This window comes from Lolium perenne, chromosome 6 (genome assembly GCF_019359855.2).
Source record: "Lolium perenne isolate Kyuss_39 chromosome 6, Kyuss_2.0, whole genome shotgun sequence".
Lineage (NCBI taxonomy): Eukaryota > Viridiplantae > Streptophyta > Magnoliopsida > Poales > Poaceae > Lolium > Lolium perenne.
Window position 1 is genome coordinate 140,862,766 of NC_067249.2, and position 72,089 is coordinate 140,934,854.

General features: G+C 43.1%; 2 protein-coding genes and 1 pseudogene across 3 annotated transcripts; 2 read left to right on the forward strand and 1 right to left on the reverse strand.

The window, feature by feature from the left end:
* Window positions 1-8,792: 8,792 nt before the first annotated feature.
* LOC127326534 (uncharacterized) lies at window positions 8,793-31,466 on the reverse strand (annotated as a pseudogene).
* A 2,377-nt stretch (window positions 31,467-33,843) lies between these two features.
* Window positions 33,844-46,621, forward strand: LOC127326504 (uncharacterized). Of its 2 annotated transcripts, XM_051353352.1 has the most exons (19): window positions 33,844-34,143; window positions 34,266-34,457; window positions 34,878-35,033; window positions 36,125-36,418; window positions 36,794-37,011; window positions 37,094-37,168; window positions 37,282-37,348; window positions 37,633-37,955; window positions 38,339-38,572; window positions 38,654-38,841; window positions 39,071-39,206; window positions 39,299-39,407; window positions 41,628-41,730; window positions 41,833-42,019; window positions 43,166-43,264; window positions 43,346-43,404; window positions 44,114-44,219; window positions 44,849-45,011; window positions 46,409-46,621. In XM_051353352.1, coding segments are annotated over exons 1-19 (2,922 nt in total). In that variant the 5' UTR covers window positions 33,844-33,932; the 3' UTR covers window positions 46,411-46,621. The 2 variants fall into 2 exon arrangements, with proteins under 2 accessions (XP_051209312.1, XP_071678817.1); XM_071822716.1 differs by having other exon boundaries at window positions 44,849-46,511.
* A 3,502-nt stretch (window positions 46,622-50,123) lies between these two features.
* LOC127326564 (photosystem II 5 kDa protein, chloroplastic) lies at window positions 50,124-50,763 on the forward strand. The gene has a single exon (XM_051353412.2). It carries the CDS (start codon window positions 50,212-50,214, stop codon window positions 50,542-50,544), a length of 333 nt encoding a protein of 110 aa, XP_051209372.1. The 5' UTR covers window positions 50,124-50,211; the 3' UTR covers window positions 50,545-50,763.
* Window positions 50,764-72,089: the final 21,326 nt, after the last annotated feature.

The following is a 72,089-nucleotide window of genomic DNA, read 5'->3' on the forward strand; positions in this document are numbered from 1 at the left end:
GGATGTATTCATTGTCAAAGAAGGAATCCGTCATATACTCCTAGCCATATTCTTACCCCAACTTCATGGGGTTGCCGGAAGTGAGAGACAAACCTTAGTTGAAGACACTCAAACATGATGATGGAGTATGAGTCTATTGTGTGGTTGTGGTATTGTGTGATGAGACTCTTTTGATGAAGATGATAGTTCTTTGGAGGGGGCGAAGTGCTTCTTGTGAGAAATGAGATGCAATTCCCCCGGTTACCATATGAAGGATGGGTGTTGGCACTCGCCGACCTCAAAAGCTACCTTCTACGAGTGCCGGGGAAGGACGAAGTTCCACCTATGTGGAGCCATCTAAACCACAAGGCCAAGCTTCTTCCGTTGAACAACCAAGTGAAAGATCACCTCTTCCACAACCTCAAGTTCGGCATCAACAACAATGGGTGTCATGGCGAGGACCTAAACCTTATTGAAGATCAAAGGACCTCTCAAGAATCTATTCCTATGGTCTATTCTCGCCGGTGTGCAAAAGTTCAAGACTCTTTTATATCTCAAGCAAAGTACATCAAGACATACTCAAGGGCAAGATATGTGAGGGGTCAACGGTATGGAAACCCCAAAGTACCTCAAGTGTCAACACCTTTTTGTTGAAACCGACAAGGAAATGATCTCATGCTCTACCGGTCAACAATAAGGTTTGCTTCTCTCCCTTTGTGCGTTTCATTCGGACATTGCATCGAGAGTGGACATTCATACCACTTTCGTGCTACATGTCTAGATGGAAAGCACGCATGAACATAGGGGGAGTGCGGTTTAAACTTATTGAGCTATCCCTCCCCCCATAATGCATAAATAAACCCAAACCATTCTCTATTTGTCATCTAAGTGACTTATGAGCTTCATGTTGAGTTGTGGCCGTGAGTTCTAGATATATCTACGCAACCTCACATCACTTTACTCTAACAAGGTGGCTTTGGCCATTGATACGTCTCCAACGTATCGATAATTTCTTATGTTCCATGCTTGTTTTATGACAATACCTACATGTTTTATACACACTTTATGTCATATTTATGCATTTTCTGGAACTAACCTACTGACGAGATGCCGAAGTGCCAGTTCCTGTTTTCTGTTGTTTTTGGTTTCAGAAATCCTAGTAAGGAAATATTCTCGGAATTGGACGAAATCAACGCCCAGTATCTTATAATTCCACGAAGCTTCCAGAACACCGGAGAGGGGCCAGAGGAGAGGCCCATGGCCACCACACATGGTGGCGGCGCGGCCCAAGGGGGGGCGCCCCCTATTGTCTGGCTGCCCCAGACCCCCTCCGACTCCGACTCTCCGCCTATAAAAACCTTCCTGACCTAAAAACTTCGGAAGAATAAGACATGGTACGAGAAACCTTCCAGAGCCGCCGCCATCGCGAAGCCAAGATCTGGGGGACAGAAGTCTCTGTTCCGGCACGCCGCCAGGACGGGGAATTGCCCCCGGAAGGCATCTCCATCGACACCACCGCCATCTTCATCGCCGCTGCTGTCTCCTATGATGAGGAGGGAGTAGTTCTCCCCCGGGGCTGAGGGCTCTACCGGTAGCTATGTGGTTCATCTCTCTCTCCCATGTGATCTCTATGTGATCATGAGCTTTGTATCACTATTAATCTATGTGCTACTCTAGTGATGTTATTAAAGTAGTCTATTCCTCCTTCATGATGTAATGTGGACAGTGTGTGCATCATGTAGTACTTGGCATAGGTTATGATTGTGATCTCTTGTAGATTGTGAAGTTAACTATTACTATGCACTCTAGAGTTACTTTATATGAACTCCGGAATTACTCTCTATGGTGTGACAGTGACAGTGTTTGCATCTTGTGTGATTCCTTTATGACGTTGTGGAGCTTGTTTACTCCGGCTTGAGGGTGCTCTCGTAGCCCTACACAATGAATGGTGTTTGTTATCCAACAATAGAGTCTTTGAAAGTAGCATAAGAGAAGAGAACTTATTTATTTATGTGATCGTTGTTGAGAGTGTCCACTAGTGAAAGTATGATCCCTAGGCCTAGTTTCTAAGCATTGAAACACCGTTTCCAACAAGTTCTGTTACATGTTTGCTTGCTGCTATCTTTATTTCAGATTGCTATTACCACTCATATTCATCCATATTACTTGTATTTCACTATCTCTTCGCCGAACTAGTGCACCTATACATCTGACAAGTGTATTAGGTGTGTTGGGGACACAAGAGACTTCTTGTATCGTAATTGCAGGGTTGCTTGAGAGGGATATCTCTGACCTCTACCTCCCTGAGTTCGATAAACCTTGGGTGATTCACTTAAGGGAAACTTGCTGCTGTTCTACAAACCTCTGCTCTTGGAGGCCCAACAGTGTCTACAGGAATAGAAGCGTGCGTAGACATCAAGCTATTTTCTGGCGCCGTTGCCAGGGAGGTAAGGTAAAAGGTATTCGCATTCTCCAACTACTAAGCTATTTCCTAGCACTGTTGCCGGTGTGTGAGTGCTCGAAGCTATCTCCTTTAGATCCTACAATTATTTGTTTCTTGTTTTTATTTTCACTAGTTAGGCTTAATGGAAAACAACAACAAAAATTAGAGATCTTTATGAACTTTATCTTGAATTAGGGCATGATGTATTTGAAGAGAGAATTAAAAAACCCATGGAACTTTGTTTGCAAAATAGTTGTAGCAATGTTATTAGCATGAACTCTTTGGAGACTGATACGTCTCAAACGTATCTATAATTTCTTATGTTCCATGCTACTTTTATGATGATACTCACATGTTTTATATACATTATATGTCGTTATTATGCATTTTCCGGCACTAACCTATTGACGAGATGCCGAAGAGCCAGTTGTTGTTTTCTGCTGTTTTTGGTTTCAGAAATCCTAGTAAGGAAATATTCTCGGAATTGGACGAAATCAACGCCCAGGGGCCTATTTTTCCGCGAAGCTTCCAGAAGTCCGAAGAGGAAACGAAGTGGGGCCACGAGGCGACGCCACACTAGGGCAGCGCGGCCCAGCCCCTGGCCGCGCGGCCCTGTTGTGTGGGCTCCTCGTGACGCCCCCTGACCTACCCTTCCGCCTACATATAGTCTTCGTCGCGAAACCCCCAGTACCGAGAGCCACGATACGGAAAACCTTCCAGAGACGCAGCCGCCGCCAATCCCATCTCGGGGGATTCAGGAGATCGCCTCCGGCACCCTGCCGGAGAGGGGAATCATCTCCCGGAGGTCTCTTCATCGCCATGATCGCCTCCGGATCGATGTGTGAGTAGTTCACCCCTGGACCATGGGTCCATAGCAGTAGCTAGATGGTCGTCTTCTCCTAATTGTGCTATCATGTTCGATCTTGTGAGCTGCCTATCATGATCAAGATCGTTTATTTGTAATCCTACATGTTGTGTTTGTTGGGATCCGATGGATATTGAATACTATGTCAAGTTGATTATCAATCTATCATATATGAGTTGTTTATGTTCTTGCATGCTCTCCGTTGCTAGTAGAGGCTCTGGCCAAGTTGATACTTGTGACTCCAAGAGGGAGTATTTATGCTCGATAGTGGGTTCATGCCTCCATTAAATCTGGGACAGTGACAGAAAGTTCTAAGATTGTGGATGTGTTGTTGCCACTAGGGATAAAACATTGATGCTATGTCTAAGGATATTTGTGTTGATTACATTACACACCATACTTAATGCAATTGTATGTTGCTTGCAACTTAATACCGGAAGGGGTTCGGATGATAACCTGAAAGTGGACTTTTTAGGCATAGATGCATGCTGGATAGCGGTCTATGTACTTTGTCGTAATGCCCTGATTAAATCTCATAGTACTCATCATGATATATGTATGTGCATTGTTATGCCTTCTTTATTTGTCAATTGCCCAACTGTAATTCGTTCACCCAACAAGCTATTTATCTTATGGGAGAGACACCACTAGTGAACTATGGACCCCGGTCCTTTCTTTACATCTGAAATACAATCTACTGCAATACTTGTTCTTTACTGTTCTTTGCAAACAATCATCTTCCACACAATACGGTTAATCCTTTGTTCACAGCAAGCCGGTGAGATTGACAACCTCACTGTTACGTTGGGGCAAAGTACTTTGGTTGTGTTGTGCAGGTTCCACGTTGGCGCCGGAATCCCTGGTGTTGCGCCGCACTACACTCCGCCACCAACAACCTTCAACGTGCTTCTTGGCTCCTCCTGGTTCGATAAACCTTGGTTTCTTTCTGAGGGAAAACTTACTGCTGTGCACATCACACCTTCCTCTTGGGGTTCCCAACGGACGTGTGTCTCACGCGCATCAAGACTGTTTTCTGGCGCCGTTGCCGGGGAGATCAAGACACGCTGCAAGGGGAGTCTCCACTTCCAATCTCTTTACTTTGTTTTTGTCTTGCTTTACTTTACCCTGTTTACTACTTTGTTTGCTGCAGTTAAACAAAACACAAAAAAATTAGTTGCTAGCTTTACTTTATTTACTGTCTTGTTCTCCATATTAAAACACACAAAAAATTAGATACTTGCATTTACTTTGTTTAGTTTGCTTTATTTACTATTGCTAAAATGAATACCCCTGAAAATACTAAGTTGTGTGACTTCACAAACACTAATAATAATGATTTCCTATGCACACCTATTGCTCCACCTGCTACTACAGCAGAATTCTTTGAAATTAAACACCTTTCTTGAATCTTGTTATGAGAGAGCAATTTTCTGGTATTAGTTCTGATGATGCTGCTGCCCATCTTAATAATTTTGTTGAACTATGTGAAAAGCAAAAGTATAAGGATGTAGATGGTGATATTATAAAATTGAAATTGTTTCCTTTCTCATTAAGAGGAAGAGCTAAAGATTGGTTGCTATCTTTGCCTAAGAATAGTATTGATTCATGGACTAAATGTAAGGATGCTTTTATTGGTAGATATTATCCTCCCACTAAAATTATATCTTTGAGAAGTAGCATAATGAATTTTAAGCAATTAGATAATGAACATGTTGCTCAAGCATGGGAGAGAATGAAATCTTTGGTAAATAATTGCCCAACCCATGGACTGACTACTTGGATGATCATCCAAACCTTCTATGCAGGATTGAATTTTTCTTCGCGGAACCTATTGGATTCAGCTGCTGGAGGTACCTTTATGTCCATCACTTTGGGGGCGGCAACAAAGCTTCTTGATGATATGATGATAAATTACTCTGAATGGCACACGGAAAGAGCTCCACAAGGTAAGAAGGTAAATTCTGTTGAAGAAACCTCCTCCTTGAGTGATAAGATTGATGTGATTATGTCTATGCTTGTGAATGGTAGATCTAATGTTGATCCTAATAATGTTCCTTTAGCTTCATTGGTTGCTCAAGAAGAAAATGTTGATGTGAACTTCATTAAAAATAATAATTTCAACAACAATTCTTATAGGAATAATTTGGGTAACAACTATAGGCCATATCCTTCTGCTAATGGTAATGGTTATGGTAATTCTTATGGTAATTCTTACAACAATAATAGGAGTGTACCCTCTGGTCTTGAAGCCATGCTTAAAGAATTTATTAGTACACAAACTGCTTTTAACAAATCTGTTGAGGAAAAGCTTGATAAAATTGATATTCTTGCTTCTAAGGTTGATAGACTTGCCTCTGATGTTGATCTTTTAAAATTGAAAGTTATGCCTAATAAGGATAATTAAAATAAGATTTTTACTACAGCAAATGCCATCCAAGTTAGAATTAATGAGAATATAAGATTAATGGCTGAATTGCGTGCTAGGTGGGATAGAGAAGAAAATGAAAAACTAGCTAAAGAGAATAATGTAGCTGAAGTTTGGACTATTACCACCACTAGTAATGATAATGATTCACATGTTGCTACACCTCCTATTATCAATGGTAAAATAATTGGTGTTGGCAATGTTTCTACTCCTAGTGCAAAGCGTGCAAAATTACCTGAAATTGCTAAAACTGCTGAAACTGCTTGTGATAAAACTGCTGAAATTTTTTCCAACATTGGGGACAATGATCCCATTGCTGTAGCTCATAATGGTTTAGATTTTGATGATTGTAACATCTCTGAAGTTATAAAGTTCTTACAAAAACTTGCTAGAAGTCCCAATGCTAGTGCTATAAATTTGGCCTTTACAAAACATATTACAAATGCTCTCATAAAAGCTAGAGAAGAGAAGCTAAAACTTGAAACTTCTATTCCTAGGAAGTTAGAAGATGGTTGGGAGCCCATCATTAAGATGAGGGTCAATGATTTTGATTGTAATGCTTTATGTGATCTTGGTGCAAGTATTTCTGTTATGCCTAAGAAAATCTATGATATGCTTGACTTGCCACCATTGAAAAATTGTTATTTGGATGTTAATCTTGCTGATAATGCTAAAAAGAAACCTTTGGGGAGGATTGATAATGTTCGTATTATGGTTAAAAAATAACCTTGTCCCCGTTGATTTTGTTGTGTTGGATATTGAATGCAATGCATCTTGTCCCATTATATTGGGAAGACCTTTTCTTCGAACTGTTGGTGCTACTATTGATATGAAGGAAGGTAATATTAAATATCAATTTCCTCTCAAGAAAGGTATGGAACACTTCCCTAGAAAGAGAATGAAGTTACCTTATGATTCTATTATTAGAACAAATTATGATATCGATGCTTCATCTCTTGATAATACTTGATTCACACTTTCTGCGCCTAGCTGAAAGGCGTTAAAGAAAAACGCTTATGGGAGACAACCCATGATTTTACTACAGTATTTTGTTTTATATTTGAGTCTTGGAAGTTGTTACTACTGTAGCAACCTCTCCTTATCTTTATTTTATTGCATTGTTGTGCCAAGTAAAGTCTTTGATAGTAAAGTCAATACTAGATTTGGATTACTGCGCAGAGACAGATTTCTTGCTGTCACGAATCTGGACAGAATTATCTGTAGGTAACTCAGAAAAATCTGCAAATTTACGTGCGTGATCCTCAGATATGTACGCAACTTTCATTCAATTTGAGCATTTTCATCTGAGCAAGTTAAGTGCCCCTGTAAAATTTGTCTTTACAGACTGTTCTGTTTTGACAGATTCTGCATTTTTATTTCGCATTGCCTGTTTTGCTGTGTTTGATGGATTTCTTTGTTCCATTAACTTTCAGTAGCTTTGTGCAATGTCCAGAAGTGTTAAGAATGATTATGTCACCTCTGAATATGTGAATTTTCAAATATGCACTAACCCTCTAATGAGTTTGTTTTGAGTTTGGTGTGGAGGAAGTTTTCAAGGATCAAGAGAGGAGGATGATACAATGTGATCAAGAAGAGTGAAAAGTCTAAGCTTGGGGATGCCCCCGTGGTTCATCCCTGCATATTTCAAGAAGACTCAAGCACCTAAGCTTGGGGATGCCCAAGGCATCCCCTTCTTCATCGACAACATTATCAGGTTCTGATACGTCTCAAACGTATCTATAATTTCTTATGTTCCATGCTAGTTTTATGACAATACCTACATGTTTTGTTCACACTTTATATCGTTTTGATGCATTTTCCGGAACTAACCTATTGACGAGATGCCGAAGTGCCAGTTCCTATTTTCTGCTGTTTTAGGTTTCAGAAATCCTAGTAAGGAAATATTCTCGGAATTGGACGAAATCAACGCCCAGCATCTTAGAATTCCACGAAGCTTTCAGAACACCCGAGAGCCACCAGAGGAGAGCCACAGGGGGGCCACACGCCAGGGTGGCACGGCCTGGACCCTGGGCGCGCCGCCCTATTGTGTGGTGGCCCCATCAGCCTTCTGACTCCGCCTCTTCGCCTATTTAAAGCCCCCTGACCTAAATCTTCGATACGGAAAAGCCACGGTACGAGAAACCTTCCAGAGCCGCCGCCATCGCGAAGCCAAGATCTGGGGGACAGGAGTCTCTGTTCCGGCACGCCGTCGGGACGGGGAAGTGCCCCCGGAAGGCTCCTCCATCGACACCACCGCCATCTTCATCGCCGCTGCTGTCTCCTATGATGAGGAGGGAGTAGTTCTCCACCGAGGCTGAGGGCTCTACCGGTAGCTATGTGGTTAATCTCTCTCTCTGTACCCCAATACAATGATCTCATGAATTGCTTTGCATGATTGAGATCCATATGATGAGCTTTGTATCACTATTAGTCTAGAGAGTGGATTCTGTGACCGGGTGTATACGTGAGCACGCGTTCGTTACCGTTGGATTTGCTTTAAGATGCTGGTCTCACAAAACGGAACCAAACGGCGTCAGGTCTATTTTATCTGGCTGCAGACGACCGCATCCGTGCTTGTCCGCGGCGCACACAGTGTGTCACAGTAACCCGAGTTGGTCTCCCAACAATTAAGTGCTAAAACATGGGAATAAAAATCGCTCCCCCAATGCCGGCCTGGAGCCCCATCACCGCCGACGCCGAGCCCTGTTCAACACCGCCTACTCCCCCGCCGGACAAGCATCAGAGCGCCATCAAAGCGCCGCCGACCTGGCCCGTAGGCTGAAATCGTTCGAAACAGAGTGGGTTCATCACTGATTCTCCTCCCTTCTCTTTGCATTCCATTCGATTTAGAAAGGAACAATCTCGTCTGCTCTCGTCTAGATACACCATTATTCAAATTGAAACGCACCTTATTCGTATCATTCTGTGCAAAAACAAGAAAAAAATGCTCCAATTCACATCGATTTCAACCTCTTTTTCCTCACTCTTGATCAAAATGAATTTTCGCAGCAACACTGAACTACTGCAAATGCATCAGCTGCTGAAGCAAATCACTCTCTCCCTGTTTCAGCGCCGCAGCCTCAGCCCGACGAGCGATGATGCCCATACCTGTCGTCGTCGTCGGCGGCCTGCCTGGCCCTCCACGTCTCGTACTCGGCGTCGTCGGTGGGCAGCTCGTGCGGCAGAGCGGGCACGTGTTGCGGATGGCGAGCCAGGGCAGGATTCAGGCGCTGTGGTAGAGGTGCGCGCACGGCAGCCTCCTGGCCGCCTCCCCGGCCTCGATGCCGTCCTTGCACACCGCGCACTGCGCCGCGCCGCCGGACTCGGCGACCGCCACCGTCGGGAGGCCCTCCACGGCGGCCCTCGCCGCCGCCCGCCCGCCCTTGGCCGGGGGATCGTGCTCCGCCTCCGCGGCAAGCTGCCCGAACAGCGCGTCCTCGTCGTCATCGAGGAAGTACGTGTCGACGCCGGCGCCGTCGTCGTCGTCGAGCAGGAGGCTGCCGAGGCTATTGGCGGCGAGGAGCACCTCCCACTCGAGGCTGCGCACCGCGGCGGCCTCGAACTCGCCGTCCCCCCTGCCGGCGGCGACCTTCTCCAACTCCTCGGCGTCGTTGAGCCCGAGGCCGTCCCACCGCTGGGGGTGCGCCTCCTCGTGCTCCTCCAGCTGCAGGCAGTCCCAGCAGAGCGGCAGGTCCGCCTCGTCCGGCGCCACCCACACGACGGCCCCGTCCTCGTCGTCGTCGTGGAAATCGAGGCCGAGGAACGCGGCGGCGGGTTCTTGCTGCGCGACGGTACCTCACCTCGACCAGCGCCAGCACCTTTTGACCCCAGAGGCTCGATTTTCGCCGCTGCCCCTCGAGCTACCGTCGACGGAGCACGCCAAAGAGCAGCTGCAGAGGAGATTGAGGTTTTTTTGGGCGCCACGGCGAGGGGAAGTAGGGAAGGTGGAGCAGCTGAGAGGATAAGGTTGTGCTTCAACCTTTTTTAAGGAGATCAGCTGCTGCGTTATCAGTTAACGGACGAGCCACACCGTCAGACACGTGTTGATCATTGGATGCGTGCTCACGTATACACCCGGTTACCAGGCTTCTTTCGATTAGTCTATGTGCTACTCTTGTGATGTTATTAAAGTAGTCTATTCCTCCTTCACGGTGTAATGGTGACAGTGTGTGCATCGTGTAGTTCTTGGCGTAGGTTATGATCATAATCTCTTGTAGGTTATGGAGTTAATTATTACTATGATAGTATTGATGTGATTTATTCCCCCTTCATAGTGTAAAGGTGACAGTGTGTATGCTATGTTAGTACTCGGTTTAAGTTGCAAAGATCTATTATGCTCTAAAGGTTACTTAAACATGAATATCGAATGTTGTGGAGCTTGTTAACTCCGGCATTGAGGTGCTCTAGTAGCCCTACGCAACGAATGGTGTTCATTATCAAACAAGAGTATATGTAGCACAAAGAAAGAGAACTTACTTATTATGTGATCAATGTTGAGAGTGTCCACTAGTGAAAGTATGATCCCTAGGCCTTGTTTCCAATACTGCAAACACCACTTGTTTACTGTTCTACTGCATGTTTACTTCCTGCAATATTACTACCATCAACTGCACGCCAGCAAGCACTTTTCTGGCGCCGTTACTACTGCTCATATTCATTCATACCACTTGTATTTCACTATCTCTTCGCCGAACTAGTGCACCTATACATCTGACAAGTGTATTAGGTGTGTTGGGGACACAAGAGACTTCTTGTATCGTGATTGCAGGGTTGCTTGAGAGGGATATCTTTGACCTCTTCCTCCCTGAGTTCGATAAACCCTGGGTGATCCACTTAAGGGAAACTTGCTGCTGTTCTACAAACCTCTGCTCTTGGAGGCCCAACACTGTCTACAAGAATAGAAGCACCCGTAGACATCAGGTTCCTCTAGTGAAACTATATTTTTATTCAGTCACATCTTATGTGCTTTGCCTGGAGCGTCTGTTTGCTTTAGTTTTTGTTTTCGTTTGAATAAAATCGGATCCTAGCATTCTTTATATTGGAGATATTACGCTCCGCTGTTTCGTATGAACACATGTGTTCTTAGCTTTATTTTTAATGTTCATTGCGAAGGTTGAACTACCTCGTTCATTGATATATGGTTGGAAACAGAAAATTCCGCATGTGGTAAATGGTATAATGTCTTGAATAATATGATACTTGGCAATTGTTGTGCTCATATAGATCATGTTTAAGCTCTTGCATCATGTACCTTGCACCTATTAATGAATGACTACATAGAGCTTGTTAAAATTTGGTTTGCATGATTGGTCTCTCTAAGTCTAGATATTTTCTGGTTGAGGTGTTTGAACAACAAGGAGACGATGTAAAGTCTTATAATGCTTACAATATGTTTATATGTGAGTCTTGCTGCACCATTTCATACTTGAGTTTGCTTCAAACAACCTTGCTAGCCTAGCCTTGTATTGAGAGGGATTCTTCTCGTGCATCCAAATCCTTGAGCCAAAATCCATGCCATTTGTGTCCACCATACCTACCTACCACATGGTATTTATCCGCCATTCAAAAGTACATTACTTGAGTGCTACCTTTAAAATTCCATTATTTGCCTTTACAATATATAGCTCATGGGACAAATAGCCTTAAAAACTATTGTGGTGAAGAATATGTACTTATGTGTCTTATTTCTTAATAAGTTGCTTGTTGTGCGGTAACCATGTTTCTGGGGACGCCATCAACTTTTACCTTTGTTGAATATCATGTGAGTTGCTATGCATGTTCGTCTTGTCTGAAGTAAGGGAGATTTTCATGATCAAATGGTTTGAGTATGCATATTGTTAGAGAAGAACATTGGGCCGCTAACTAAAGCCATGAATCATGGTGGAAGTTTCAGTTTGGACATAAAACCTCAACTCTTATGAGAAATATTAACTGTTGTTGAATGCTTAAGCATTAAAAGAGGAGTCCATTATCTGTTGTCTATGTTGTCCCGGTATGGGTGTCTAAGTTGAGAATGATCAAAAGCGAGAAATCCAATGCGAACCTTCTCCTTAGACTCTTGTACAGGCGGCATAGAGGTACCCCTTTGTGACACTTGGTTGAAACATATGTTATGCAATGATAATCCGTGTTAATCCAAGCTAATTAGGACAAGGTGCGGACACTATTGGTATACTATGCATGAGGCTTGCAACTTATAAGATGTCTTATACATAACACATATGCTTTATTACTACCGTTGACAAAATTATTTCTATATTTTCAAAATGAAAAGCTCTAGCACAAAAATAGTAATCCATGCTTCCCTCTGCGAAGGGTCATTCTTCTACTTTATTGTTGAGTCAGTTTACCTACTTCTTTCTACCTTAGAAGCAAACACTTGTGTAAACTGTGTGCATTGATTCTTACATGTTTACCTATTGCACTTGTTATATTACTTTGTGTTGACAATTATCCATGAGATATACATGTTGAAGTTGAAAGCAACCGCTGAAACTTATATCTTCCTTTGTGTTGTTTCAAAGCTTTCTACTAAGAATTTATTGCTTATGAGTTAACTCTTATGCAAGTCTTATTGATGCTTGTCTTGAAAGTACTATTCATAAAAAGTATTTGCTATATGATTCAGTTGTTTACTCATTATCTTCATCATTGCTTCGAATCGCTGCATTCATCTCATGTGCTTTACAATAGTATTGATCAAGATTATGATAGCATGTCACTTCAGAAATTATCTTTGTTATCGTTTACCTACTCGATGGCGAGTAGGAACTAAGCTTGGGGATGCTTGATACGTCTCAAACGTATCTATAATTTCTTATGTTCCATGCTACTTTTATGATGATACTCACATGTTTTATATGCATTATATGTCGTTATTATGCATTTTCCGGCACTAACCTATTGACGAGATGCCGAAGAGCTAGTTGTTGTTTTCTGCTGTTTTTGGTTTCAGAAATCCTAGTAAGGAAATATTCTCGGAATTGGACGAAATCAACGCCCAGGGGCCTATTTTTCCACGAAGCTTCCAGAAGTCCGAAGAGGAAACGAAGTGGGGCCACGAGGCGACGCCACACTAGGGCAGCGCGGCCTAGCCCCTGGCCGCGCGGCCCTGTTGTGTGGGCCCCCCGTGACGCCCCCTGACCTACCCTTCCGCCTACATATAGTCTTCGTCGCAAAACCCCCAGTACCGAGAGCCACGATACGGAAAACCTTCCAGAGACGCAGCCGCCGCCAATCCCATCTCGGGGGATTCAGGAGATCGCCTCCGGCACCCTGCCGGAGAGGGGAATCATTTCCCGGAGGTCTCTTCATCGCCATGATCGCCTCCGGATCGATGTGTGAGTAGTTCACCCCTGGACCATGGGTCCATAGCAGTAGCTAGATGGTCGTCTTCTCCTAATTGTGCTATCATGTTCGATCTTGTGAGCTCCTATCATGATCAAGATCGTTTATTTGTAATCCTACATGTTGTGTTTGTTGGGATCCGATGGATATTGAATACTATGTCAAGTTGATTATCAATCTATCATATATGAGTTGTTTATGTTCTTGCATGCTCTCCATTGCTAGTAGAGGCTCTGGCCAAGTTGATACTTGTGACTCCAAGAGGGAGTATTTATGCTTGATAGTGGGTTCATGCCTCCACTAAATCTGGGATAGTGACATAAAGTTCTAAGGTTGTGGATGTGATGTTGCCACTAGGGATAAAACATTGATGCTATGTCTAAGGATATTTGTGTTGATTACATTACGCACCATACTTAATGCAATTGTCTGTTGCTTGCAACTTAATACCGGAAGGGGTTCGGATGATAACCTGAAAGTGGACTTTTTAGGCATAGATGCATGCTGGATAGCGGTCTATGTACTTTGTCGTAATGCCCTGATTAAATCTCATAGTACTCATCATGATATATGTATGTGCATTGTTATGCCTTCTTTATTTGTCAATTTCCCAACTATAATTCGTTCACCCAACATGCTATTTATCTTATGGGAGAGACACCACTAGTGAACTGTGGACCCCGGTCCCATTCTTTACATCTGAAATACAATCTACTGTAATACTTGTTCTTTACTGTTCTTTGCAAACAATCATCTTCCACACAATACGGTTAATCCTTTGTTCACAGCAAGCCGGTGAGATTGACAACCTCACTGTTACGTTGGGGCAAAGTACTTTGGTTGTGTTGTGCAGGTTCCACGTTGGCGCCGGAATCCCTGGTGTTGCGCCGCACTATACTCCGCCACCAACAATCTTCAACGTGCTTCTTGGCTCCTCCTGGTTCGATAAACCTTGGTTTCTTTCTGAGAGAAAACTTACTGCTGTGCACATCACACCTTCCTCTTGGGGTTCCCAACGGACGTGTGTCTCACGCGCATCAGACACTATTATTGCTAATGCTATGGAAGAATTTAAGCTTGGGGAAGCTGGTTTTGAGGAGCATGATATTTTTAGTCCCCCAAGTTTTGAGGAGAAAAATTACTTTGATGATACTTTACCTCCTATTTATGATGATTACAATGATGAATATGATATTTTCAGTCCACCTACTATTGAGGAGAAAATTAATTATGATTACAATATGCCTCCTATATATGATGATTATGGTGATGAGAATAATAATGATAGCTATTTTATTGAATTTGCTCCCACTACAATTAATAATAATGACTATGCCTATGTGGAGAGTAATAATTTTATGCATGTGGCTCATGATAAGAATGTTTCATGTGATAGTTATATTGTTGAGTTTGTTCATGATGCTACTGAAAGTTATTATGAGAGAGGGAAACATGGTTATATGCATCTTAATAATATTAAGTTTCCCCTCTTTATGTTGAGAATATTGAAGTTGCGCTTGTGTTGTCTTTCTATGCTTGTTGCATTATGCTTACATGACTTGTTTATTTACAAGATTCTTTTTCATAGGAAGTGGGTTAGACTTAAATGTGTTTTCAATTTGCTTCTTGATGCTCTCTTTTGCTTCAACTCTTATTTCTTGCGAGAGCATCATTAAAATTACTGAGCCCATCTTAATGGCTATAAAGAAAGCACTTCTTGGGAGATAACCCATATTTTTATTTTGCTACTGTTTTGTTGTGTCTTGGAATTTGTTACTACTGTAGCAACCTCTCCTTATCTTTATTTTATTGCATTGTTGTGCCAAGTAAAGTCTCTAATAGAAAGTTGATGCTAGATTTGGATTTCTGCGCAGAAACTGATTTGCTGTCTGTCACGAATTCACATTTTTCTCTCTGTAGAAGAATCAAAAAAATCAGCAAAAAATCATGCATGATCCTCAGATATGTACGCAACTTTCATTAGTTGTGAGTTTTTTCATCTGAGCAAGTTAAGTGCCTCAGAAAAATTCGTCTTTACGCACTGTTCTGTTTTGACAGATTCTGCCTTTTATTTCGCATTGCCTCTTTTACTGTGTTTGATTGGATTTCTTTGCTCCATTAAATTTCAGTAGCATTGAGTAATGTCCAGAAGTGTTGGGAATGATCGTGTCTTTGCTGAACATGTGAATTTTTGATTATGCACTAACCCTCTAATGAGATTGCTTTGAGTTTGGTGTGGAGGAAGTTTTCAAGGATCAAGAGAGAAGGTGATATAATGTGATCAAGAAGAGTGAAGAGCCTAAGCTTGGGGATGCCCCCGTGGTTCATCCCTGCATATTTCAAGAAGACTCAAGCATCTAAGCTTGGGAATGCCCAAGGCATCCCCTTCTTCATCAACAACTTATCAGGTCACCTCTAGTGAAACTATATTTTTATTCCGTCACATCTTATGTACTTTACTTGTAGCGTCTGTGTGCTTTTATTTTCGTTTTGTTATCTTAGTTCTCTGAATAAATTGGAGCATACCTTGTGTGGGAGAGAGATGATACGTCTCCGACGTATCGATAATTTCTTATGTTCCATGCCACATTATTGATGTTATCTACATGTTTTATGCACACTTTATGTCATATTCGTGCATTTTCTGGAACTAACCTATTAACAAGATGCCGAAGTGCCAGTTGCTGTTTTCTGCTGTTTTTGGTTTCAGAAATCCTAGTAAGGAAATATTCTCGGAATTGGACGAAATCAATGCCCAGGGGCCTATTTTCTCACGAAGCTTCCAGAAGTCCGAAGGAGAGACGAAGAGGGGCCACGGAGGGGCCACACCCTAGGGCGGCGCGGCCCCCCCCTTGGCCGCGCGGCCCTGTGGTGTGGGGCCCCCGTGCCGCCTCTTGACCTGCCCTTTCGCCTATAAAAAGTCTCCGTGACGAAAACCCCAGTACCGAGAACCACGATACGGAAAACCTTCCAGAGACGCCGCCAACGCCGATCCCATCTCGGGGGATCCAGGAGATCGCCTCCGGCACCCTGCCGGAGAGGGGAATCATCTCCCGGAGGACTCTACGCCGCCATGGTCGCCTCCGGTGTGATGTGTGAGTAGTCTACCCCTGGACTATGGGTCCATAGCAGTAGCTAGATGGTTGTCTTCTCCCCATTGTGCTATCATTGTCGGATCTTGTGAGCTGCCTAACATGATCAAGATCATCTATCTGTAATTCTATATGTTGCGTTTGTTGGGATCCGATGAATAGAGAATACTTGTTATGTTGATTATCAAAGCTATGCTTATGTGTTGTTTATGATCTTGCATGCTCTCCGTTATTAGTAGATGCTCTGGCCAAGTTGATGCTAGTAACTCCAAGAGGGAGTATTTATGCTCGATAGTGGGTTCATGCCTCTGTGAATCTGGAGGAGTGACAAGAACCACTAAGGTTATGGATGTGCTGTTGCCACTAGGGATAAAACATTAGTGCTATGTTCAAGGATGTAGTCACTAGTTACATTACGCGCAATACTTAATGCAATTGTCTGTTGTTAGCAACTTAATACTGGAGGGGGTACGGATGATAACCTGAAGGTGGACTTTTTAGGCATAGATGCAGTTGGATGACGGTCTATGTACTTTGTCGTAATGCCCAATTAAATCTCACTATACTCATCATGATATGTATGTGCATGGTCATGCTCTCTTTATTTGTCAATTGCCCAACTGTAATTTGTTCACCCAACATGCTGTTCGTCTTATGGGAGAGACACCTTTAGTGAACTGTGGACCCCGATCCAATTCTCTTTACTGAAATACAATCTACTGCAATACTGTTCTACTGTTTTCTGCAAACAATCATCTTCCACACAATACGGTTAATCCTTTGTTACAGCAAGCCGGTGAGATTGACAACCTCACTGTTTCGTTGGGGCAAAGTACTTTGGTTGTGTTGTGCAGGTTCCACGTTGGCGCCGGAATCACTGGTGTTGCGCCGCACTACATCCCGCCGCCATCAACCTTCAACGTGCTTCTTGGCTCCTCCTGGTTCGATAAACCTTGGTTTCTTTCTGAGGGAAAACTTGCTGCTGTGCGCATCATACCTTCCTCTTGGGGTTGCCCAACGAACGTGTGAAATACACGCCATCAAGCATATTTTCTGGCGCCGTTGCCGGGGAGATCAAGACACGCTGCGAGGGGAGTCTCCACTTCTCAATCTCTTTACTTTGTTTTTGTCTTGCTTAGTTTTATTTACTACTTTGTTTGCTGCACTAAATCAAAATAGAAAAAAAATTAGTTGCTAGTTTTATTTTATTTGCTATCTTGTTTGCTATATCGAAAACACAAAAAAAATTAGTTTACTTGCATTTACTTTATCTAGTTTGCTTTATTTACTGTTGCTAAAATGGCCAACGCTGAAAACACTAAGTTGTGTGACTTCACAACCACAAATAATAATGATTTCTTATGCACACCTATTGCTCCACCTGCTACTACGCAGAATTCTTTGAAATTAAACCTGCTTTCTTGAATCTTGTTATGCGAGAGCAATTTTCTGTGTTAGTTCTGATGATGCTGCTGCCCATCTTAATAATTTTGTTGAACTATGTGAAATGCAAAAATATAAAGATGTAGATGGTGATATTATTAAACTAAAATTGTTCCCTTTCTCATTAAGAGGAAGAGCTAAAGATTGGTTGATATCTCTGCCTAAGAATAGTATCGATTCATGGACTAAATGCAAGGATGCTTTTATTGGTAGATATTATCCCCCTGCTAAAATTATATCTTTGAGGAGTAGCATAATGAATTTTAAACAATTAGATACTGAACATGTTGCTCAAGCTTGGGAAAGAATGAAATCTCTGGTTAAAAATTGCCCAACCCATGGACTGACTACTTGGATGATCATCCAAACCTTCTATGCAGGACTAAATTTTTCTTCACGGAATTTATTGGATTCAGCTGCTGGAGGTACCTTTATGTCCATCACTCTTGGTGAAGCAACAAAGCTTCTTGATAATATGATGATCAACTACTCTGAATGACACACGGAAAGAGCTCCACAAGGTAAGAAGGTAAATTCTGTCGAAGAAACCTCTTCCTTGAGTGATAAGATCGATGCTATTATGTCTATGCTTGTGAATGATAGGACTAATATTGATCCTAATAATGTTCCATTAGCTTCATTGGTCGCACAAGAAGAACATGTTGATGTAAACTTCATTAAAAATAATAATTTCAACAACAATGCTTACCGGAACAATTCTAGTAACAACTATAGGCCATATCCTTATAATAATGGCAACGGCTATGGTAATTCTTATGGGAATTCTTACAACAATAATAGGAGTTCACCCCCTGGACTTGAAGCCATGCTTAAGGAATTTATTAGTACACAAACTGCTTTTAACAAATCTGTTGAAGAAAAGCTTGGGAAAATTGATATACTTGCTTCTAAAGTTGATAGTCTTGCTGCTGATGTTGATCTTTTGAAATCGAAAGTTATGACTAATGAGAATCATCATAATAAAATTACTACTACAGCAAATGCCATTCAAGTTAGAATTAATGAGAATATAAGATTAATGGTTGAACTGCGTGCTAGGTGGGATAGAGAAGAAAATGAAAAACTAGCTAAAGAGAAGAATATAGCTGAAGTTTGGACTATTACCACCACTAGTAATGCTAATGCTACACATGTTGCTGCACCTCCTACTCATACTAATAAAAGAATTGGTGTTAGCAATGTTTCCACTTCGAATGCAAAGCGCGAAAAACTGCCTGAAATCTAAAATCATTAAACTGCCTGTGATAAAGTCGCTGAAATTTTTTCCAACATTGGGGATGATGATCCCATTGCTTTAGATTATAATGGTTTGAATTTTGATGATTGCCACATCTCTGAAGTTATAAAGTTCTTGCAAAAACTTGCTAAAAGTCCTAATGCTAGTGCTATAAATTTGGCTTTCACGCATCATATTACAAATGCTCTCATAAAAGCTAGAGAAGAGAAACTAGAGCGTGAAGCCTCTATTCCTAAAAAGTTAGAGGATGGTTGGGAGCCCATCATTAAGATGAAGATTAAAGATTTTGATTGTAATGCTTTATGTGATCTTGGTGCAAGTATCTCTGTTATGCCTAAGAAAATTTATAATATGCTTGACTTGCCACCGCTGAAAAATTATTATTTGGATGTTAATCTTGCTGATCATTCTACAAAGAAACCTTTGGGTAAAGTTGATAATGTTCGCATTACCATTAACAATAACCTGGTTCCCGTTGATTTTGTTGTCTTGGATATTGAATACAATGCATCTTGCCCCATTATATTGGGAAGACCTTTTCTTGAATCTGTTGGTGCTATCATTGATATGAAGGAAGGTAATATAAAATATCAATTTCCTCTCAAGAAAGGTATGGAACACTTCCCTAGAAAGAGAATGAAGGTACCTTTTGATTCTATTATGAGAACAAATTATGATGTTGACACTTCATCTCTTGATAGTACTTGATACACATTTTCTGCGCCTAGGCGAAGGCGTTAAAGAAAAGCGCTTATGGGAGACAACCCATGTTTTTACCTACAGTACTTTGTTTTTATTTTGTGTCTTGGAAGTTGTTTACTACTGTAGCAACCTCTCCTTATCTTAGTTTTGTGTTTTGTTGTGCCAAGTTAAGCCGTTGATAGAAAAGTAAGTACTAGATTTGGATTACTGCACAGTTCCAGATTTCTTTGCTGTCACGAATCTGGGTCCACCTCCCTGTAGGTAACTCAGAAAATTAAGCCAATTTACGTGCATGATCCACAGATATGTACGCAACTTTCATTCAATTTGAGCATTTTCATTTGAGCAAGTCTGGTGCCATTTTAAAATTCGTCAATACGAACTGTTCTGTTTTGACAGATTCTGCCTTTTATTTCGCATTGCCTCTTTCGCTATGTTGGATGAATTTCTTTGATCCATTAATGTCCAGTAGCATTATGCAATGTCCAGAAGTGTTAAGAATGATTGTGTCACCTCTGAATATGTCAATTTATAATGTGCACTAACCCTCTAATGAGTTGTTTCGAGTTTGGTGTGGAGGAAGTTTTCAAGGATCAAGAGAGGAGTATGATGCAACATGATCAAGGAGAGTGAAAGCTCTAAGCTTGGGGATGCACCCGGTGGTTCACCCCTGCATATATCAAGAAGACTCAAGCGTCTAAGCTTGGGGATGCCCAAGGCATCCCCTTCTTCATCGACAACATTATCGTGTTCCTCCCCGAAACTATATTTTTATTCCATCACATCTTATGTGCTTTTTCTTGGAGCGTCGGTTTGTTTTTTGTTTTGTTTGAATAAAATGGATCCTAGCATTCACTTTATGGGAGAGATACACGCTCCGCTGTAGCATATGGACAAGTATGTCCTTGGTTTCTACTCATAGTATTCATGGCGAAGTTTCTCCTTCGTTAAATTGTTATATGGTTGGAATTGGAAAATGATACATGTAGTAATTGCTATAAATGTCTTGGGTAATGTGATACTTGGCAATTGTTGTGCTCATGTTTAAGCTCTTGCATCATATGCTTTGCACCCATTAATGAAGAAATACATAGAGCATGCTAAAATTTGGTTTGCATATTTGGTTTCTCTAAGGTCTAGATAATTTCTAGTATTGAGTTTGAACAACAAGGAAGACGGTGTAGAGTCTTATAATATTTTCAATATGTCTTTTATGTGAGTTTTGCTGCACCGGTTCATCCTTGTGTTTGTTTCAAATAAGCCTTGCTAGCCTAAACCTTGTATCGAGAGGGAATACTTCTCATGCATCCAAAATACTTGAGCCAACCACTATGCCATTTGTGTCCACCATACCTACCTACTACATGGTATTTTCCGCCATTCCAAAGTAAATTGCTTGAGTGCTACCTTTAAAATTCCATCATTCACCTTTGCAATATATAGCTCATGGGACAAATAGCTTTAAACTATTGTGGTATTGAATATGTAATTATGCACTTTATCTCTTATTAAGTTGCTTGTTGTGCGATAACCATGTTTACTGGGGACGCCATCAACTACTCTTTGTTGAATATCATGTGAGTTGCTATGCATGTTTGTCTTGTCTGAAGTAAGAGAGATCTACCACCATAGGGTTAAGCATGCATATGTTAGAGAAGAACATTGGGCCGCTAACTAAAGCCATGTTCCATGGTGGAAGTTTCAGTTTTGGACAACAATCCTCAAATCTCAAATGAGAAAATTATTAATTGTTGTTATATGCTTATGCATAAAAGAGGAGTCCATTATCTGTTGTCTATGTTGTCCCGTATGGATGTCTAAGTTGAAGAATAATCAATAGCGAGAAATCCAATGCGAGCTTTCTCCTTAGACCTTTGTACGAGGCATAGAGGTACCCCTTTGTGACACTTGGTAAAAACAATGCATTGTGATGATCCGGTAGTCCAAGCTAATTAGGACAAGGTGCGGGCACTATTAGTACACTATGCATGAGGCTTGCAACTTATAAGATATAATTTACATGATGCATATGCTTTATTACTACCGTTGACAAAATTGTTTCATGTTTTCAAAATCAAAGCTCTAGCACAAATATGGCAATCGATGCTTTTCCTCTATGGAGGACCATTCTTTTACTTTCAATGTTGAGTCAGTTCACCTATTTCTCTCCACCTCAAGAAGCAAACACTTGTGTGAACTATGCATTGATTCCTACATACTTGCTTATTGCACTTATTATATTACTCTATGTTGACAATATCCATGAGATATACATGTTACAAGTTGAAAGCAACCACTGAAACTTAATCTTCTTTTGTGTTGCTTCAATGCCTTTACTTTGAATTATTGCTTTATGAGTTAACTCTTATGCAAGACTTATTGATGCTTGTCTTGAAGTGCTATTCATGAAAAGTCTTTGCTATATGATTCACTTGTTTACTCATGTCATATACATTGTTTTGATCGCTGCATTCACTACATATGCTTTACAAATAGTATGATCAAGATTATGACGGCATGTCACTCCAGAAATTATCTGTGTTATCGTTTTACCTGCTCGGGACGAGCAGAACTAAGCTTGGGGATGCTGATACGTCTCCGACGTATCGATAATTTCTTATGTTCCATGCCACATTATTGATGTTATCTACATGTTTTATGCACACTTTATGTCATATTCGTGCATTTTCTGGAACTAACCTATTAACAAGATGCCGAAGTGCCAGTTGCTGTTTTCTGCTGTTTTTGGTTTCAGAAATCCTAGTAAGGAAATATTCTCGGAATTGGACGAAATCAAAGCCCAGGGGCCTATTTTCTCACGAAGCTTCCAGAAGTCCGAAGGAGAGACGAAGAGGGGCCACGGAGGGGCCACACCCTAGGGCGGCGCGGCCCCCCCCTTGGCCGCGTGGCCCTGTGGTGTGGGGCCCCCGTGCCGCCTCTTGACCTGCCCTTTCGCCTATAAAAAGTCTCCGTGACGAAAACCCCAGTACCGAGAACCACGATACGGAAAACCTTCCAGAGACGCCGCCAACGCCGATCCCATCTCGGGATCCAGAGATCGCCTCCGCACCCTGCCGAGAGGGGAATCATCTCCCGGAGGACTCTACGCCGCCATGGTCGCCTCCGGTGTGATGTGTGAGTAGTCTACCCCTGGACTATGGGTCCATAGAGGTAGCTAGATGGTTGTCTTCTCCCCATTGTGCTATCATTGTCGGATCTTGTGAGCTGCCTAACATGATCAAGATCATCTATCTGTAATTCTATATGTTGCGTTTGTTGGGATCCGATGAATAGAGAATACTTGTTATGTTGATTATCAAAGCTATGCTTATGTGTTGTTTATGATCTTGCATGCTCTCCGTTATTAGTAGATGCTCTGGCCAAGTTGATGCTAGTAACTCCAAGAGGGAGTATTTATGCTCGATAGTGGGTTCATGCCTCTGTGAATCTGGAGGAGTGACAAGAACCACTAAGGTTATGGATGTGCTGTTGCCACTAGGGATAAAACATTAGTGCTATGTTCAAGGATGTAGTCACTAGTTACATTACGCGCAATACTTAATGCAATTGTCTGTTGTTAGCAACTTAATACTGGAGGGGGTTCGGATGATAACCTGAAGGTGGACTTTTTAGGCATAGATGCAGTTGGATGACGGTCTATGTACTTTGTCGTAATGCCCAATTAAATCTCACTATACTCATCATGATATGTATGTGCATGGTCATGCTCTCTTTATTTGTCAATTGCCCAACTGTAATTTGTTCACCCAACATGCTGTTCGTCTTATGGGAGAGACACCTCTAGTGAACTGTGGACCCCGGTCCAATTCTCTTTACTGAAATACAATCTACTGCAATACTGTTCTACTGTTTTCTGCAAACAATCATCTTCCACACAATACGGTTAATCCTTTGTTACAGCAAGCCGGTGAGATTGACAACCTCACTGTTTCGTTGGGGCAAAGTACTTTGGTTGTGTTGTGCAGGTTCCACGTTGGCGCCGGAATCACTGGTGTTGCGCCGCACTACATCCCGCCGCCATCAACCTTCAACGTGCTTCTTGGCTCCTCCTGGTTCGATAAACCTTGGTTTCTTTCTGAGGGAAAACTTGCTGCTGTGCGCATCATACCTTCCTCTTGGGGTTGCCCAACGAACGTGTGAAATACACGCCATCAAGAGACACGCGCTTTTTCATAAGAACACTAGTGTTCTTCGCTTTTACTTTTAATGTTCAATGGCGAAAGTTGATCGCTTCACTTATTGCTATTTGGTTGAAAACAGAAAATGCTTCATGTGGTAATTGGTATATGGTCTTGAATAATTTGATACTTGGCAATTGTTGTGCTCAAATAGATCATGTTTAAGCTCTTGCATCATGTACTTTGCACCTATTAATGAAGAACTACCATAGAGCTTGTTGAAATTTGGTTTGCATGATTGGTCTCTCTAAAAGTCTAGATATTTTCTGGTGAAGTGTTTGAACAACAAGGAAGACAGTGTAGAGTCTTATAATGCTTGCAATATGTTCTTATGTAAGTTTTGGTGTACCGGTTCATACTTGTGTTTGCTTCAAACAACCTTGCTAGCCAAAACCTTGTACTGAGAGGAAATACTTCTCGTGCATCCAAATCCTTGAGCCAAAACCTATGCCATTTGTGTCCACCATACCTACCTACTATGTGGTATTTCTCTGCCATTCCAAAGTAAATTGCTTGCGTGCTACCTTTAAAATTTCATTCCTTTGTCTTTACAATACATAGCTCATGGGAAAGTAGCCTAAAAAACTATTGTGGTGATGAATATGTTGCTATGTATCTTATTTCTTATAAGTTGCTTGTTGAGCGGTAACCATGTTTCTGGGGACGCCATCAACTATTACACCTTTGTTGAATATCACGTGAGTTGCTATGCATGTTCGTCTTGTCTGAAGTAAGGGCGATTTATCATGATCAAATGGTTTGAGTATGCATATTGTTAGAGAAGAACATTGGGCCGCTAACTAAAGCCATGAATCATGGTGGAAGTTTCAGTTTGGACATTAATCCTCAATCTCTTATGAGAATATTATCTGTTGTTGAATGCTTATGCATTAAAGAGGAGTCCATTATCTGTTTTCTATGTTGTCCCGGTATGGATGTCCTTAGTTGAGATCTATCAAAAACGAGAAATCAAATGCGATCTATCTCCTTGGACCTTTGTACAGGCGGCATAGAGGTACCCCTTTGTGACACTTGGTTGAAACATATGTAATGCAATGATAATCCATGGAAATCCAAGCTAATTAGGACAAGGTGCGAGCACTATTGGTATTCTATGCATGAGGCTTGCAACTTATAGGATGTCTTATGCATAACACATATGAATTATTACTACCGTTGACAAAATTGTTTCTATGTTTTCCAAATAAAAGCTCTAGCACAAAAATAGTAATCCATGCTTCCCTCTGCGAAGGGCCATTCTTTTACTTTATGTTGAGTCAGTTTACCTACTTCTTTCTATCTTAGAAGCAAACACTTGTGTCAACTGTGTGCATTGATTCTTACATACTTGCTTGTTGCACTTGTTATATTGCTTTATGTTGACAACTATCCATGAGATATACATGTTACAAGTTGAAAGCAACTACTGAAACTTAATCTTCCTTTGTGTTGCTTCAAAGCCTTTTACTTTGAATCTATTGCTTTATGAGTTAACTCTTATGCAAGACTTTTTGATGCTTGTCTTGAAAGTACTATTCATGAAAAGTTTTTGCTATATGATAACAGTTGTTTAGTCATTACCTATTTGTTAGCAAACTATAGACCATTGCTTTGAGTCACTTCATTCATCTCATATGATTTACAATAGTATTGATCAAGATTATGTTGGTAGCATGTCACTTCAGAAATTATCCTTGTTATCGTTTACCTACTCGAGGGCGAGTAGGAACTAAGCTTGGGGATGCTTGATACGTCTCCAACGTATCTATAATTTCTGATGTTCCATGCTAGTTTTATGACAATACCTACATGTTTTGTTCACACTTTATATCATTTTTATGCATTTTCCGGAACTAACCTATTAACAAGATGCCGAAGTGCCAGTTCCTGTTTTCTGCTGTTTTTGGTTCCAGAAATCTTACACAGGAAATATTCTCGGAATTGGACGAAACAAAAGCCCAAGACCTTATTTTCCACGGAAGGTTCCATAGCACCGAAGAGGGGCCAGAGGGGAGCCAAGGGGGCCCCACTCCACATGGCGGCGCGGCCAAGGGGGGGCGCCCCCTATGGTGTGGGACCCTCGGGACCCCTCCGAGGCTGCCCTTCCGCCTATAAAGTCTCTCCGACGCGAAAATCCTAAAAAAATAAGCCACGAGACGAGAAAAGTTACGCAGCCGCCGCCATCGTGAAGCCAAGTTCGGGGGACAGAAGTCTCTGTTCCGGCACGCCGCCGGGACGGGGAATTGCCCCCGGAATCCATCTCCATCGACACCACCGCCATCTTCATCGCCGATGCTGTCTCCCATGATGAGGAGGGAGTAGTTCTCCCCCGAGGCTGAGGGCTCTACCGGTAGATATTTGGTTCATCTCTCTCTCCCATGGTGTGATCTATATGAATATGTAGATGTTACTCTTGTCTATTATGCACTCTAGAGGTTACTTTAATATGAACTCCGGATGTTGTGGAGCTTGTTTACTCCAGCTTGAGGTGTGCTCTTGTAGCCCTACACAATGAATGGTGTTTGTTATCCAACAAGAGAGTGTTTGAGAGTAGTACTTATTTGTTCATCTATGTGAACATAGGCTTTGCAATCTAGATGTCATATGCTATTCAAGTGTTTTATTATGTGAACTTTGGAGTTACTGTGACCTCGGTGTATTGGTGACAGTGTGTGCGCCGTGTGTAACTCCCTTATGAATTGTGGTGTGTTAGTACCTCCTATGAATGCTCACGGTGACGGTGTGGGGTGTTTATTAGTACTTGGGAATACGCCTTTGAGGTGTGCTTTTGCACACTTGCCCAATGAATTTGAGTTCTTTATTCAACAGGAGAGTAGTATGATGAAGTGCTTATTTATATTCAATTATGATTGCAATGTTGAGAGTGTCCACTAGTGAAAGTAGGATCCCTAGGCCTTGTTTCTAAGCATTGAAACACCGTTTCCAACAAGTTCTGCTACATGTTTGCTTGCTGCCATTTTTATTTCAGATTGCAATTACTACTTACAATCATCCATATTACTTGTATTTCACTATCTCTTCGCCGAACTAGTGCACCTATACATCTGACAAGTGTATTAGGTGTGTTGGGGACACAAGAGACTTCTTGTATCGTAATTGCAGGGTTCCTTGAGAGGAATGTCTTTGACCTCTACCTCCCTGAGTTCGATAAACCTTGGGTGATTCACTTAAGGGAAACTTGCTGCTGTTCTACAAACCTCTGCTCTTGGAGGCCCAACACCGTCTACAAGAATAGAAGCGTGCGTAGACATCAGGGCTCGGTGCTTCTTTTTTGTTTTTCGGCCTTGGCATCATATCTCTAGTTATTTGGAACTTTATTCGTATGTGTGCTTGCTACTCTATTTGTGGATCTCCCGATCCCCCTGTTTGTATTAAGACTTAATCATTGGTAGCCTATTGGTCTTCACTACTTATCTCTTGATTGGCTACATCAATTCTATGGAGGCACTTATTGTGAGTTTGGGTTTTTCTCAAGGCAAAGGTATGAAAGATTCGCCCAAAACTCCTATATGATCTTGTGTTGCCCCCATAGTGTGCATATGCTATATGTTCGTATCATATATCCTTCTTAGCATATGTGCGTGGTTTGTAGAATCTAGGGGGAGTTTGTAGAATTCTAGGATGTGTGCATTTGTATACAAATGCATATTCTAAATATGCACACATCTAGGGGGAGCTCCGTCTACTTTTGCAAATCAAGAACCTTATCATAATATCTTATGCTTTATTGCAAATTCTTGGGTTGTCATCAAACACCAAAAAGGGGGAGATTGAAAGAGCAAGATCCATATCCCATGTTTTGTGTGTTTGATGACAACAATTGAATGAATTTAACCGTGCACAAAGATTGTCTTTGATAGATTTGCAAGTGTACGGTGCCCTCGCTGAACACATTATGATTGGAAGACTGAAGCGTAGCTCTTAGGTTTTCTGGTTTTGCGTGTGTGTCGCGAGGTGACATGGTAGGAGAGGAAAAGAGGAAAACGCAATTTCAGCCAAAGCGGTACTACCGGTACCAGGAGCGGTAGTACCGCTACCCTACTGGTACCGCTCAGTAGTACCACTCTGGAGGTTTCTCACGCAAATGTCTCACAGAACAAGTTACGGTACCTTGGGCGGTAGTACCACTTGAGAGCGGTAGTACCGCCTATGGTACCGCTTAAGTACCGTAACTTAAGTTACGGCAGTACCGCTTCGGTACCGCTGCGGTACCGCTTGGGATCCAGTAAGGTTTGGAGCCATTGCGGTACCTCGAGCGGTAGTACCGCTATGTGTCCACGTGGACAAGTTCTGTGGGGATTTCGAAACCAGAGCGGTAGTACCGCTTAGGCAGAAACTGCACATAACGGTTGGATTTGAGGGGACCTATATAAAGGCCCCTTCTTCTCCAACACGATTTCAGCTCTTCTCTCTCTCTCTCCTCCATTGTTGCTGAGCTCAAACTGAGTGGATCTCCCTACATACCCAATAAATCTTGCTCATACTTTGAGGAGTGGTGGAGGAGACCCCGATCTATCGTTCTACCGAGAAAAAATTCACCAATTCGTGGTAGTCCTTAGTGGATCTTGGAGGTAGGGTTCCTATGGTGGGATCTTGGATGAAGTGCACCTATGGAGGCTAGCTTGGTGTTGTGCTAGCCCCATAGGTTGTTGGTAGCCTCCTAGTGTTGTGGAGCTCGCCCCAACCTTGTGATGGAACCACCGCCTCGACCGGTGCCATAGTGGAGAAGGGGGAGCCCCTTCGTGGAGCTCTCTCGAGGAAGAAGGTGAGGCCTTCCTTCGTGGTGTGGCTGCCTAGCCTCTTGTGTGAGGCTAGCACCTCCTCAACGCAGACATGCTCTCTTTTGTGAGGGAAACTGCGGGAAACAAACCTCGCCTCGTGTCCGCGCCATCCGGTTGTCCCGCTCCTTACTCTTACAATCAAGCTTGTTCCTTTACTTGTTGCACTTTCCTAGGGTCATACTAGGATCATCTCCATCACTAAAGCAATCACCTTTACCTTCCGCTTTGCTAAAAACTGGAAAAGACATAAAAATTGTGTAGCGCCCATTCACCCCCCTCTTGTTCGCTACGATCCATTCAAGTATATACCACCTCATCATACTTATAGGCCATAAGAAGTTTAAAATCCCTAGATACCACCAAAAATATATCACAAGTTCATCATCATGATCCCAACCATCAGAAGCAAGCAAGCATGCATCCCCACCCCTAGAGTGCCATAGGGCACCTCTACAGATTGTAGTAGTGCTTGGACAGGTAGGTCCTGAGCCACATGGACTTGTGGATGTCCCCCATGCCAACAAAGTTGGTTCCCTGGGCCTTGTGGTCGACAAGGTGGCTTAGAGCCGCCATGAGAACCTCCTAGGAGAACTCAATAACGCCCATGTCGGCCTGGTAGAGGTCTGGGTGGATGTCAGTTGGCTTGTTGTCCTTGATCGCCTTAGCGACATCCTTGACAGCTTCAACAATGCCGCTGAATGCCTAGAGCTCATCCTCGGCCATCCCACCCCTCTTTCTCTTGCCTCCAGGTGTCTGGGTTGTGGCATCCTTGTCCGGGCCATCCATGATGATGGTATAAGACTCATGCGTGTCAGCTCACTCGTCAGGTGGAGGTGACGGCGTGCTGATGCGTGCAGTTGACACACGTCCGTTGGGAACCCCAAGAGGAAGGTGTGATGCAGACAGTAGCAAGTTTTCCCTCAGAAAGAAACCAAGGTTTATCGAACCAGGAGGAGCCAAGAAGCACGTTGAAGGTTGATGGCGGTGAAGTGTAGTGCGGCGCAACACCAGGGATTCCGGCGCCAACGTGGAACCTGCACAACACAACCAACGTACTTTGCCCCAACGTAACAGTGAGGTTGTCAATCTCACCGGCTTGCTGTGAACAAAGGATTAACCGTATTGTGTGGAAGATGATTGTTTGCAAAGAACAGTAAAGAACAAGTATTGCAGTAGATTGTATTTCAGATGTAAAGAATAGACCGGGGTCCACAGTTCACTAGCGGTGTCTCTCCCATAAGATAAATAGCATGTTGGGTGAACAAATTACAGTTGGGCAATTGACAAATAAAGAAGGCATAACAATGCACATACATATATCATGATGAGTACAATGAGATTTAATCAGGGCATTACGACAAAGTACATAGACCGCCATCCAGCATGCATCTATGCCTAAAAAGTCCACTTTCAGGTTATCATCCGAACCCCTTCCGGTATTAAGTTGCAAGCAACAGACAATTGCATTAAGTATGGTGCGTAATGTAATCAACACAAATATCCTTAGACATAGCATCGATGTTTTATCCCTAGTGGCAACAGCATATCCACAACCTTAGAACTTTCTGTCACTGTCCCAGATTTAATGGAGGCATGAACCCACTATCGAGCATAAATACTCCCTCTTGGAGTCACAAGTATCAACTTGGCCAGAGCCTCTACTAGCAACGGAGAGCATGCAAGAACATAAACAACCCATATATGATAGATTGATAATCAACTTGACATAGTATTCAATATCCATCGGATCCCAACAAACACAACATGTAGGATTACAAATAGACGATCTTGATCATGATAGGCAGCTCACAAGATCGAACATGATAGCACAATTAGGAGAAGACGACCATCTAGCTACTGCTATGGACCCATGGTCCAGGGGTGAACTACTCACACATCGATCCGGAGGCGATCATGGCGATGAAGAGACCTCCGGGAGATGATTCCCCTCTCCGGCAGGGTGCCGGAGGCGATCTCCTGAATCCCCCGAGATGGGATTGGCGGCGGCTGCGTCTCTGGAAGGTTTTCCGTATCGTGGCTCTCGGTACTGGGGGTTTCGCGACGAAGACTATATGTAGGCGGAAGGGTAGGTCAGGGGGTGTCACGAGGGGCCCACACGCTAGGGCCGCGCGGCCAGCACCTGGGCCGCGCCGCCCTGTTGTGTGGCCACCTCGTGGCCCCACTTCGTTTCCCTTTCGGTCTTCTGGAAGCTTCGTGGAAAAATAGGACCCTGGGCGTTGATTTCGTCCAATTTCGAGAATATTCCTTACTAGGATTTCTGAAACCAAAAACAACAGAAAACAACAACTGGCTCTTCGGCATCTCGTCAATAGGTTAGTGCCGGAAAATGCATAATAACGACATATAATGTGTATAAAACATGTGAGTATCATCATAAAAGTAGCATGAAACATAAGAAATTATAGATACGTTTGGGACGTATCACGTGCCAAGGGGCTCATTGGATCCCATGGCAAACTTGCCCGTGGCGATACCCCCAACAAAGATGGTGTGCATCTCATGGTATTTGTGGATCTTCTTGTTGAGGAACTTGGCACCCTTGGGGTGATCCTAAAGAAGTACGACAAGTAAGAGTGTTAGAAGTGGCCCAAGAATGAGAAAATGACAAGTGCAAAACAGTTTGATGTTCAACCATGACGTGTCCCTGGTAGTGGTGAGCCTCTAACATGATGCTGCAGCTGTCCTCATCCCATTGACCACCGCTCAGATCTCTGAGCTTGCTAATATGGATCCACCTCGCCCCCTTCCTCAGGTGGCTATACACTTGAGTAGAAGTCACCTTTGCCCCGCAATGCTCAAAGAGAAACTTGGAAACATCAGCGAGATGGACCTCCTTGAACCCTTTGTCAGTACAGATGACAGTTTTAATGATATCACACATCTTCTCCATCACAAAGGAGGACTGAAATTGCATTCACTTCATGGTGCGCTTTGCGCGCTTTGAGAGCATGCTCATGCGCTTCGAGAGCTTTCTCCAGCGCAAAAGAGGACTGGAATGGCGTCATGCAACTCCTGCGCCTTCCTTGCCTTAGCAAGGTTCAGGGCAACCTTTGATGCCACGTTGCTACCAAGGAAGGTTGTATCAAGAAATAAATCCGACAGTGTGCAATCTCAGCGTGACATATTTGTTGCTTCTGTGCAAAGCCAATTGAGTTTTCCGTCAGATTTTCTATGATACTGCTACTTCTGGTGCCCATTCCAATGCTAGGTGTCCATTAACCAGAGTTAATCTTGTCCCGTTGTATCTAGAGTTCAATCCGCAGCCAGATCGGAGGAGGAGCGTGATCGGAATTCTTGGATCACGATCCAACGATCTAGGAGCGGGAGGCGTGGAAATTCAAATTTTCGACGGACCTGTCTCTCTCTCAGCGGCCCGCCTTAGGGCCACTTCTTTTGGGCTTAAGCTTATGGAGAAGCCGGCTTATGAATTTCGGTAGGAAGAAACATCGGTGGGGAGAAGCTCCTAGAAACTATTGTTTCCCTTCTTTTGAGCTTATGACATATGTGCTTAATTTCTATCTACAGTTGTATGAATGCCCCTGAACTTTCAGTTGTGCTTAGATTAATGGTACTGTTTCTATACAAAATTGTTCGGCGGAGTGCATTTGGCAAAAAATTCAGATAAGTGTAACAAGTGAATTGAACAGCTTTGTCCGGCACTCATCTGGAGCATCAAACGATAGCAGTAGCTATCACAAAATAACTAGTATCAGCACCGGCAGCCAAGCAGCATCGAGAAGATGCTAGCGACGTAGAGATTGAACGTCAGTAGGACAGCAGGCCACCAGCAAACTGAAGCACCACGTCGGAACTGCCAATGCACCGACGACGCCTTCAGCAGCATCGTCACAGGACGCGCACGGCGGATCTGGTGCTCGGGATGCGGCGTTCTCAGGCGATGGAGTTTCTGGGCGCCGGCCGGCGCGGGCACGACGGTGCTGGGCGCTGGTATGTATCCCTGCTGTAGGTGGAGAGGCGGAGCAGCGTCTGTGAGACCGCGAGGAAGTGGCGGAGGAGCTGAAGGGGAGCAGTGTCTGTGGGGAAGTGGCGGAGGAGCGGCGCTGGTGTTCCGGACGACCGGCGGCGGGGGTGGGAGGCGCGGGGGAAGGGGCGGAGGTGCGGCGGCGGCAACGAGGAACCCTATCTCGCCATGGACGCGGGAGTCGGGCGATGCGGGTGTTGCTCTGGTCGAAGTGTTATTCTGTCTTTTTTTTTCCTGGAGCAAGGGCATCTAGCGGTGTGGCAATCTGCTGTAATTAGAGATGAAAACGGGGGCAAATCAGTATACCGTTTCGGTTTGTGAACCAGAAGCTCGGGAAACTGGTGGGAGGCAGTTTCTGGAATTGCACTAGGGAGCGGGAAAACCTATACACCGACCAGGTCGGTGGCTACCGGCCACCGCACACCCCCTGGTCGGGTATGGGCCAGGCCCATTAGTGTCTGTTTAGCCTGTAGCAGTTCATTTTTTCTTTTTCTTTTTTCTTTTTGGTTTTTTTTTTCTGTTTTCTGTTTTCTTTTTTCTATTTTCGGTTTTGTTTACATTTTTTTCAGATTCGAAAATTTCAATTTTTAAAAATTGTTCAAATTGAAAAATGTTTAAATTAAAAAATGTTCAAAATTGAAAACCGTTCAAATCCGAAAATCGTTCAAATTCGAAAACCGTTCAAATTTGAAAACCGTTCAAATTTGGAATTTGTTCAAATTCGAAAATTGTTCTAATATGAAAATTGTTCAGATTCGAAAACTGTTCAAATATAAATTTTGTTCAAATTCGGAAATTGTTCATAGAGTAAACTACATTTTTGTTCAAATTTAAAAATGTTCAAATCTGAAAAATGTTCAGATTTTTAAAAAGTTATTTCTTTTTAATTTGAATTTTTTGAATTTCGACAAACGTTCAGATTTTAAAAAATTTCTTTTAAAAAAGAAAACAAACAACAGAAAACAAAAAGAAACGAAAAAGAATAAACGAATTACCTGATGTTGGGCCGCGGCCCAGCTAGCTACCCGGGAGCGCGAGGGTGTGCGGCATCCTCCCAGCGCCGACCAGGTCGGTGTCGAGGAGCTCCCCTAGGGAGCGGCTTCGCGGTGGAATTAAGCGAGCCCACAGCCGGAGACTTCTTTTGGGCTTCAGTTTCCTGGGACCTAGAAGCTGGACTAGAAGCCCAAAAGAAGTGGCCCTTAATGTTCAGCCCAATAGGACGCCTTCTGGCCCTGCCCAAATACACCTTGCGTGAATGAAGACGAAGGTTTCGTTGAGCTGACATCAGCACAGACTGGTCCGCGGCAGTCAGTCGTGTCAGTCCACCTCCTTCCCGCTCCGACCGCCCCGTCCCAGATCCACCTCGACGGCGCAATGGCCGGCCGCCCCCGCCCGCAGCCGCACTCGTCGTCCGCCCCCACGCGGCGGCGCGAGCAGTGGCTGGTCATCCTCGGCATCGCGCTCCACGCCGTCTACATGCTCAGCATATTCGACATCTACTTCAAGTCCCCCATCGTCCACGGCATGGCCCCCGTGCCGCCCCGCCTCTCCGCGCCGCCCGCCAAGCGCCTCGTCCTCCTCGTCGGTTCGTCGCCTCATTCCCCTCCCCTCCTATGATCGATCTGGCTGCCCAAGGCTTCTCTCGATTGTTGTTGTTTGTGTGTGTGTGATGCGGCGAGGATTTTGAAACTTTGGGAATGCGTGCAGCGGACGGGCTCAGGGCGGACAAGTTCTTCGAGCCGGACGAGAGGGGCAGGTACAGGGCGCCCTTCCTGCGTGGGGTGATCGAGGAGAAGGGCCGGTGGGGCGTCAGTCACGCGCGCCCGCCCACCGAGTCCAGGCCCGGCCACGTCGCCATCATCGCCGGATTCTACGAGGATCCCAGTGCCGTCACAAAAGGTGCGCTGTTTCAGCTCTAGTTCCAGTCTATCTCTACTGGCTAGTAGTATCCTACTGTTCTTCATGTTCATAGAGCTACGATGTTGGCCATTGTTAGTAATGCTTACAGACAGTCTGAATTCCTGCCGCTAGTTGGGTTCAATGCCAATCTCATAACACAATTAGTGCCTACATTATAATGGTTCAAAATTATGAAGGGGTGTAAATACTTAGTATGTGTTGCTATCTTGATTAGTTACCTTAGATAATAGGCATCCTGCACATTTTTATTATAACTCACCGTCTCACTTACAACGCGATGTTAGTGATTAATGGTGAGAGTCTGCATATTGGAACAAGGACATATTAAATGATGGCTTGTTCAAATTGCATAGAAATGCTTCCTGTGTGTTCACACATTTTGCTTATTGTTTAGTGCAGGATGGAAGGCCAACCCAGTTGAGTTTGATTCTGTATTCAATCAAAGTCGACACACTATCTCGTTCGGGAGTCCAGATATCGTTCCTATATTCTGCAGCAGCTTACCTCACAGCACCTGGGGTTCTTATCCCCATGAATACGAAGACTTTGCAACGGGTCAGATTTACTGCTACTGCATGCCACAAATTCACAATGGAATACTCTGTATTTTATTATGTTCTGATCTTTATGTCAATCAGGGAATCATCATGTGCCTTTATCAACATAAATGGATAACTAGGGATGTAAATGGTACGGATAATTTCCGCTCCGAATCCGCATCCGTATCCGTTTTTGAGGATATGGTATGCATTTTTAGAAATCCGCCGGATATGGATACGGATGCGGATAGTGATCAAGAGGATATCCGGCGGATACGGTAGAGGATATGGTATTGATACTATCCGACGGATAAGGATTATCCGCCATTTTTTGCGGATTATCCGAGATCCACAAAGAGGATAATCCGAGAAAATTAGCCCAACCCTAAATATTTAGACAATATAGTTAGTTCATCAGCCAAAATATGTATGCTATTAGGACGCAATTTGCTTTGTTGTACGAATACGTGTGTACATTTAACTATAGTCTATAATTACAAACGTATTTTACATAAAAAAACATACTTTTATTTTTTTATGTGTATATTTTCTTAATAATCCGCTTCCGATCCGAGTCCGGTCCGAATCCGCTCCATATCCGTAATCCGATATAATCCGCATCCGAATCCGCATCCGACCATTATCCGCTCCGATCCGAATCCGTTACAAAAATATGGTAAAGGATATGGTAAGAGCAATATCCGATCCGATCCGATCCGTTTACATCCCTATGGATAACGTTGCCTTTGCTTCCTTATAATGCTTGCCATTGTACTGAACATTCCCCTACTCTAAAAGTTCATATTACACTCTTTCAATTGATAGTAATTTAGATGTGAAATGGGTTTGTAAAGCTGCTCTCTGAGTTTAGGTCGTAATTGTGTATCAGAAATATGTAATCAAAACTATTATTGTTGAACTAATAACCTTTCTGTGCGACGGGTTAAAAAAGGTAGTTATGTAAATAGATACTTGCATGAATAACTAAGTGATTTTACACACTGGAAAATCTAAATATCACATAATCTAAGGCATCAATCCTTTACTTTTCTGGTTTATTTTGTCTATGGAATCATGTATTTACTTGGTTAGGGACTTTGATTGCAGATGCATCATTTTTGGATCATTGGTCATTTGACCAGTTTGAAGGTCTTCTCAACAGGTCTCTTGATGATGTTAAATTGAGGCAGTTGCTCCTACAGGATAAGTTGGTTATATTTCTGCACTTGTTGGGTTGCGATTCTAATGGTCACGCACATCGGCCTTATTCAAGCATCTATCTGAATAATGTGAAGGTTGTTGATGAAATAGCTGAGAGAATGTACAATCTCATGGAAAGCTACTTCAACGACAACCAAACAGCTTATGTTTTTACTGCAGATCATGGAATGAGTGACAAAGGTATGATAGAGTATTATAAGCACAATGATGTTTCCAAACAACTTCCAATTTTTTTTCCCATTTGTTTTCTTAGAGCTAGAGATCCCTATAAAGTTCTAGACCTTAAGGTTTGACAGCTTAGGGCATGGCATATTGGTACTTTGTACTTGTAGAGCACTTATTTTGGTCTAACATTGGTGACATTGCCTCCGGGTGAACGTGCATCGTGGACTTCTTAATGTATCACTGACTCTGTTGGTAATAGCAGAGGCTTGTCTTCTTGGTTCATTTTTTATTTTGTAGAGTAGGGTTGGTTGGTTTTTGTACAGCATATCATTCGTTTTTATGAAGCCAGTTTTTTATGAATCTAATATAATTATGCATTTCCACTGATAGGAAGCCATGGAGATGGACACCCCTCAAACACCGATACCCCTCTTGTAGCATGGGGGGCTGGAATCAGGAGCCCAAAGTTCGTAGCCTATACAGACAAACCTGATGATGGCTTTCGGTTTGTTGATGACCACAGACATGATATGCCCACGCCACAGAACTGGGCTCTTGAAGGCTTCGAAAGAGTGGATGTCAACCAGGCTGATATAGCCCCTCTGATGGTTGTTTACATATTTAATAGGAAATCTTATTTTCCTTTCTTTTTCAGCATTGCATGTTCTCAGTTTTTCATTAACTTTGCAGGCTACACTTGTGGGTTTGCCATGCCCTTTGAATTCTGTGGGAAACTTGCCTTCTCATTATTTGAAATTAAGCAAGGTTAGGAAATAAACACCATAGTACTATCCAAATATCTTTTGTTCTTGCAGCCTTGGCTTGCACATTTTTTGTTGTTGAATTTATATCCCAATTATTTCTGTGTTATTGTACAGGCTGATGAAGTTGAAGCAGTTCTGGCAAACACAAAGCAAATTCTTAACCAGTTTCTCCGAAAGTCAGGTATCCATTCAGGATAAGACCTGAAACATATTTTTGGATCAGAATTTTTGCTTATTCCACTCTTCTTAGCTTCTAGGCTATTGCACTCGATTGTACATACGACTTGAAGGTTTTAATTAGAGACTATTCATTATTTGTCCGCAATTTGTTTTACACCAGGAAACTGTTAACTGTGAATCCCATCATGTCAATCGCCTTTCTATCTTATGTAAATTTACCACTTCCTAGCTGAATAAATTAGATAATATTCTTACGCCATGCTTGTGTTCCCTTAACAATCTCAGAGCAGAAGGAATCCAGTTCACTCTACTTCAAGCCTTTTAAACCACTGGTAAACTATTTGTCTGTCCTCAACCAAATTGAAGATCTAATATCTGCAAGGGACTATGAAACCGCTATGAAGAATTCTGAAGAGCTCCGAAGTATGGCTCTTGCTGGTCTCCATTATTTTCAAACATATGACTGGTTCATGTTAATGACAACAATTACCCTTGGATATATTGGATGGATGGCAAACCTCATTCTACACGTGCTACAGTCTTATACAACATTTCCTGCTGATCTTCTGAAGAGAACTCAAGTGTATCCCAAGAATACCTCCATGAAAGTAAGATTTGCAGTCAAGTCTTTCTTTCAAATTTATGTATATAACATTGTCTGAAACATACTTCTACTGCTACTTTTTTCTAGCTCGCTCAATTTGGATAGCCAGTAATACCTTTTTTATCTACTCCGTTTTGTGTTTTTGTTTCTGATTCTTACAGATACGCCTATTTTCCGTAATGAAATCTAGCATAGCTGTAAAATTACATAAGCATTAGATATAATTTTTTTTCCTTCTTGGATTCATTCTTGTGAACCGTAAAATTTACTACTGACAATAAAAAAATTAAATTATAAAACTTTCTAGTTACGGCAATGTCTTTTCTGTTAGGCGACAACTGATGTGTTTATTTTACACTATTTTGATCTCATCTCTTCTGGTTACAGGTATACATAGGTGGATGCTTGTTTATGGGTTTATCATCCATTATACTACTTCTAGAGAAATCTCCACTTCTTTACCATGCTTATGTATTCATGACAATATTCCTCTGGACAAGAATTGTACAAAACTTCGGATTCATGAAGTCGGCATGGAGAGAGTTATCTAATATGCCATTCAAGTATATTATGAATCTCCTGATCAGTTCGGTTGCTGCATTGTTCATACTGGAGTTTCTGGTGTGTACACAACCTGTTATTGACATCTCAGATAAAGACATAGATTTGACATGGGATTAGATAGTTGATACTTCTGTGCAGGTTATGAGCTTCTTTGATCGGAGGCTTTATACCTGGTGCTTTTTGGCCCTTGGGGTACTTGCTTCAATTTATGGAGCCTTGTTCATTCAAGCTAGCCCCGCAGTTGCAATATACACATGGCTCACATGCTGGTTCCTGTCTGTATTCACATTGATGCCAGCTGAAATTCCAGAAAACAACAACTTAGTGTATGCTACTTTGCTGACATGATTAATACATGTGTTTCTTTATTTTTTTGAATTGGTAGGACCAAAGATAGAGAAGCTATATATACATAATATTCAATTGATGCTGTTCTCTGATATTCATGACTTGGGGAGTTAACGCAGTTGGCACATACTTAACTGTCATCATATTTTAATTTTCCTCTTTTGTGTTTACTCACCTTTTTTTGTTGGATGAATCCTACTTATGCAGAATTTTTAGTGGGGCGCTGATAATACTGATTGCGATGGCTTCAAGATGGACGACCACCAATACTAGCAGCTTTTGGCTGTATCTTAATCGAGCAAACAAACGGGCCCCTAAATCGTCCAAGTTATTTTTTGTTCAGGTGCAGAACACAAATGACAATTTTTTTGTATTGATATTTATCTTCTGAGAGTTAAAATTGAGAAAGTGTTGACAACTGCCACTGTGCACTAGGTTATTTTGATCGCAATGTCTTCAATAATGGTGTGGTTAACTACATCTCATCGGTCTCTACACAAAGAACTGCACCCATTGCACCAGTTGATCAACTGGTGCATAGCTGGTAAGCCATTAGCATTGATCCTATAATCTTGCAATTGATGTTAATTTCTCCAGGGTCTCAAATTCCTTTCTTCTTTTTTTCATGGCTATGTCTGCTCTGTTGTTATATCTTGTTTTATACAGCAGCAACTAACCCCAAACCTCACAAAGCCAGTTTATTTTTTCTTTTGACATCAACTGTCAGAATGCTGTTAAGTATCCAACATTTCTTTTTTTTTTAGTATATCAGTTTTTAGCAGGCATGATCAGTTGATCACGCATGCCTCACTACATGTGTCCTGAACTAGGGTGCATGACAGATAAATACTGCTGGGAAGCATGGATTTCGAGTCGATGGGTCGTTCTTGGGCAGCGACTCAGAGACTAGTCGTGACTAGTCAAGACTCATGTCTACTACTAATATGTAATATGTACTCCCTCCGATCCGGAAAAAAACGTCGGAAAGATGTTTTTGCAAACACACCCTTAAGATTTTTATTTCCTCAACCCGCACTCCCTCACGCAATGAACCAAACACGGGAGAACTCCTCGCCCGCCTCGTCGATGTGCCCGCGAACCCCAATGCCCCCGACCCCCTTCTCAGATCTTGAAGTCACCGGCGGTCGCGCGCTGCCTCAGCGGGCAGTGGAGTATTACAGGCGGTCGAGCGCCATGGATCAGGGTTCTCATCCCCTTAGGGCGGCTTGGGCCGGGGGTGTGGGAGCGAGCGGCCTGGCTGGTGCGACCGTGTGGTGGCGAGCAGACGCGGAGGTCAACGCGGTGGGGGGTGAGCTCGAGCGGAGGAGAGACGTGGGCGCAGGGCGGAGGCGAGACGGGGTGCAGGGCGGTGCCGGCGTTGACCAGTGATGGGATAGCTATGCGTGGGAGAGCCGGTAGTACCGGCAAGCAAATCAAGATCAGGCTGATCTTCGTGACGAACACAGCAGAAAAAGAGGAGGAAATTATCTTCTTTTCAGGGGTTTACTGCAAAATGGAATTATACTATGTCTCTACAGTTTTTTCGGACCGGAGGGAGTAATATAATATAAGGCTGGGGGACAGGGGAGTGGTGTAAAACCTGGACAACTCTATACAATATGGCCAAGGCCTTCCTCTAGGTTTTTGGGTTTACGGGGGAAACTAGGAGCTCGATCTAGGTTTTCATGGGGAAAACTGGGAAGATGAGGCAATATTGGAAAAAATATGACGGGTGAGATCGTTTTTTCAGTCGCATGACTCAAAAACCTTGACTATAGTCGAGACTAGACTAGTCGAATGAGCCGCTCGACTCAACAAATGGGTCGAGTCGAGACATCGAGTCGACCTTTCAATTGCGAGTCGTAGACTAGTCTTGACTAGTCGTTCGACTCGAAATCCATGCGGGGAAGTTAGTCGGGACGCCTCAGCCGTTAGTGGTAACTGGTTGTTATAACCTGGGATGATGATTCTTGTTCAATGAATTCCTGAAAGAGTCTCTTACATACAGAGGTCTAACAAACCGACTAAGGATGGAGGAATTCCCCTGAACATATCAACTAGTCCTAAAAGATACCAACTATTGATTATAATCCTTATTTGGGAGAATATTTATATATTCTTGTTGCATTCCCTGACTTGGTGCAGGCCATGGACGGGCACATAAATGACACCATTTGAAAAGCCTTCAGTAATCTATATTCTTAGTGGTCTGACATTTGTAATAGGAATTGATGTCATTCACTTTTGTATATCAACAATCATTTGGCCTCAGCATCCTGGTATTGAGTTTGCTCAGAGCGTTGATGCCTTGATGACTATTAATTAACGTTGCACGAAGTTCTCTGACATTGTTGTAATAGGAATGCAAAATATTTGATAGTCCGTTGGATAGGATGATTGTATCACAGAATTAAAAAGTTTAATAACCACATATATCTATCAGTGTTTACTTTTACGGGAAACAATATATGAGGACTGCATTGGAATATTTTAAGAGAGACTTTACATATTAAAGAAGGAAATACAAATTCCAAGACATTGGGAAATAGCTCACCTCTGGGTAAGGAAACTAACTTCAATTTTGAATTACCACATGGATCAACAAAGCTTCTTCCATATTGAAATTTAGTAGGCAAAACTCCATTCGGCTTGCAATATTTTTTTGTTGAAACTATATGTGCCACCTTTTAATTAATGTTATCCTTGTTCTTGCTAATTTTTTTTAGAATTGTGGTTGTTGATTTAACCTATCATGTTTTGGCAGGTTTTTCAATGGTGCTACCGCTTTTTTCACCTTGTATTGTTCTGTCTCGTCTTACATCTATCTTCTTGGGTTTCGCTCCTCCGTTTCTACTGCTCTCTATTGGGTACGCAGTTAACTTATGATGAAGTGTTCATAGATCAAAGTTTTTGTTGGTGTACTGCATCCATGTACATGAACATGATGTTTGAAATTTTGACCTCTGCAGCTATGAAGCGGTTTTCTATAGTGCTTTTGCAATGGTACTCATGGGATGGATATTTCTTGAGTCTGCCAACCTGTATTGCTCCGAAGGAAGCGATTCTACAGTTCATAATATCCTTGCGGATGGTTCAGTTTTTGACTATGACGAAAGATGCTTACAACTATCTGATTTTCGAATCCCTCTATTATTTGTAAGTTTATGACCCTTCTCCATTTAATTTTGTGGATTTCAGTGTGCTTTCCAAGTAATATAATCTCAACTCCATAGCTGCGGTGCATAACAACGTTGAGAAAGCTATTTTACCATGATACAAGGTCCCTGATATACTGTCATAGCTGCATAGGTTGTCCTCACTAAGATTAAGATGTATTAAAGGCAGCTCCCCACACAGGCCTACTCTCCGTGCTGCCAAGGCGTAACACTCGAGTCATGAAACACAAAAAGCATGCCACGGAAGAGCTTGGCAAGCCGCCACCTATCGAACTCTTCTCTAACCTTGTCCCTAATTGCGGACTGCGAGGCCACAACACCATTGATGACCACGTCGTTCCGGTGCCTCCAGATGCACCAGAAAACCAGGATGATAGTTGATAGCAGTCCACATTTCCCGCCTATGGGCCGCCGGGCAAGGGCGATTAGTCCACCACTCCAGCAGCTCGGTGTCCGCCTCCGGGAGCCACTCCACCTTGCCCCAACAACGAAGGGCCCACGCCCACACCTCCCACGCCACCATGCAGCCAAGAAGCAGGTGCTGCAAGGTATCTGGCTCCTGGTCACAGAGGGGGCAGGCCGGTGAGCAGGGCAGACCACGCCACTGAAGTCTGTCGGCATCGACAAACTTGTTCAGGTGCAGCCTGATACCCACTGGCTGTGTGAAGGCCTTTCTTGATTGACACAGTATTATTTCAGGCCATTGAACGTCCCAACCTCCTTTTCCACCTTGCTGGCTCCAAAGTTCAAAGGACTGAGCTACTGGTCCTTGTGTACTTTTTACAATTCGACATATAAAAATTATTTTCCTGGTATTAAGTTCTGCATTTCACCCAAGCAATCTCGAGCTGAATAAAAGATAGTTCATTTTGCAGTTTAAATGGGAAGTCATTTACAGGAGTTAATCTCCTAATCAACAGTTCCCACAACAGTATACTGTTAGAGTATAAAAATTTGTCTAACTCCTTTGCAGAAAGATATCATCTTATCTTCATAATTGCATTTATACAACCTTGTATATATTTTTAAATATTCCATGATTTTTCAATGGTACCGTGAAACTATTTTAGCATAGTTTTAATTCAAAAGACCATTTTCGTGAGCACTGTACCTTTTTTCCTTGCAGATGATCTTATTCAATGTTGCCTTCTTTGGAACTGGTAACTTTGCAAGTATTGCAAGTTTTGAGATCTCATCTGTGTATCGATTCATCACAATATTTAGTGTAAGTGATTGAGCTGTACTGTTTTTTGTAAGGTGATTTTTTAATTCCAAATACTGACCATTCCTCCTTTTTTCCTGACAGCCATTTCTTATGACGGCACTTCTTATTTTCAAATTGTTCATTCCATATATGCTTGTCATGTAAGTTTTCTCTGCCCCATATGGCGATACTAATATATTAAGTTAATGTTGATGTGCTGGACAAAGTTTGACATTCCAATTATTTGTGTACACACTGTACAAAATATGATTTTAGTGAAGGTTCCTGTTACAAAATATGTGTGATTCAAAGATGACACAAACTTGTATCACCTTCCTTATTTTCTTAGAGACAAGTTTTGGAAGAATGAACTGTAGAGCTTGAAGATAATTGATGCATCATGCATGAAAATGAGCGCATATATGTCTTGGCCTCTATTCTGTAATTACTGAAACACCAGTTATTTATTTGCATCTGACATGGCAATAGACTCAAAGATTTTTCATCTTCATTTAGAAATGTAGGTGAGGTTAGATTTGTAATCTTCAAATTGGTTTTTTACTTTTCCCTTTCGATTGAAGGTAAATTGTTTTTTTAATTGGGTAGTTTTGGGAATAATTTCTCCTCATGTTTAACCTCTTAAGTATTTCTCACGCAAATTTGAAAGAAAAAAAAAGCACAATTGTGGGGCATCTTCCATAGGGAACCTTTTGTTTTGAAAGAAAAAAAGGACAATCATGGGGCATAATAAAGCGGACCATCTTCAGCTGACAGGGCTTTGGGCCTACCATATGACACCTAGATAAATTTACAGTCCTTTTTATTGTTCAACTGGATAAAGCTTATACAGTATGTTGCAACTTACTGCAGATGTACATTTAGCGCCATAACCAAGATTGTACGAATTCCACGGATCGGTTGTTATTTTCTTGTAATATTGCTTTCAGATGTCATGACAATTCATTTCTTTTTCCTGGTACGTTTGTTCTGCCCTTATGTACTTCAAATATTCTTTCTGCATTTGTAGCCATTGTCTTCCATTGACCATGTTTAATTTGATACCATATAATTTTGGCTATTTCTTACCCCTTTGATATTTAGATGTTGTTTGATTTGTCATGTTTTAACTCTGCAAGATAATTTTTCGTCAATGATAGTGTTGTATAAAGTGAGCTTGTAAGTTGCCATTCTGTCAGTACAAGTAATAGTCTTGTAACTCTTGTTTGTAGAGTAAAGTCGCAGAGCTGAAATTCTAAAATTCGAAATGCACCTGAGGCAAAAATTCTCCTTATTTCAAAAGAACTGCACATGAGGCCAAAATTTTCTTTATTTCAAAAGAACTGCACCTGAACCTAGATGTTCTTTGTTTGCCTACTAGTGACGTGCTCAACACACTGCTTAGTATGTTAGGGTGCGTTTACCATGCAGGAATGTCACATGAATACAGAATACATGGTTCAGTTCCCTCATGAGTTGGAACTTTCTTCGATGTTTCAAACATAGACTAGTCTTTTGTTTACTTTATTCATCTCTTTTCAGAGTGTGATTCCTACTTCCCCAGTAAATAAGTAATAGGCTGAATATTATTTTTCATTTTGATTACAGGTTCAAAACACGGGGAGTTGGATGGAGATTGGCAACAGCATTAGCCATTTTGGAATCGTCAGCGCGCAAGTGGTCTTCGTGTTGCTGCTTTTTGCACTCACAAATATATACACAAAAGATATCGAGGTCTCATCTCGGCAATTAACCTCACGAAAAGTTATGTAGATTCATCGAGTAAATGACAAAAAACTACCACAATTGTGCCAGCCGTGACACGGAACTACCAAATAGGACGCGTTTGTCACATGACTACCAGGTTTCGGGCACGCTCGCGACACGAAGCACTGATTTTCTAATTTACGCGTCTTAATCCAGTTTCTGGCATCAGGACCCACTGTCAGGGTCCTACGTGGCAAAAGCAAATAACTTTTTCTACTAATTTTACAGAAAACCCCCTATCCCCTTTTCCCCAAAAGCAATCAAGTACCAATGGACTTCTTCCTCCTCCCATCTACGTTGACCCAAGATAAAGCCAGGAGGCTCAACGTGCTCCCGGCACAGCGGCAGTACGACACGGCGACGCTCGTTGGTGAGACGCAGTGGCGCTCGTCGGAGAGAAGCAGTACGACGCGGACCTGCCGGTGGCCCTTATCCCCGGATAAGCATCTTCCTCGTGCTCCCGCAACAGCTCCGCCGCGTGCTCGCCCGCGGCCGCCGGAGCTCGCCGCGGACATCCCTGCGCTCGCTCGTGCCACCCCGCATCTGCTCACGCGCGCCTCACCTCTCAGGCGTGCGGCGTGCCCCTGCTGTGGCCGCACGGCCCTTGCCCTGTCCGCGCCCGCCTCGTGGAGTGGAGCACGCCGGCGCCCGCCCCACGCCCGGTCCGCTCCGAGCTCGCCGCCCGCGTCCGCCAGCCTGTGGTCCGCGCCCGAGCTCATCGTGCGCCCCGCGTCCGCCCTCGCCCCGGGCTAGCCTGCCTACCCGCCGTCCGCGACCGAGCTCGCCGGCGCCCGCGCCCAAGCTCGCCGCCCTGCGTTCGACCGGTCTGAGCTCGCCGGTGCTTGCCCCGTGCCCTCCTGCCTGCGCCCGGTCCATGGCCTGATGGCCACCGGAGAGGAGTTACCGTAAGCAGCGGGATTTGGTGGGGATCCGGGTTGAAACGAGATGGGAGGGAGAGGAGAGCCTCGATGGGAGAGGGAGACGAGCATGGGTGGCGCCCTTAGGCGGCACCTCCATCTCCCGCGGCGGCGGGTGAGCCACGCCAAGTCGGACGGGAGGGAGACGAAGATGGACCTCGTGGCAGTAGCATTTGAGGATTCTTTTTCTTTCTTTATCTATTTGTAATTTTTTATGTCAGGAATTGGACCTGTGTGTGATAAAAAAATAGTTTCTAGGGTTAATTTTGCAAAATGATATTAGTAGTTAGGTTTTCACCTGCCACGTAGACCTGACATGTGGGTCCGAATAGCCAGAAAACGGTTTACCATGTCTAATTGGTGAAATTAGTGCTCTATGTCACGAACCGACGCCAATAGTGGTAGTCATGTGACAAAACAAACATTTTTGGTAGTTCCGTGACATGACTGCCTCAATTGTGGTAGTTTTTTTTGTCATTTACTCAGATTGATCTGATCTTTTCATTTTAGATTTGGTAGAGTATATGCAGTTTTGTAGAACTAACTTTTGGGCTTGGTTTTTTATGTCGCCCAAGTTTTGGAATTCACCTCCTGTAGTTGATAGATGCTCGTTGTATTGGATATATTAACTTGGTTGCCCTTCTCTTTTCTTAGAGAGATATGCCTGCTTAATGTGGCCACGACATTGTCAGATCAACTCCTCTTTCTAGGTGTGAAATGGTTACATTATGAGTTAGATAGTGGTTGTTATAAGCATAAACTCTTGTTAGCCTCCATTAGCAGGCAGGGCGAAAGGATGCTATGGATTTTTGTTTTTGACACTATCACTCCGGAAACTTAGTTTGCCTTACCACGTTTGGAAGCAGGGGTTTCGTTGAGGATGGCTTGGCAGTTCTTGAAGAAGTGTGGCTTCACTAACCTGCTATACAAGGGATGGCATTGCCTTGCACTTTGAGCAGGTTGTGGAGTGTAGTGTGGAGAGACGCGACCCGGAGGGGGACTTGGCTGGATATGGCCCTGCAGAGCTTTCAGAAGGAGGTACCTCCAGGATGCTAGAAGCGTTGGCTAAGGCATCTTCAATGGGGCGACGAGCCACACTTTGTGCGCACCGTTTGCGCTCGCGCGGGTCGAAAATGCCTCAGGAACCAGGTCTAGCGGGGCAACGCATAGTGACCGGGCTGTCCTATTTGTGGCGCATATTTGCGTTTGGGAAGCGTCGCAAATGACGCCGTAAGTGACCGCTCGCTTTTCCATCGGGCCCGCCTGGCAGCGAGCCATAGGCTTGTATCGAGGGCCGCAGCCTTCATCATCAATGTCACGGCTGCCTCTTTTGCACACGCACTGGCGGGTGGCGGCTAGGCTTCTGCGCCGCCATCAATGGCATCGTGTCCCCGTGCGTCTGGCCTTAAAAGTAGACCGCCATCATCCCTGGTATCGCCCACACCACGGACACATCCACTCCCACCCCTCACCGCTGCGCGTCACCGCATCACCATGGGGAAGAAGAAGAACGACTTCGAGGCGTCCGACAGCGACACCAAGGTGGAGCGGACGCGCAGGGTGTCGCTGCCCGTCAACGTGGCGCGACTCATGCACATAAGCTGGACGCCGTGCACGGGCTAGCAGGACGTGCACCTTCCTGGCGGCGGCTGGCGGCTCAGCTACCTCCGTGTGTCTGTCCTGCCCATGCCTACGCGCGAGCCAGAGAGGAGCGCCGATATCCGACACAGGCGGCGGTACCTGCCTCCGGACCTTCGCGCCGGCTGGAGTGGGCTGCTCCACCTCCACCACCGACGTGGGCTGCTCAACCGCCACCACCGGCATGGGCTGCTCAACCGCCACCACCGGCATGTGCTGCTCCACCTCCACCACCGTCGGCGGCACCGGTGTATGTTCCGCCGCTTGCCAACTGGCTGTGGCCGGTATCGGAGCTTGTCGTGATCGACAACGATGACGACGACCAGTAGGTGCATGTGTTCTTAGTCTTTTTTTCCTTTCTTTTACTACGTAAATTATGTTTTTATGTTGAAAAAAATGCAAAATAAAAAAAATGCGTCGTGCCGCTGGAGATACCCTCAAACAGACGCGTGATCGATTTCGATCATTTAGACCGACGCAAACAGACGCGCGTGGATATTTTACGCGTCCAAAATGGCTGGCCCCTGTTGGAGATTCTCTAAGTGCTTGTCAGAATGGTCGTGTGTTCACTGCACACGTTATAAGAATGCACTTTTCTGGCCGAGATTAGCTCTCTCGTTTTATTTACCCAGGGTTTTGAAATCCCACGCCAAAGCCGAAAAGTGTTTTTGACTCCCGAGCTTCAGTGCTCTCGCTATTTTTTAAAAATCTAAAAATATTTATTAGTTATCAAAAAATCTGAAAAATAATTCTGTAGATTGCTAGTGATACATCTCATAATCATGAAAAATCTCAACCCAAAATCATTTTTACTTTGAACCAGACAAAAATAACAAATCTGACATGTTTTTGTAGATTTGAAAATAACTAATCAGATCTGCATTTTTGTCTTTTTTATGTAGCTTAAAATAAAAAGTATTTGAAATTTATATTTTAAATGTTTGTGGGATACACTATTGGCTATATGCAGATATTATTTCAGAATTTTTTAAAACTCAAAAATATAATTTTTAATTTATTTTAAAAACAAGATCACCGGTGTCCATGTGCACCAAATCTCTATCCCGCCAAAGCTAGAAAATAAGTTAGCTTGCATGCCGTGCAGTACAGCACATCAGTACATGTACCAAGCTAGGGCCTCTTCCATGGATTCCAAAATCGTAGGAATAGTAAATTCGTTGTATTTATAAAGCATAAGAATAGTAAAACAATAGTATTGCAATGTCGCTATCATCCTAATCCTATAGGATTTTGTATGCATTAAAATTTGTTTGATTTAATCATAATAAAAACAAATGATTCTTACAAAGAAATTTGAGTGAATGGTATTTTTTATTTATGTAAAAGTAGTACGGAGTACAAATGATCCAGTAGCAAATTTATGCGATTTGATCCTACGAATAAAAAAACCACCTATAGAGAAAGTCCTAAAGATTTACATCCTCCCTAACTTGTATGAGAATTCTTTGAGTCAAAGAGGGACACGAGCTAGCAATTCTCATGGACTCGACGCGGAGCTACCAGTGTCCATTCGTCAGTCCCGTACTCGCGATGCGAGGGGAGTATTTTAGATAGATGCCACGGAAGCTAGCATTGCAGTTCAAGTTCAGTTGCAGCAAAATCCGTTGCAGGGAATATACGATGGCATCACACATGATACATCTGATCTCACAAAGAGTATGACTAATTCTCGGGAGAATTAGCTCAAGTGATGTAGTGGTTTATCAAGTCCCATGGAACCCCTCTAAAAATACAAATGCTCGTTTAGCTATTTTCAAATGTAAATAAGAAAGTTTAAGCTTGGCACCCTACGGATTTCATCCTAGATTCTCCACTTAAGTGATGTCATCCTATAATTTAATAGTGTGTGAACCAATTTTTTGGTTACAACTCACATGCGTTTTAAAAATCTCAACTAAATTTATTTATCTAAGATACTTCTTATGTACCAGTTTATATGCCACTGAAGTGTTTCTCGAGAAATAGATTGAGCATTAATTTGACCAAGAAAATATGAGATATACGTGTCAAAAATTAGTTATATTTATATTCTAAAGAATTTTCTAATGATATAACCTTTATACTAAATATTTTTTTTTGACTAAATTCATGATTAGGGTCTTTTTTTTTGACTACATGCATCATGCATGCTTCATAACGTCATGGTTTGTAGATTGTTGATATCGTGCTTGCGGCACGATTTCATAATTATTATAGGGTTTTATATGGCTTATGGGAGTACGTTCGTCTCGTTTTACTCTTTCTGATTCTGAAGGGTCTTTTATCTACTCTTTGACAACAGAGAGGAACAGGTGAAATGAAACGGGGGCCATGGCCGATGGCGATCGCCGCAATCCGGTCCCTGAAAACCAAATCCCGCATCCGCCCGGGTCCTCCCATTTGTTATCCACCACATCCCGCGCTATCCAACCGGGTTACCCTCACCTCCGCCATGTCACCCGCCGCCGCCACGCGGCTCCCCGCCACTGGCCGCGAAGCTCCACGGGAGATAAGGCGCGCCCTCGCCTCGCCTGGCCTCGCCGGCCGTATCTTCATAACCAAATAGCCCCGCAGCAAAACACACCCCCACTAGCATCATCAAACACGCACACACCCAGGTCGATCGACGCAGCCAAGAACTCGACCCCGATGGCGTCGCTCACCATGATGGCGTCCCTCTCCGCGGCCGTGGCGGTCGACCGGCGCGTGCAGCAGCAGCAGGCGGCCGCCACCCCACGCCGCGGCCTCGTCGTGGCCAGGGCCACCAAGGTCGACGGCCAGGAGCCGTCCGCCAAGCTGGCGGTGGAGTCCAGCACCGACGGGCGCCGCGCGGTGGTGTTCGCCGCCGCCGCCGCGGCCGTGTCGGCCTTTGGCAGGGTGGCGTTCGCCGAGTCGGACGTGAAGAAGGGGAGCCCCGAGGCCAAGAAGAAGTACGCCACCGTCTGCGTCACCATGCCCACCGCCAAGGTCTGCCACAACTGAGGGCCTGCGCGCCGGCCGCCGGGCCTGGGGGATGACGATGCGTGTGCCGTGTGGGTGGTAAATATTAATTGTACTACGGTTTTTATCTCTTGTCAAAGTTCGAGCTTAGATGCATAAGGCCGCGCGAGCGCGCTCGTTTGGACGTCGCCATGGACGGCCTCGAAGCATTGTTGTATTATCCATTGCAAATTCTGGGGTGAAACCGGCCTTGTTTAATCACATGCATGCGTGCTGCATTCACCGATGCATACTTTTGTCGATCGATGTCATCTTCGTCCAACCGATCACAGCGCTGAGCTAACGGCTCTCTGTCACACGGTGGTGGTAATAAGTGAAGTTTCTCTAGGGCTAATAACCAAGGAAAACGGTGGTATGTGAGCTGGGTACAATACAAGCTGTTCTGCAACTTTTATCGGCGTACTATAGTAGGGACCCTAGCGCCGGCGGACCAAATCTTGCTACCGCTGGCGCACATAACGGTAGCCTGTTACCGCTGGCGGTCAAGCATTATAAGCCAACTGTACTTAATTTGGTACACCAGTAATATTTGTTCAAGAATTTTTTTCAAATGTTTTCACGTATTTTACAGGTGCAATATGTAGAATTATACGAATCAATACACACATGCAGTATATAAATACAGAAGTGGCTAAATACATAGGGACATGAATTTATGCATGGTATCAATACACAAACAATATACAAACAGAGACGTGGCAAAATTATTGGTTCATCATATTAGAAACGAAGTACAGTAGATTACAAGCGATAAAGTTATTACAGGAACAAAGCTAGCTAACTAGGTGTGTAGGTGTGGGTCTGTGGGTGGGTAATGGACAATGACACCGTCAGCATCTCTCTCGGGTCATGGTACTCACTATCATATGAAAAGAGTCTACCGGTTTTTGTAGTAGAAGTAGGTGTGTCCAAAACTCCGAATACACCATCCATGTAGAAATGACACTTCGTCTTAGGCTCCATCCCGTAACGCTCCGTCATCAATAATAAAAAGTAATCTTTCTTTTTTCCTGCCTATATACTCCCTTCTATTACACGCCCATCCATTGAGGAAGCGTATCAAGTGTCGTATTTTGTTTTGCCAGACCTCTATGGAGCTATTCCATTTAACCGCAAAATTACATTCCGTTTCAATCATATCATCAAATCCATTCGCATGGAGCTAAGATAGTTCAAATGAAAACAAAGCTTTATTCTGAAGGTGAGCTTGTTCACCTGAGTTAGTATTAGTAAGAATCAGCATTTGGTCCGAACTATTTGTTGACAATGCTATGACAGTTACCATTTCAAACTTGCTAGAATACAATCTAGTTTTTCATAAGTGGGAGTCTCGCGGAGAATTGCCCAAATATATTGTCTATCGGAGATAACGATTTTTTAAAGTTTAGACTTTCAATTATAACATTAAACACAAAATGCCAATCTGCATTATAGTTATTATTATTATTAATAATAATCATGTGCCCCTAATGATATTAAAATCCTCCTACCATCATAGGAAGGGTACTATTATCACATTTTGAAGTAATTCGGGCAACAAGGGGTGTTTATTTGCATCTCAAGCCGCCCCACATACCGCCACATTTTTATTCAAATCCATGTTTTGATTTTAATACAAAAGTATCCCAACTCAACGTTTTTTTTTACATTGAGAGACTCCAAGTTTATTCCTACGACACTAGTACATATCGGGTATTTTAAGGACCCCGTGGCAAACAGAAGGCCCTTTTCATGTGTGGTGAGGAACAATGCTGACGCCCGAAAACACAAACCATATGCTTGTGGTCCAGTCAGTCCAATTCATAGGTATAAAGCACACGGAAGTTGGTACTGAGCCGTAACGAAAATGTCACAGTTTCCACAAAATGAATCGTCGGCGCAAACGAACTTAACGCATACGATCTGGTGTAGGACAATGGTGTGGGAAGACGTTTTCTTATTTCGACCCATCTCATTTTGTTCTCATTAAAACACACAACTTTTTATATATGTATCGTGCGTAACAGTAGGAAACAATTATTAACCTAAAAATCGTTTGCAAAATATTCCTTTGATTTTCCTATTTTTTGTCGAATTGGTTTATCGAAATATCTCAAAGAAACAAGAAAACTACAGTCGCGTCTAGCGAGTTCCTTCCTAGTTGCATCCTAGGCTTCTTTTAGACGCGTGTAGCCTCGTGGCCCCTCCAGAGTACCACTTGTAGCCGGCGAGGCAGAGCTGTCATCCTCTATATGAAGCTGCGCGCCGTGGCGACCCCTCTTGGCATCGAGCTGGGCTCCGAATAACCACAATAGCTTTGATATGGTTCGCACTAAGCAGACCACTCACCTCTTGTGCGTCCCGCAGTACCTACGACGCGACCGGCACCGCCGGCGCTGACCCCGCAGCTTGTTGAGCATGAGCCCCCTCCTCCTAGTTCTCCTCGCCGCCAAACCACGACGACAGCTCCTCCTCCACCCTCTCCGGCTGGTTGATGTCTACGCACGCTTCTATTCTTGTAGACAATGTTGGGCCTCCAAGAGAATAGGTTTGTAGAACAGCAACAAGTTTCCCTTAAGTGAATCACCCAAGGTTTATCGAACTCAGGGAGGTAGAGGTCAAAGATATCCCTCTCAAGCAACCCTGCAATTAAGATACAAGAAGTCTCTTGTGTCCCCAACACACCTAATACACTTGTCAGATGTATAGGTGCACTAGTTCGGCGAAGAGATAATGAAATATAAGTAATATGGATGATTGTAAGTAGTAATTGCAATCTGAAATAAAAATGGCAGCAAGCAAACATGTAACATAACTTGTTGGAAACGGTGTTTCAATGCTTAGAAACAAGGCCTAGGGATCATACTTTCACTAGTGGACACTCTCAACAATGATCACATAACTGAATAAATAAATGCTACTCTCAAACACTCTCTTGTTGGATAACAAACACCATTCATTGTGTAGGGCTACAAAGCACACCTCAAGCCGGAGTAAACAAGCTCCATAACTTCATAAAGGAATCACACACGATGCGCACACTGTCACCATCACACCGTGGAGAGTGAATCCGGAGTTCATATTAAAGTAACCTCTAGAGTGCATAATAGACCGTTGCAATTTATACCGAGTACTAACATAGCATACACACTGTCACCAATAGCTATGAAAGGGGGAATAGATCACATCAATACTATCATAGTAATAGTTAACTTCATAATCTACAAGAGATTACAATCATAACCTACACCAAGTACTACATGATGCACACACTATCAACTTTACATCATGGAGGAGGAATAGACTACTTTAATAACATCACTAGAGTAGCACATAGATTAATAGTGATACAAAGCTCATGATCACATAAAGATCACACCATGGGAGAGAGAGATGAACCACATAGCTACCGGTAGAGCCCTCAGCCTCGGGGGAGAACTACTCCCTCCTCATCATGGGAGACAACAACGGCGATGAAGATGACGGTGGTGTCGATGGAGATGACTCCGGGGGCAATTCCCCGTCCCAGCGGCGTGCCGGAACAGAGATTCTGTCCCCCGAAACTTGTCTTCGTGATGGCGGCGGCTACAGAACTATTCGTGGAATATCGTCGATTGTTCTAGGGTTTTCGGAGACAGAGGAATATATAGGCGAAGGGCGATGTCGGTGGAGTCCCGAGGTGGGCTCCCCACCTGGTGGCGTGGCCAAGGGGTGGCCCGCGCCCTCCTATGGTGTGGGCTCCTCGTGCCCCCTTCATCTCTCCTTCGGACTCCGTGAAGCCCCTGGAAAAATAAGAACGTGGCCTTTTGTTTCGTCCAATTCCGAGAATATTTCGTGTGTAAGATTTCTGAAACCAAAAACAGCAGAAAACAGGAACTGGCGCTTCGGCATCTTGTTAATAGGTTAGTTCCGGAAAATGCATAAAAACGATATAAAGTGTATATAAAACATGTGAGTATTGTCATAAAACTAGCATGGAACATAAGAAATTATAGATACGTTTGAGACGTATCAAGCATCCCCAATCTTAGTTCCTACTCGCCCTCGAGTAGGTAAACGATAACAAGGATAATTTATGAAGTGACATGCTACTATCATAATCTTGATAAATACTTGTTGGAGATATGTCCAAGAGGCAATAATAAAAGTGGTTATTATATATCTTTATGTTTATGATAAATGTTTATATACCATGCTATAATTGTATTAACCGAAACATTGATACATGTGTGATATGTAAACAACAAAGAGTCCCTAGTAAGCCTCTTAACTAGCTTGTTGATTAATAGAGATGATTAGTTTCATAATCATGAACATTGGATGTTATTAATAACAAGGTTATATCATTGTATGAATGATGTAATGGACACACCCAATTAAGCGTAGCATAAGATCACGTCATTAAGTTATTTGCTATAAGCTTTCGATACATAGTTACCTAGTCCTTTCGACCATGAGATCATGTAAATCACTTATACCGGAAAGGTACTTTGATTACATCAAACGCCACTGCGTAAATGGGTGGTTATAAAGGTGGGATTAAGTATCCGGAAAGTATGAGTTGAGGCATATGGATCAACAGTGGGATTTGTCCATCCCGATGACGGATAGATATACTCTGGGCCCTCTCGGTGGAATGTCGTCTAATGTCTTGCAAGCATATGAATAAGTTCATATGAGATCACATACCACGGTACGAGTAAAGAGTACTTGTCAGGAGACGAGGTTGAACAAGGTATAGAGTGATACCAATGATCAAACCTCGGACAAGTAAAATATCGCGTGACAAAGGGAATTGGTATCGTATGTGAATGGTTCATTCGATCACTAAAGTCATCGTTGAATATGTGGGAGCCATTATGGATCTCCAGATCCCGCTATTGGTTATTGGTCGGAGAGAGTTCTTACCCATGTCCACATAGTTCACGAACCGTAGGGTGACACACTTAAGGTTTGATGTTGTAATAGTAGAACTTGAATATGGAATGGAGTTCGAAGTATTGTTCGAAGTCTCGGATGGGATCCCGGACATCACGAGGAGTTTCGGAATGGTCCGAAGAATAAGATTCATATATAGGAAGTCATTTTATAAGTTTTAAAATGATCCGGTGATTTTATGGAAGGTTCTAGAAGGTTCTAGAAAAGTCCGAAAGAAATCAGTTTGGAAGGCGGAGTCCCGAAGGGACTCCACCACCCATGGCCGGCCAACCCTAGAGGGGGGAGTCCAAGGTGGACTCCACCAAGGGGGCCGGCCACCCCCCTCATGGAAGGGTGGGAATCCCACTTCGGTGGGAGTCCCACCTTGGGTAGGTTTCCCTACTACATGGAAGGTTTTGGGTTGGGGTCTTATTCGAAGACTTGTAGTCCAACACTTGGGGGTTCCACCTATATAATGAGGGGCCAGGGGAGGGGGCCGGCCACCACAAGCCACCAAGCTGGCCGCACCCCATAGAGGCCGGCCACCCCCTCTCCCCAAACCCTAGCCGCCCCACTCCTCCCCCTCTCCCGCAACGCTTAGCGAAGCTCCGCCGGAGATCTCCATCGCCACCGCCACCACGCCGTCGTGCTGCCGGATTCAAGGAGGAGCTACTACTTCCGCTGCCCGCTGGAACGGGGAGGTGGACGTCGTCTTCATCAACACCGGACGTGTGACCGAGTACGGAGGTGCTGCCCGATTGTGGCACCGTCAAGATCTTCTACGCGCTTTTGCAAGCGGCAAGTGATCGTCTACCGCAGCAACAAGAGCCTCATCTTGTAGGCTTTGGAAATCTTCAAGGGTGAGTCACGATCATCCCCTCGTTGCTCCCGTCTTCTAGATTGCATCTTGGCTTGGATTGCGTTCTCGCGGTAGGAATTTTTTTGTTTTCTATGCAACGTATCCCTACAATACTATTGTAAAGCATATGAGATGAATGAAGTGATTCAAAGCAATGGTAAAGATAATGACTAAACAACTGAATCATATAGCAAAGACTTTTCATGAATAGTACTTTCAAGACAAGCATCAATAAGTCTTGCATAAGAGTTAACTCATAAAGCAATAAATTCTTAATAGAAGGTTTTGAAGCAACACAAAGGAAGATATAAGTTTCAGCAGTTGCTTTCAACTTCAACATGTATATCTCATGGATAATTGTCAACACAAAGTAATATGATGAGTGCAAATAAGCAAGTATGTATGAATCAATGCACACAGTTGACACAAGTGTTTGCTTCTAAGATGGAAAGAAGTAGGTAAACTGACTCAACATAAAGTAAAAGAAAGGCCCTTCGCAGAGGGAAGCAGGGATTACTCATGTGCTAGAGCTTTTTATTTTGAAAACATGGAAACAATTTTGTCAACGGTAGTAATAATTCATATGTGTTATGCATAAAACATCCTATAAGTTGCAAGCCTCATGCATCGAATACCAATAGTGCTCGCACCTTGTCCTAACTAGCTCGGATTTCCATGGATTATCATTGCATTACATATGTTTCAACCAAGTGTCACAAAGGGGTACCTCTATGTCACCTGTACAAAGGTCCAAGGAGATAGATCGCATTTGATTTCTCGTTTTTGATAGATCTCAACTTGAGGACATCCATACCGGGACAACATAGAAAACAGATAATGGACTCCTCTTTAATGCTTAAGCATTCAACAACAGATAATATTCTGATAAGAGATTTGAGGATTAATGTCCAAGCTGAAACTTCCACCATGATACATGGCTTTGGTTAGCGGCCCAATGTTCTTCTCTAACAATATGCATACTCAAACCATTCAACTCATGGCAAATCTCCCTTACTTCAGACAAGACGAACATGCATAGCAACTCACATGATATTCAACAAAGGTGTAACAGTTGATGGCGTCCCCAGAAACATGGTTACTCGCTCAACAAGGAACTTATAAGAAATAAGATACATAAGCGACATATTCTTTACCACAATAGTTTTTAGGCTACTTTCCCATGAGCTATGTATTGCAAAGACAAGGAATGAAATTTTTAAAGGTAGCATGCAAGCAATTTACTTGGAATGGCAGAAAAATACCACATAGTAGGTAGTTATGGTGGACACAAATGGCATAGGTTTTGGCTCAAGGTTTTGGATGCATGAGAAGCATTCCCTCTCAGTACAAGGCTTTGGCTAGCAAGGTTGTTTGAAGCAAACACAAGTATGAAATGGTACAACAAAACTTACATAAGAACATATTGCAAGCATTATAAGACTCTACACTGTCTTCCTTGTTGTTCAAACACTTTTACCAGAAAATATCTAGACTTTAGAGAGACCAATCATGCAAACCAAATTTCAACAAGCTCTACGGTACTTCTCCACTAATAAGTTTAAACCACATGATGCAAGAACTTAAACATGATCTACTTAAGAGCTCAAAACAATTGCCAAGTATCAAATTATTCAAGACAATATACCAATTACCACATGAAGCATTTTCTGTTTCCAACCAAATAGCAATAAATGCAGCAGCTTTCAACTTTCGCCATGAATATTAAAAGTAAAACTAAGAACACCAGTGTTCATATGAAACAGCGGAGCGTGTCTTTCTCCCACACAAGGAATGCTAGGATCCGATTTTATTCAAACACAAACAAAAATAAAAACATACAGATGCTCCAAGTAAAGCACATAAGATGTGACAGAATAAAAATATAGTTTCACTAGAGGTGACCTGATAAGTTGTTGATGAAGAAGGGGATGCCTTGGGCATCCCCAAGCTTAGATGCTTGAGTCTTCTTGAAATATGCAGGGATGAACCACGGGGGCATCCCCAAGCTTAGACTTTTCACTCTTCTTGATCATATTATATCATCCTCCTCTCTTGATCCTTGAAAACTTCCTTCACATCAGACTTGAAACAATCTCATTAGAGGGTTAGTGCATAATCAAAAATTCACATGTTCAGCAAGGATACAATCATTCCCAAAACTTCTGGACATTAACCAAGGTTACTGAAATTTAATGGAGCAAAGTAATCCACTCGAACACAGTAAAAGAGGCAATGCGAAATAAAAGGCAGAATCTGTTAAAACAGAACATTCCGTAAAGTTGCATACATATCTGAGGATCACTCATGATTTTTTGCAGATTTTTTAGACTCTCCTACAGAGAGATCAACTCAAATTTGTGACAGCTAAAAATCTGTTTCTGCGCAGAAATCCAAATCTAGTATCAACCTTCTATCAAAGACTTTACTTGGCACAACAATGCAATAAAATAAAGATAAGGAGAGGTTGCTACAGTAGTAACAACTTCCAAGACACAACAAAACAGTAGCAAAATAAAACATGGGTTATCTCCCAAGAAGTGCTTTCTTTATAGCCATTAAGATGGGCTCAGTAATTTTAATGATGGTGTCGCAAGAAATAAGAGTTGAAGCAAAAGAGAACATCAAAAGAAAATAAGAAACACTTTTAAGTCTAACCCACTTCCTATGAAAAGGAATCTTGTACACAAATAAATTCATGAAGAACAAAGTGACAAGCATAGGAAGATAAAACACGAGTAACTTCAAAATTCTCAACATAAAGAGGGGAAACTTAATATTATTAAGATGCACATAACCATATTTCCCTCTCTCATAATAACTTTCAGTAGCATTATGAACAAACTCAACAATATAACTATCACATAAAGAATTCTTATTCACATGCATAAAAGTATCATTACTCTCCACATAAGCATAATCAATTTTATTAGTAATAGTGGGAGTAAAACTATCACAACCATCATTGTAATCATCATAAATTGCAGGCATGGTATAATCATAATAAACTTTATCCTCCATAGTAGGTGGCACCAAAATACCACTATCATTATAATCATCATAAATGGGAGGCAAAGTATCATCAAAGAAAATTTTCTCCTCAAAACTTGGGGGACTAAAAATATCACAACCAGCTTCCCCAAGATTAAATTCTTCCATAGCATTAGCAATAATAGTGTTCAAAGAGTTCATGCTAATAACATTGCTACAACTATTTTGCAAACAAAGTTCCATGGGTTTTTTAATTCTCTCTTCAAACACATCATGTCCTAATTCAATATAAATTTCATAAAGATCTCTAATTTTGTTGTTGTTTTCCATTAAGCCTAACTAGTGAAAATAAAAACAAGAAACAAAAAGATATAATTGCAGGATCTAAAGGAAATAGCTTCGAGCACTCACACACCGGCAACAGTGCTAGGAAATAGCTTAGTAGTCGAAGGATGTGAATACCTTTTACCTTACCTCCCCGGCAACGGCGCCAGAAAATAGCTTGATGTCTACGCACGCTTCTATTCTTGTAGACAGTGTTGGGCCTCCAAGAGCAGAGGTTTGTAGAACAGCAGCAAGTTTTCCTTAAGTGAATCACCCAAGGTTTATCGAACTCAGGGAGGTAGAGGTCAAAGATATCCCTCTCAAGCAACCCTGCAATTAAGATACAAGAAGTCTCTTGTGTCCCCAACACACCTAATACACTTGTCAGATGTATAGGCGCACTAGTTCGGCGAAGAGATAGTGAAATACAAGTAATATGGATGATTGTAAGTAGTAATTGCAATCTGAAATAAAAATGGAAGCAAGCGAATATGTAACAGAACTTGTTGGAAATGGTGTTTCAATGCTTAGAAACAAGGCCTAGGGATCATACTTTCACTAGTGGACACTCTCAACAATGATCACATAACTGAATAAATAAATGCTACTCTCAAACACTCTCTTGTTGGATAACAAACACCATTCATTGTGTAGGGCTACAAAGCACACCTCAAGCCGGAGTAAACAAGCTCCACAACTTCATAAAGGAATCACACACGATGCGCACACTGTCACCATCACACCGTGGAGAGTGAATCTGTAGTTCATATTAAAGTAACCTCTAGAGTGCATAATAGACCGTTGCAATTTAGACCGAGTACTAACATAGCATACACACTGTCACCAATAGCTATGAAAGGGGGAATAGATCACATCAATACTATCATAGTAATAGTTAACTTCATAATCTACAAGAGATTACAATCATAACCTACGCCAAGTACTACATGATGCACACACTGTCAACTTTACATCATGGAGGAGGAATAGACTACTTTAATAACATCACTAGAGTAGCATATAGATTAATAGTGATACAAAGCTCATGATCACATAAAGATCACACCATGGGAGAGAGAGATGAACCACATAGCTACCGGTAGAGCCCTCAGCCTCGGGGGAGAACTACTCCCTCCTCATCATGGGAGACAGCAACGGCGATGAAGATGGTGGTGGTGTCGATGGAGATGACTCCGGGGGAAATTCCCCGTCCCGGCGGCGTGCCGGAACAGAGATTCTGTCCCCCGAAACTTGTCTTCGCGATGGCGGCGGCTACGGAACTCTTCGTGGAATATCGTCGATTGTTCTAGGGTTTTCGAAGACGGAGGAGTATATAGGTGAAGAGGCGTTTCGGTGGAGTCCCGAGGTGGGCTCCCCACCTGGTGGCGCGGCCAAGGGGTGGCCCGCCCCCCCCTATGGTGTGGGCTCCTCGTGGCCCCCCTTTGTCTCTCCTTCGGAATCTGTGAAGCCCCTGGAAAAATAAGAACGTGGCCTTTTTTTCGTCCAATTCCGAGAATATTTTCTGTGTAAGATTTCTGAAACCAAAAACAGCAGAAAACAGGAACTGGCGCTTCGACATCTTGTTAATAGGTTTGTTCCGGAAAATTCATAAAAACGATATAAAGTATATATATAACATGTGAGTATTGTCATAAAACTAGCATGGAACATAAGAAATTATAGATACGTTTGAGACGTATCACTGGTCCTCCTTGAGTTCTCCTCCACCGCCAAACCAAGAAGCAGCGGATGACCTTGGGTTCATGGAGGAGCTAATCCAGGAGCATATGGTGGTGGAGCAGTAGCTAGAGTCTGTCCTCAAGCAGCGACAACGAGCCAAGAAGATGCATCAGCCCTCTCCGCGCATTGCGCTGTCCGGAAGTTCTCATTGAAAAGTTCGACGAGATTCAACGTATTTGGGAAGCCAGCGTGGCAAGACGCAAGGCCTTCGAAAATGGAGCATCAAGCTCCGGGAAGGGCGGAACTACGTCCGCCGATGTCATCGTCATCTGCGACGAGGACGAGGACGTTTAGTGTACTAAATGTGGAGTAGTAGTAATTAATTATGTAAAGTGCAGTAAGTATTTAATATTAACTTGTAATATGTTAAGTTAGTGGTCTTTTGTAATTGGTAGCTAGGGCAGCCATGTTTCATTGGATCCCTTTCAACCTGTAACTAAATATTAAGAACCATGTTTCATTATGAATCATCCAACAAACATGTGCAATGCACCACATCACACACAATTGATCCTTCAGCAAACGTGTGTGATGCATCACATCACGCACTATTGATCCTTAAGCAACCGTGTGCGATAGACCATATCGCACATGATTGACTTCTAACGGACTGTGTGGAAAAGTAACGGTCCATTATGGCCAATTCTACGTAACCCTACCCTCTCCATGGTATATATTTGGGTCAGCAGTGTGACCACCACTCCAGCCGACAACTGCCTCACTTCTCTTAGATCTGCTACCCAGAATATCACCTGGTCAGAGAGGCGGAAGCAAGAGCTTCTAGGAAGCCTTCGCCGCTGCAATGCCGATGACCTCCCCGGTGTTGGATATGTGCCCTAGTGACAAATAAATAAAGATGTTTTCTTTTATCATATCTGTGTTTGTTCATAATAAAGTTTTATGCCATGCTATAACTCTATTAAGCGGAAACATTAATGCATGCGTGGTATGTAAACAAAATACTGTCCCTATTGATATAGTCCATTGATTAATAAGATGATCAAAGTTTCCTGATCATATGACTGGCTAGTCATTAATAATGGAGTCATGTTGGTGAAAATATGGACTCACACCCATTAGGTACTGCAATGTGATCCAAATCACAAAGTTCAGCATTGCGATGTTGTCATGAGATGTTGTAACCTAATCCCCTTAGACCGAGAGACTATATTTAATAACTATCTCCTGCAGCTGCTTTGATATCATCAACCGCTATTTCGTAACAAGATATTAATAAAGGTGGTATATGGCAATGGGAGGGGTTGAGGCGTAAGAGTCAAGAGCGGAATTTGTACAATCCTATGGTGGGTAGATACGACAATGGGCCCACCCGGTAATATCATAGCAACACCGCTTGCAAGCAAGTGACTAGGTCACAAAGGATATGATATTATGATAACGAGATGAACTATGTTTGTCAGTAACGAAATAGAACAAAGGTATATCGGATACTGAAGATCAAAGTCTCGAACAAACAAAGTTATCGTGTTACAAAAGGAATAGATAGGACTCGACGTTGAGGTTCAAACGATAAACTTAATTCGTGGTTGCACATGGACCGTTATGGTTTTTCAGAACCCCCTGATGGTCATTGACCGGAGAGTCGTCTCGATCATGTCTACGCGTTCTCGAACCCGTAGGGTAGCACACTTAATGGTATACGATGCTTCGGGATTGATCCAGTATTGTTCGAGAATAAGAAGAGGAGACCGGAATTGTTCTGGAGAGGAAACAAAATAAGTTCCAGGATCAAGGAATAGTTCGGAGACTTAAATATATGTTGATTATTTAATTATATGGATTAAATAATTAAATAAAAATAAAAATAGGGGCACCCTAATTGGGCCACCATTGTCCAGCCCAATAAGGGGGTCAGTCATTCCAACATAGGGGAAAGGGAAGGGGGCCGGCCTGGTGGGGCTAGCGTGCCCCAACCCTAACCCTAGGGCGGCGCTGGCATGGAGGGGGCTGCCCTTGGTGGCCCCCTCCTCCCCCTTACCCCTATATAAAGAGCCCCAAGGCTCCCCCTCAAACCATACCATTGAGTTCTCTCTCCCTTCCCTCTCCTCTCCCTCACGTGTTCTCCTAAAGATTGGAGTGTACGTATGTTTTGGATTATTCTCCTCCAACTGCATGCCGACGTGCTGTTGGAACACTGGTCCAGAACTTCTTCTTCCGCTGAACTGCTGGACCAAAGCCTTGAGTTCGACGTCGACGTACAACTTCATCGACAAACATTCATTGTGAACATTAGACTTTTCGGTCTTCAAGGGTATGAACACCGATCCCCTCTGGTACATTGCGTCTCCATAGAGTAGATCTTTGCTATATTGTTGTGTTGTAGGATTTTTGTTTTGTTTCTGCAACACCCAACACCTGGTGGCCCTGGAACAGTTGGCTCATGAATCTCTGGGTGTTCGAACACCGGTCATCCCAACTCATCATCGCCCTCCACCGTGGTCAACGCCAGCCGTATGGTCTTCGTCGAGAAGGTATACATACATACCAAACTTTTAACTCCTATGTATGATTAGGATCTACTTTACGCTTTGTAACGTAATGCATTTTACCAGATGTATGCCTAAGATATGGACGGATAGGATGTGTGTTTGCAGGTTCTATATTTGTAGAAACTGATTACCAAATCTATATACATGCGTTAGATATCTTGTATTTGTGATCAGATCTGTGCAAATCTGGGACAAGTTGATCGGCACATATGTGTTAGATAGCATGTATTCGTGACCAGATCCGTGCATATTCAATGAAAATTATTACCGAATATATATGTTACACCATATGTTTGAAGTTGTTTATGTGGTAGAATGTAAATCAGATCTGTGCACATGTGGGACAAGTTTATTATTTCTTAACAATTAACATTGTACTGTTTTGTATAGTAGGATTACTATTTTAGTGACACTACATAATAAGGTATGGTTCTTTAGGCATGTTATAAGCATCTGAAACCAACAGCGATGGCTTGTGAGGCTTTCCTCTCCCTTCGCTCCTAACTCTTTCATGGAAAAATTGGAGTGAAGGGAGACGGTTGCCTCCCAACATTTTGCCTCGCTATCCGCATCCCGATGTAGCTAGCGATTGATGAGTGCCTTTTTAACATGTTCTTACACCATTATTTCATATAGATATCTGTGAGTAGCAATAGGATTTTTGTATTTTAGCGCGCTTCCACGCTCATTTATGCTTGTCTATGCATGATCTTAAAATATTAAGGCAATGTTGAAATATCAATAAAAACTATCATTTTATGGTATTTTGACATGATAAAAAATCATCCAAGCACTTAAACATGCACCTACGTGAAAAGGGAATACGAGGACAAGTTCCAGTAAGTTTAGCGGGCATCGGTACGGGGGGGGGGGGGGGGGGGGACCGCTCGTACTGTCCGCCCGTATGCCATACCAGGAGCACCGCCTCGTCAAATACTTTCATCTCACGCAGACGGCAGGAAGATCTAAGACACACAGCTTCAGAGAACACAGAAACACCATCTCTATGATAGATCTGGAAGAGGAACTGTGGGTAAGACATCATCCGGGCTGCTACACGGAACATTAGAGGACAAGACACCATCCCCTTCATCATCAACTGCTTCATCTCCATCACCATGACCAATTCCATTCTCCTTCAACCATAGTTGTGATCTTGATTGCTGTTGTGAATTTGTATTTGAATTCATACCATTACTTTCATCCCATCCATAAGAATATGATGATGTTCTTGATTGTTTCATGCGTGAGTAGTTCCTCTTATTCTTGGGGAGATGGAGAAACCCTAGCATGAATATGAGATGAATCTAAGATGATCTATGGTTTTAAATTATTAATGTGTGTTAGTTCTCTCTCTAGATATTATATGTTGTGGACCATGTAATATTTGCGTTATGGTCTCGAGAGGAAACTACCATTTAAAGTGTGGTAAAGTGTACAACTATGACATAGGCATCCCCAATGGGCCTGCCGAAGATGGTACCCGGGGTTTACTGAAGGCCCACGACCCGAAGGATAAGAAGAGTCGGAAGCCCAAGTTGATAGTTAAGGAAAGATAGAGTTGTATTAGGAGAGAACACTTGTAATATTGTGGGATGATTTAGAAACCTTCCCGGATTCTGTAACTTGTGTATCACGAATCCCTCGGCTCCACCTCCTATATAATGCATGGGGAGCCGAGGGACAAAGAAAGCATCGATTCATTGTCTCACAAACCCTAGTTTTCATATCGTCGAGCACTTTTCGGCTGAAACCTTCGAGATCTACTTGCCCTCTACTTCTAGCTAAAACCCTAGTCTACAACCCGTAGGCATTGACAAGTTAATCCCTTGTCAATTGGCGCCGTCTGTGGGAATTAGAGGCGTCAAGGATCTGATCTCGATGACACGTTCAAGATCGTCGACTTCGTCAACAGCAAGCACCGCGATGGATCGAGGTAAACAGATCGAAACTGGTCCTGTCGATTTTGTTCCTCACCCGCCCTCCCGTTTGGATGCATATGCGTATCTGGAGGAGCCCATGGAGATGATGTTCGGAAGGTTCCACTTTCGCGTCGAGAAAGAGGGAGCGTATCGTCTCGAAATTCCGATCTCATCGGGATTATCGGCGGTCGATTCCGATTTTTCGAACTCAACATCATCAATCGAGTCAGGTGAAGAGGAGACTTCATCGCCACTCTTCATCAGCACCAGAGCAAGCGAAAAGCTCGCCAAGATCTTCAGCGACATGTCCTTCGAGTCATCTGCGGACTCAGATATAAGCGATGACTCGAATAGCTTCGACAACTTCAACTTCATCGACAGATCCACTACCATTGGCAAGGTCTTCACCAATCTCTATGATGGTGTCACCAAACCCAACATGGTTCAATATCCAAAATATCATCAGATCTATGCAATCGGAGATCCGAGTCGCCCACAAGAGGAGACATCAAAGAATTTCGACGAGGCGGGAAATCCATATGTCGATCCTGCAGATCTCACGAGAGGGCTAGGAACAAAATATATTGGACCAGGAACATGAGAGATGGTGCGATTTCTGCAGGAAGTATGGGATCGAGTCGCAAGAGCTATTAATGGTACAGAGCCAATGACTGTAACAGCGACACCCGAGGAATTACAAGCATATCAATATAGGCTTGCCCGAACCAGGCGGGAGCTCGAGAAGCAGAAAATCGAGTTGGATAGAAGGCAGGAAGCAGCTTCCGCATCAAGCAGGCGAAGGGCAGAATTAAGTCGACATTCAGGAACTTCGGGAGATAGCCACAGAGAAGCTCGGAACAGGGCGAGATCTAGGCTGCAAAACATACCTGAAGCTAATAGAGAGAACTTGGTTCAAAACCTCGATATGTCCTTTATGTCGATAGACACGAGAGGGAACATTATCCCTAAAACACCGGAAGCTGGGTATATGGCGACACAAGCCTTTATCCTTGCATCCAGGCCACCTCCTGGAGATCCAAGAGAGGCATTGTACAACATGGCCATGGCAGGTGTTGGGGCCATGGGAACGGCATTTGCAGCAACGCCTCCCGAAGGAACAGCAAGGCAAAATAGTCCACGACCTGCGGCAGCAGCACCAGTTCCCGAGATAACAAGTGGAGCAAGAGACACAGCAGCGCAAGCAAGGGTGGACAGAGCACGACAAAATAGAAGGGAACATCGGCACTCCCCAGAGATAGAGGACGAGGATATGTGCGGGCTGCCGTGCTTTACAAGGAGGGTCCGAAAAACTCGAGTTCCTTCGGGGTTCAAATTGCCCGATAACTTCAAAAAATTCGACGGCCTGCAAGATCCAGAGGATTGGCTAGTCGATTATCTCGAGATGGTGAAGCTGACAGGAGGAACCAGAGCAACAGCCATGCAGAGCATCCAGGTACATCTGAGTGGAGCTGCGCGATCTTGGATAAAGAAGCTTCCTCCAGGGTCTATCGACAGCTGGGATAGCTTCGAGGATGTGTTCGTCAAGAATTTCCGGTCCACTTGCAAAAAACCTGCATCACTAGAGGAACTGAGAGCGTGTCGACAAAAGCCAGATGAATCAATGAGAAAGTACATCCAAAGGTGGAATATCATTAAAAACTCGGCAGAGAATATATCTGACGAGAGAGCGATAGATGCGTTTGTCGCAGGAATACGGCGGGGAGATTTTGTCGAGGACTTGGGGAGAACCAACCCAAAGATAGTATCCGCGTTGATGGAGATAGCAAACAGATGGGTAGATGGAGAAGATGCTGTTCACAACAAACGGCATAGGTCACCAGAGGAGGACCACAGTCGAAATTATCAAAATAGGCGATGATTTCCTCAGCAGTACTCGAGCTATGATGCTCCTGGACAAATTTCGGCTGGCTTTCGAGCAAGCGCTGGAGGAAACAATAGAGATGACTATCAAAGGAGCAACGAGCAGCGAGGCGACAATAGAGATGACTCCCGGAACAACAGGCAAAATAATGGGCCAAGGTTCCAGAGACCTTTCGTGCCCCCTGAGGATATGATGAACGGGCCGTGTCAGATGCATTTCTATCTCGACAACAATGGAAAGAGACAGTCAGGACACCTGCAAAAGGATTGTCAAAATTTTCAGGCAATGCTAAGGTGGGCAGGGCACGCCAATGCCCAGGCGACAAATAGAAACCCTCAAGGGCCCAGGAGCGAGATCCACTTGCCACCTCCTCCCGCAATTACGGACGAAAATCGACACCAGCTCAGAATAGCGGCAGCACCATCGCCACCTCCATACGTTGATCCTAACTCCAACGGAGCAGTCTTGATGATTCAGAAGGGTAGGCCATCCAATAGAGCCCAGAAAGTAATCCCGCGACATGTGTTTATGGCAGAGAAGATGCCTCCACCAACGGTTGAGTACCTCAATTGGTCAGGGCAAGACATTGGCTTCACAATAGCGGATCATCCGCAACAAGTTCCTCGACCAGGGCAGTCAGCACTTATCTTACCAGCAGTAATCGCAGGATTCGACGTATCTCGAGTATTCATAGATGGAGGCAGCAGTCTAAACCTTATGTACGCAGACACACTAAGGAAGATGAACATATCTCTGGAAAATCTGAAACCAACCGACACACGTTTCCACGGCATCATGCTGTGCGTAGTTGACGTGTGTCTTTCCGTTCAACACGTGACCGTTGGGAACCCCAAGAGGAAGGTGTGATGCGTTGATACGTCTCCGACGTATCGATAATTTCTTATGTTCCATGCCACATTATTGATGATATCTACATGTTTTATGCATACTTTATGTCATATTTATGCGTTTTCCGGAACTAACCTATTGACGAGATGCCGAAGGGCCGATTCTTTGTTTTCTGCTGTTTTTGGTTTCAGAAATCCTAGTAAGGAAATATTCTCGGAATTGGACGAAATCAACGTCCAGAGTCTTATAATTGGACGAAGCTTCCAGAACACCCGAGAGCCGCCAGAGAGAGGCCACATGGGGCCCACACATGGGGCTAGCGCGGCCAGGCTAGGGCCCGTGCCCCCCTATTGTGTGGCGGCTCCGTACCCCCTCCGACTCCACCTCTTCGCCTATATAAAGGTCCCTGACCTAAATCTTTGATACGGAAAAGCCACGGTACGAGAAACCTTCCAGAGCCGCCGCCATCGCAAAGCCAAGATCTGGGGGACAGGAGTCTCTGTTCCGGCACGCCGCCGGGACGGGGAAGTGCCCCCGGAAGGCTTCTCCATCGACACCGCTGCCATCTCCACCGCCATCTTCATCAACGCTGCTGTCTCCCATGAGGAGGGAGTAGTTCTCCATCGAGGCTCGGGGCTGTACCGGTAGCTATGTGGTTCATCTCTCTCCCTATGTACTTCAATACAATAATCTCATGAGCTGCTTTACATGATTGAGATTCATATGATGATGCTTGTAATCTAGATGTCATTATGCTAGTCAAGTGGATTTTACTTATGTGATCTCCGGAGACTCCTTGTCCCACGTGTGTAAAGGTGACAGTGTGTGCACCGTGTGGGTCTCTTAGGCTATATTTCACAGAATACTTATTCACTGTTATGAATGGCATAGTGAAGTGCTTATTTATATCCCTTTATGATTGCAATGTGTTTTGTATCACAATTTATCTGAGTGCTACTCTAGTGATGTTATTAAAGTAGTTTATTCCTCCTGCACGGTGTAATGGTGACAGTGTGTGCATCGTGTAGTACTTGGCGTAGGCTATGATTGTGATCTCTTGTAGATTATGAAGTTAACTATTGCTATGATAGTATTGATGTGATCTATTCCTCCTTTCATAGTGTGAAGGTGACAGTGTGCATGCTATGTTAGTACTTGGTTTGGTTGTGTTGATCTGTCATGCACTCTAAGGTTATTTAAATATGAACATCGAATATTGTGGAGCTTGTTAACTCCGGCATTGAGGGTTCGTGTAATCCTACACAGTTAGTGGTGTTCATCATCCAACAAGAGAGTGTAGAGTCTAGCATCTATCTATTTATTCTGTTATGTGATCAATGTTGAGAGTGTCCACTAGTGAAAGTATGATCCCTAGGCCTCGTTTCCAATACTGCTATCGCTGCTTGTTTACTGTTCTACTGCATCTGTACTGTCTGCAATATTACCACCATCAACTACACGCCAGCAAGCACTTTTCTGGTGTCGTTACTACTGCTCATACTTATTCATACCACATATATTTCACTATCTCTTCGCCGAACTAGTGCACCTATTAGGTGTGTTGGGGACACAAGAGACTTCTTGCTTTGTTGTTGCAGGGTTGCATGAGAGGGATATCTTTGACCTCTTCCTCCCTGAGTTCGATAAACCTTGGGTGATCCACTTAAGGGAAACTTGCTGCTGTTCTACAAACCTCTGCTCTTGGAGGCCCAACACTGTCTACAAGAATAGAAGCACCCGTAGACATCAAGCACTTTTCTGGCGCCGTTGCCGGGGAACGAAGGAAAGCTACACCATTTCCTCCCTCGTCAACTACGCGCCAGTCCTGGACAGCAAGCACTTTTCTGGCGCCGTTGCCGGGGAGGAAAGGTAAAAGGTACTCACACTCCGGATCTCGGCTACTAAGCTATTTTCCGGCGCCGTTGTAAGTACTCGAAGCTATTTCCTTTAGATCCTGCAATTGCATCTTTTAGTTTTTTGTTTTACACTAGTTAGGCATAATGGAAAACAACAAAAATATGAGAGATCTTTATAAACTTAATCTTGAATTAGGACATGATGTGTTTGAAGAGAGAATTAAAAAACCCATGGAACTTTATATGCATGCTAATGGGAATGTTATTAATATGAATGCTTTGAACACTATTGTTGCTAATGCTATGGAAAATTCTAAGCTTGGGGAAGCTAGTTTTGATGAGCATGATCTTTTTAGTCCCCCGAGCATGGAGGAGAAAATTTACTTTGATGATACTTTGCCTCCTATTTATGATGATTATAATGATAGTAGTCTTTTGGTGCCGCCTATTATGGAGGATAAATTTGATTATGATTACAATATGCCTCCTATATTTGATGATGAGAATAATAATGATAGCTACTTTGTTGAATTTGCTCCCACTACAACTACTAAAATTGATTATGCTTATGTGGAGAGTAATAATTTTATGCATGAGACTCATGATAAGAATGCTTTATGTGATATTTATTGTTGAGTTTGTTCATGATGCTACTGAAAGTTATTATGAGAGAGGAAAATATGGTTGTAGAAATTTTCATGTTACTAAAACACCTCTCTATGTGCTGAAATTTTTGAAGCTACATTGTTTTATCTTCCTATGCTTGTCACTTTACTCTTCATGAACTTGTTTATTTACAAGATTCCTATGCATAGGAAGCATGTTAGGCTTAAATTTGTTTTGAATTTGCCTCTTGATGCTCTCTTTTGCTTCAACTACTATTTCTTGCGAGTGCATCATTAAAACTGCTGAGCCCATCTTAATGGCTATAAAGAAAGCACTTCTTGGGAGATAACCCATGTGTTTATTTTGCTACAGTACCTTTGTTTTATATTTGTGTCTTGGAAGTTGTTACTACTGTAGCAACCTCTCCTTATCTTGTTTTATTGCATTGTTGTGCCAAGTAAAGTCTTTGATAGCAAGGTTCATACTAGATTTGGATTACTGCGCAGAAACAGATTTCTGTCTGTCACGAATTTGGGCAGGGTTCTCTGTAGGTAACTCAGAAAAATCTGCCAATTTTTGTGAGTGATCCTCAGATATGTACGCAACTTTCATTAAATTTGAGCATTTTCATTTGAGCAAGTCTGGTGCCTCTTAGAAATTCGTCTTTACGGACTGTTCTGTTTTGACAGATTCTGCCTTTTATTTCGCATTGCCTCTTTTGCTATGTGGGATGGATTTCTTTGTTCCATTAACTTCCAGTAGATTTGAGCAATGTCCAGAAGTGTTAAGAATGATTGTGTCACCTCTGAACATGTGAGTTTTTGATTATGCACTAACCCTCTAATGAGTTTGTTTCAAGTTTGGTGTGGAGGAAGTTTTCAAGGGTCAAGAGAGGAGGATGATACAATATGATCAAGAAGAGTGAAAGCTCTAAGCTTGGGGATGCCCCGGTGGTTCATCCCTGCATATTTCAAGAATACTCAAGCATCTAAGCTTGGGGATGCCCAAGGCATCCCCTTCTTCATCGACAACTTATTAGGTTCCTTCTCTTGAAACTATATTTTTATTTGGTCACATCTTATGTGCTTTACTTGG

What these genes read in the sequence shown, in the direction of transcription:
- LOC127326504 (XM_051353352.1), top strand. Translation starts at nt 33,933, where the DNA reads ATGGCCGGCCGCCCCCGCCCGCAGCCGCACTCGTCGTCCGCCCCCACG. An exon ending in TTTCTACTGCTCTCTATTGG is followed by an intron (nt 41,731 to 41,832) that starts GTACGCAGTTAA and finishes TGACCTCTGCAG; the next exon opens with CTATGAAGCGGTTTTCTATA. An exon ending in GATTCATCACAATATTTAGT is followed by an intron (nt 43,265 to 43,345) that starts GTAAGTGATTGA and finishes TTTTCCTGACAG; the next exon opens with CCATTTCTTATGACGGCACT.
- LOC127326564 (XM_051353412.2), top strand. Translation starts at nt 50,212, where the DNA reads ATGGCGTCGCTCACCATGATGGCGTCCCTCTCCGCGGCCGTGGCGGTC.